The following is a 60,948-nucleotide window of genomic DNA, read 5'->3' on the forward strand; positions in this document are numbered from 1 at the left end:
CACTGTTAAAGGGTCTGAAAGGGGGAGGGAGGGGGGGAGAGAGAGAAGAGAGAGAAAGAGCTGAGGTTATAACGGGGGCGGGGTCATGACTCAAAATAAGAACTTGGCCATTCTGGTGGTTGTATTGGTTTTAGTGCACGCCATATACTGTAGATCTGTATTAAATCGGCCCACACACCTTTGTCACATATGATGGTCCTCTTTCTCCTGCACCATTCTGATCTCTCTCTCTCTCTCTCCCTCTGCTGTCAGCTTGCCACCAGTGCAGAAAAATTAAAAAAAAACGGGTTTATTAGTTATTATTATTAGTTACAGAGCAAAAGAGTAATGTATGTGCAGCTTGTGTGTGTGTGTGTGTGTGTGTGTGTGTGTGTGTGTGTGTGTGTGTGTGTGTGTGTGTTTCAGGACATAAAATATTTTATCGTGTTTAATTACAAATCGTTTCGCCATGTGGGCTTGCTGTGGAAGTTGTGCGCTGTGGATTTGTTGCAAAGCTTGTTGCAAGTACTAGTTTATTGCCAGATTGACAGATTTGCAGTCTGGGTTTACCTTTTTTTTGTCACTAAATGATGGTACAGTTAAGTTTGTGAGATGCTGCAAGGGATGTTTAAACCCTGTATGTCAGCGTCACCTCAAGCATGAAATTGGTTTTACATTGCAGTTTTTAAGTTGCCTATGCAAGCAACATTTAGTCTGCAAGATTAGTCATCCCATTGACTGTTACTAAAATGTGGTTTCTAAATGGTGAGTCAGCTAAGGGGCCAAAGCATAGGGATCCCTATGGGAGCTTTCTGATTTTTCTAATAGCTTACACATCTTTCCTATGAGGGTTTGTATGTGAGGTAGTCAGCTTGAGTGTATGGCACAGTGGTTGGCTACATCAGATTCATCTGTTTTATCTTTTGTAATAGTGATCTGCTAGAAATTGATTAAATACTGATTGACAGAATAACGCTGCCCAATACTTACAACAGATGATTACGCCGAGGGATTAATAAAACAACCAATATATTTGAGAATGTGAGGCCTGCTTGCAGAGGTTCAGGTTTCTAGAAAATTAACTGCACATCTTATTGCTGCCAAATGTTTCCTGAAGTGCTGTAATGACAGGGTTGATCAGCTGTGGAGAGCTCACATGCTGCATCATTGTGGGTGACAAATTAAAAGAATAATTTCTCAAGCATTTAAAGACCAGGATAGATCAGTTTAACAAATTTGCAAAGACGCATAACCAATGGTACAGTATAGATTAATCTATATTAGTGCAATTTCTTTGTGAGTTTTTTCTACTTGTGTACAGCTACACATTGAGAGGGAGTGGATATAAAAGTGGCTTCCATCTGCTGTAAAGAACATAAAATATAAACAAATGCAGTGAGTGATGAAGTGAAGCAAATGTCTTCATATTACACAACATTCATGTTTAGCACTTATCAAAGTCATTGTTGATAATGTCTGCAAACCAATAAATCATCATGTAAACAAAGTGTGCAATGTATTGACATCCATTATACACAGACAATTACAGGCATTCAGTTGTAGCCTTTAAACCCTTGTTTGTTTGGGAAGGTTTGACTAACCAGCCTGAGAGGTGAGTGATGACTACTGTAGATATAATCTTCATAAATCGTATATGGATTGGCCAGATGACAAGCCAATGGTTCACTTAATTTACCTGATGCCTTGAGGTTTGGTAGGCCTGTTCATCTTTGAAAGCCAATTCAGGAAAAAAAGGTTCTGGTGAGTTTGGTAGCCTAACTTTTGAACGTTTACCTTAAAAAGCTAGATGCAGTAGCTTACAATTAGCCTATATGTAATTCTTCCAGATTTATTGGGGAATCAGTTTGCTTGAACAAAAAATAACTGTAACCTAATTTATGAAATTCTTTGTAAAATATTTGGATTTTATAATGATTGAGACATCTGAATAGGCAGTCTCTGGTTTGGGCATTTTATGTAGCTAGTACCAGTACCAGACATAAAAGCTTACAAGGTCAATAGTTTAGCTAACCTTAAACTAGCTAGCTTAATAAGTTAAAAGCCAGGTAATCAAATGTTAGACAGTACAGGAGGAAAAAGGAAAAACATTATGATACTTCTCTACTTGGCCCTGCTTCTCTAGTATTTATTGTTTTTACGTTTCAGGCGTTTGCTTTGATGGCTAACGACCAAGTCACAGAGTTAAGCAAAGATAGCCTAAACAAGACTCGGATAAACTCAAGCACAACATTTACCTCCATTTTAAAGATATTTCCAGATTGTTTGAAGACTCTTCTATACAGCTGGAAACACAACAAAACACAATTGCCCAATGTAATTATTTTCAGCTTTAAACCCGTTTCCCAAGTCATTATACATTTGTCATCACCGCAAATATATCACCTGGACATAATGTCACCTTGTTGCCATCTTTGTTTGAAATCTTTGGTCGCAACCTATGGTCGCAACAAGGAAAGCCCAAAAGCCCAAACCCTTGCTCCGATAGTAACGTTGGCCAAGACACGATGTTGTATACCGTACGTTTAACAATCCCTCCAGGATTTAAACATGGTAGGCTACTTTTATCAGATATGATGGCTGCAGCACATCATAACACATTCTTACTGGGATACATGCTCTAAGTGTAGTACACAGGTATTTGTGGAAGGGAGAGATGATTGTTCTTTGTTTTTATCCGTTTATTATCATAATTTAGTCCCACACAATAACATTGAGGTGTTTTAAAGGAAGTGTTTCAGGTGTCCCACTGAATCCAAGTAACAAACAGTAGGATGTGTGACTTTACAGACACAGCACAGTCAAAGAAATGCCTTTCTGAAAAGTAAATATACTTAGAAATTGATTGTTTATGTGTGTGTGTGTGTGTGTGTGTGTGTGTGTGTGTGTGTGTGTGTGTGCGTGCGTGTTCCATAGAGGGGTTTGTTTTATCTCTTCATGTAGAAAATCCACAACTAGAGACGTTTGAAGATTTTTAAAATACACTGACAACATCAGCTATGCCAAACTACTTGAAGGTAATAATATGACTTCACCACACGATGGCAGCAAACTGTTAAATATAGTGGATTCCCCCAGGTTACAAGGCTGTCAGAGTCACAATATAACAAGGAAATAGAATTCCAAATACAAACCATAATTCACTGAAACAGAAAGGAATCATTGATTTAAAGCATACAGCCAAGCCAGAAAGTGATCACTCTTGTTTATTATTCCATTTATCAAAATTATTATTGTTGACATGCATGCTGACTTTCTCTATGCATATTCAACCTCTATTTTCTTCAAAGGAGCATGTAGATGTCTGGTGGAACATGTTAGATAGGATGGCTCTTCCTAGTTTGCAGGTCCCTGTATTTTCCACTTCCACCCAGTGGATGATGTCGGTTCCTCCCACACTTTTTTCATGATGTATATTGGAAATATCACATACTTCCAACACCCTGAAGAATTCAACTTCAAAGATTCAGTGCTATGGCACAACATGTACGTTTCAGATCGCACTCACACAGGCCTGAAATGCCAAAGTACTTGAGGCTGGAAGGCTTTTAAGAAATAAGTGAGACACAGGAAATGCTATTGTTTTAGACAGGAAATGCTGAGAATGGCGCCTCAGATTATACTCACAAAGACTGAGATTGGGGAGCGAAGTGACCACTGAATGACAATATGGGTGGGTGTGATAAAACCACAGTAGAACATAAGAATATTTTGTGATAGTGATATATATCACAAAAAGGCAAATGCATGCAAAATCAAATCAAACTGATTCATTGCAATTAACTGTGTTACACTTAGACAAAACACGTGTAAAACAAAAGCTTTAAAAATGCTTAAATACACTTTAATTCCAATTTCATTGAATGCATTGATTTAAACAGCAGAATGTGGTAAAATAATATCTATATCTATCTAATAATATATAATTTGATGGAGATAAAACCATAGTCAAAGAGTGTCCTCATAAATACAGCTTTACAACTTTTACCATGTGTGTTTTTTTGTGTGTCCGTGTGTTTGTGCCTAGGTCTCTATAATGTTTCCACATGTAGAAATAACTATAGATTCAGTGTAGTTTGGACTTAACTTAAAATCTAAAATGCCCTGGTCCCTGTCCATCAATGCCTTTGTCACTTACATGCACAGACACGCACACACACATTCATACACACACCGATGACGTGCAGCTAGCTCCATCCCTAAGTAGCAGACTGCGACACAGCGTCCAACTCCCTCCCTCCCTCCCTTCCTCTCTGTTTCTGCAGTCCTCTTCTCTACTGTCCCAGGAAGCACTGCTTCCGCCTCCTACTGCAGCCCTGCCTGACTGCTCATCAATAAGCTGTATTAGCCCATCACTAATCATATTGCGAGAGACAGAGAGTGACAGAGTAGGGTAGCCAGATTTGTGTGCAGAGCATCATCAGTGTGTGTGGGTGTGTGTGTGTGTGTGTGTGTGTGTGTGTGTGTGTGTGTGTTTGTTTGTGTGTGTGCAGTTGGGGAGGGAGGAGTGAAAGGGGGGGGGGGGTATCCTAGCGGGGCGCTTTTCCCTGTTGTAGTAACCAACCGCACGCCGGCTGCCAGCCATTACTTCACTGCAGCAGCAATCTGCCCCTTCGTATTTAGTGAGCCAGACACACTAACCTGTCTGTCCCCTCCTCTTTTCTCTCTCCCTCTCTCTGCATATTCAGCAGAGCTGCCCTCCTCTCCTCCTCATCACTCTGCCACTCCTGCGGCGTTGCTCTCTGCTTGAAGGGGACACTGGCCTGCTCCTCACCCACTGATTCTGCATGACTGTCACAAAGGTAAGACCGCTCTGGATGGGGAGCAACTTTAAGGATGTGACCAGTGATTTAAGATTGGGGTTAGATTGGACTGTGAAGGTTATTTAAGGTTTTGATCTCATGTGTGTGCATGCATGGAGGAGGTGAGTTTTTGAGTTGGGTAGTGCAAGGGTGTCAGGATGCTGCTGCCCTCAGGATGTGTGTTAATGTGTGTTCCCATTAGAAATGCAGTCTGGTTATGATAAGACCAAAATCAACAACATTACATTCTCTAATCTGCAGCGGACAGTATTGCAGGCTGAAGCGAGTTATTCTTTTTATATGTGTAGGAGACATTATTTAGATGAGAATTGTTATTCAGATAAGAAATTCACTATCAGACCCGACATTTGAAGACTAAACTGTTTATTTAAGTATTTTGTGTAAGACTACCTTTAAAACTCAGTTATCATACTGTATGTGCAAGATTGTGAGACGTAGTGTTGGTGATCATTTTGCGACAGGTTTGGTTGTTTAAGGTGTTTTGTTCATTTCTATCAATAACAATATGAGAGCTGGGAAGCAGGTTTGGGGTTTTGTTCACTATCAGCTGCAGAGAGTAAAGCATATCTCCTAAAGCACGACGGTGGCTTTGACAAATAGTGATTTATAATACTAATTAACAAAAAAGATTACAATTATGATATGCAAATTCTGGCTTACAGTGGATTTCTAAGTACTCCACGTGAAAACATAAGTTTAAGGATTTTGACAGTGTCAGTCTGTGTTTCAGTCATATTGTGGACTTTTCTTGATCTACTGTGACTTGGATTGTATTTCCATTTGTACATCACTTTGGACAAAAGCGTCAAGTGAATAAATGTTAATGTAAAAACCTGTTAAAACAGTCACATTATGGGGTCTCAGCCACCATTAACGGATGAAGACCAGCTTCCCACAAGGCAAAGCCACAAAATGATTATGGTGCATCTTCTGGGAGTAGATTAAAGTCCATGCAGTGTCCTCTCAAGTGACAGCAACAAATATGTTTGTGTGTTTCAGCTGTCTCAAACTGATCTTAAAGTAGGTGTGTCATCCCGCTTGCTTGACTGTTTATGTGCATCCAAGTGTGTATTGGAGGTTGCAGTCTGTGCTTAACCCTGCAGAAGCCGTTTAAATCCTCTCAATCAATTAAGAGAGGGAAAGAGAGCGAGAAAGACAGACAAAGAGAGAGAGAGAGATAGAGAAACAGGAAGAGGACACACAGAGAGGAAATTAGCACACCTACTCCAATGTAGAGAATTAACCTGGACTGAAATAGATGACCTACTGTAGACACAGGACAATGGCCTATTTACTTACACTTACGACCACACACCTGCAAGTTCCGCACAAAAGTTGTGTTCATACGGAATGGTGTAGTTTGTGTTTCCTGGCTGCTCATCTCTAACACAAATTCACAGACAGTTGCTCTCAATGTGCAATTTTCCTTCCCGTGTGTGAGAGAGATTGTGTGGGAGGTGTGTGTGCGAGCTGCGTACGTGGACATTCTCCACTATGAGAACTGAAGGAGGGAAAGGTCAGGTGCTTGTGTGTTGGCACTGAGCCAAAGCCTAAACCTGACTGTAGTCAAGGCCAAAGGCATTGAAGAGAATTTTAATGAATACACCCATCATTTTAGTCATTTTGCAGTTTGCATTTAGATTTTTTGATTTCCTTCCTGCAATTATGGAAATGAGATGATGAAGAGGAAGGAGTGGAAAAAAAGGAAAGTCAAAAATGTCCTTTGACATCTCTGTAAAAATAAAAAATAAAAAAATAAAGATTTATGAAAGCACATTGCCCAGTGGTATCTAAAGTGGTATCTGGGTGTGTGGGAGAAGCAGAGAGAGAGAGAGAGAGAGAGAGAGAGAGAGAGAGAGAGAGAGAGAGAGAGAGAGAGAGAGAGAGTCCGAGTCTAGGGAGCTGTTTTCATGGGTATGCCTGCCAACAGCAGAGAAGTCACCTTGGGACGGATACAGAACAAGAGCTTCTATGCTGACGGGGCTAAACAGACTTCTACCCCCTTAGCCCACAGATACAGACTGACAGTATTCTGGAGAGACAGTCCCTGCAATGCCTACTCAGTATCAGATCAAGATTTCCATGGTCTTGCATGACCTATTAGCATTACAGCAGAGATTAACAGTAAACCTATGCTGGGGGCATAGACATTAACACATGTAGCATAATTGCTACATAATAATCTCTTTAAATTAGCAATAATGTAGGCCTAAATGTAGTGTTTATGTTGTGTTTGCTTATGAGTACCAGTAACTAAACAAAACTGCTGTGAAACATTTTTGCATCAACAACACATTAAGTGGGACAAAAGGAGAATTCAGATGTTGATGCATTACCAGATTAAAAATATTCAACATTTACATGTATTTTATGGAAAAATTGCAAATGTCAGGCTCGCAACCTATGCAACCAACCTATACACCCCACTCCATAGATTTTCTTTCAAAAGATGCTACTACAGTGAACTGGGATTTTTTAGTTTTGAGTCTAAGCATGTATATGATGGTATGACACATGATATATGTATTGCACATGTAGTCCATATAAAAATGTCATACCAAAATACTTTTAGTATACAGTCATATTAAGACATTAAGTGAAAAACTATGAAAATCTTCTTTATGTTTATAACTTATTCTAATGACCAAGAAAAGTTCACATCGGTGGTGGTCCTGGAGATGTTTGTTTAGTCTGTTGTGTTTCTGACTTTACAACTACACTTATAACCAGATTCTAACATTTTCGGAATTTTTAATTATTTAATTTAACATGCTTCCAATGTAACTGTCTGTATTTACAATTTTTTAAAGATACTGTAGCGAGCTAGTTGGGTATGGTAAGTACATCCAGAGCTGTTTTTTCAAAGTAATACTGATGTGCAGACATTGTATAGTGTATGTATTTGTTACTCACTGATAGACAGATCAACAAACAGAGAGAGACACACTACCATTCACTCCTCTGACAAAATGCTCACAGTGAAATCAGGTCATTGCATGTTTAAATCTATGGCCTTTGCTTTTAAACATGGCCTTACTGCACTGAGTCCTCTGTGAGACAGGACCATAAGCTCTTTAGCTTTTTAACATAGCCACTTTAGTTTACTGGCAATCATTTCGTTGGGCCTGGAGGGTTATCCCATATATTGCTACCAAATATCATAATGCCTCATATTGAACATCATAATATGATTTGTAAAATGCCAGAGGGTAATGCATTCCTTTTAATTATGTAGTTATAATGTAAGTTTATGAGCAGAAACAACTCTGTGGGTGTAACTATGCCAAATGCTGGACTTCTAACACAGCTGAAGAGTTCCTAAGAAGATGGATGATGCACTGCTCACTATAGTTTTCCAGGATCAAAATACAAAGTACTGCATATATGATGCTTAGTGCTGCATACAACATGCTGCTCTCAGTAGTGTAGCAGAAAACTGCAAACAGCTAGCACATCAGGGCACAGCATGGGATTTTTATTACTATATCTGGAAACTGTTCATATTTGCTTTGTGATTGTGTGTATGTCTGTGTGTGCATGAGTGTGTGGATGTGGGTGGGAAGGCACAAATGTGAGTTGGCAGACACATCATGTGTAGGTGGGTGAATAACTTCCATTACTACTACTAAATCGGCACAGAGTATTAGAGATCTTGTGATATCAGCAAAAGGACAAACCTGTTTATCTGCTGTCTTTTGACATGAAACTGTGTGATAGTGTGCGTCTACATCCTGAAGGCTGTTTGACCTCATCTCAAAGTAGTTCAGTGAAAGCCTGCAGCTCAGAGCTTCTCCCTTACATAAGATAAACACAGTAAGAACAAACCCATACAGTAAAACTACTCTACCCTCCGTTTGTTCAATAAAAGACCACTTGTGTCCTCCAACAACACAGAGGGGGCAACAGAAGCAAGTTTTAGCATTGATCGTTGCCCTACGTTACCTTCCTGTCAGTTTTAGTTTGGTCTCAGTCCACAGGGCTCAAGGGAGAGGCATAATGGCAACAGCGGGATTTCCTTGTGCAAGAAACTGACCTCTCCAAAAGGCTGGGGTCACTCAACCCTCCGTCTGCCAAGTGACCTCCAGCCAGAGACGTTGGGATATAAAAGCACAGAAGGACTGAACTCTGTTTCATATTCAAAGCAATTTCTGAGCATCTAGCAAACTATTAAACTGTGCCATTAAGCACAACAGTAAGCTGCACAGACCATTTGGACTGTTCTTTTGAATACCCCTTTGACTAGAAAGCTGTGATTTGCATGGCAACCCCTAAAATGCTCCAGTTGTATTTGGTTGGAAACCACAGAAAGATCAGTGTGCCAGGGCTGTGGAGGGGGGTGGGGAGTAGGACAGAAGGACGCTGAGGGAGGAGAGGAGTAGCCGAGATGTGGAGGGGGAGGACTGGCCTTTGGAGTCCCCCTTTTTGTTCCTTTTGACACCAGCAAAAATGCTCCCCAGCTAACACTAAAGGGAGTCCATGCGGTGATAAATGATTGTCCGTTCCCAGAGGACAGACCCATAAACACACATACTTATGTGTGTATTACTATACTTTGGAGTACTATACTATGCTTGATTCATTTACTGGCTCATAACTCTAACCTTAACCATCTGCACTACACCCTTAACCTCGCCCGAATCCTATTATAACTTCCACCCTCAAACTAAAAGCCTTGGCCTCAAATAAGATATTGCAAATGCCTTTACACATCCCTGGACACATCCCTGAATGAATGCATAAAAAGTTCTACTAGGTGTTTGAACCCTGATTTAGACCTGCTAATGTCAAAACCGATCGTTTTTTTATTTAGTTGTTTGGTGTCTTTTTATTTAAACTCCACATATTCTCGCTCCTCACACGTGAGTGCCTGAAGTAAGCTCTATTTCAAATTTGAAGACTTGATGAGTGCTAAATTCTACACACTTTGTCAAAATGTCCTTATTTTGTAGGTCTAAAACTTTGCCCTTACAAAGATAAAAGCACACATGTACATGCTTGTTTCTCTTGATCAAAAGCTTTATATTTAACCCTGCTGACTATATAATTCAAATTAGCATTCCAGCTGTGTTAAGCGTGTTTGCAATTACATATCTGCAAACACCCCAATTATGAAGGAGGCCCACTCTGCTCCGATGTCAGGCACACACATGTGGTTGGAAAGACGTCTGTGAGGCTGTTCAGACTCTCGTAGCATAAAATGATTTAAGATATGTTTTCAAGATATAAAAGCTCTGACACAGCTCAGTGACTATATGCTTTTATAGTTATTTTATTCAATCAAAACATAAAAATAAGAAATTTGCTGTAGAGAGGCTGTGCACATGTACACACACACACACACACACACACACACACACACACACACACACACAAATCCAAGCACATCCACGTGCAAACTGTCTTCAATTCTTTACACTTAACTGAGTCTGATTTAGACCACTGGCCATTTGTTAAGCTTAATGTTTACCTGGACACTCTCACAGACACACAGACACATTAAACTGAGAGCTAAATCGCCAACCTAGCAACCTAAAACCTGCTATTCTTGAAGTAGGAAAAATATACAACAGTTTAGCAGATTAAGAATCCTAAATCCAGAATTAAGCTTTTTTGTTTCCTATAGCAAGTTGTATGTGTGTATATGAAGAGAGCTGGGGCAGACACAGTGTGAGAAAAAGGAGGAAAAAAGGGAAATAGTTGTGAGAAAGCTACAGAAAAGCATTCACCACAGGAAGACATTCAGATCTCATGAGCTCATTGTCTGTCAGAAAGCTTCCTTACCCTGCTTAGAGTGTGTGTGTGTGTGTGTGTGTGTGTGTGTGTGTGTGTGTGTGTGTGTGTGTGTGTGTGTGTGTGTGTGTGTGTGTGTGTGTGTGTGTGTGTGTGTGTGTGTGTGTGTGTGTGTGTGTGTGTGTGTGTGTGTGTGTGTGAGAGACTGTCTGTAACAATTGTACTTTTCAAATCTGTGTGAAAAGCCTGTAGTGTATTTGCAAAAGCGTTGGGAAACTTCTTTCCACTGCATAAATCATTCCTCCACTGCAAATGCATTCACACAATCCAGAGCCTAGGTGACCTTCTCACCAAATTATGACTTGAATTGAGAAACAAGTGCACAGGGGAAAGCTTTGTTGTGGATAAAAGTGTTCATTTTTGAATTCCCCTTTGGAAGGACGCTGAAATAAAAGAGGAGGGAATAATGTGAAATTATTAGTGAATATCTTCCAGCGGAAATAAAGATCCAGGAGAGAGTGACCATTACCAGCATCCCCTTTCCCCTCCAGCTGAGATTAAGTGTGTGTGTGTGTGTGTGTGTGTGTGTGTGTGTGTGTGTGTGTGTGTGTGTGTGTGTGCGTGCGTGCGTGTGTGCGTGTGTGCGTGTGTGTGTGTGTGTGCGTGCGTGTGCATGTGCACGTGCAGTCTGAACAATCATAGGATTGTACATACATACATACATAGGATGTGCTTCCTGTTTGTGGGCCTGGGGAAAAGGCAATACGTGCATTAAGACAGATGGGTGTACATACTTACAGTGAACAACACACAACAGTGATACAAAAACGGACACAAACAATCCAGTTTCTGGTATTCTTACAGTTATATTACAGTTTAGGTTTTACTATTGGCTATAACATGAAATTAGCCAAATCCCCACACACATACTGTCCGTCATATGTTGTTCAATCTAGCTAAACCACAAAGAAAATCTATTTGTTTACGGACATCAAGCTAGGCTATATGCTAGCATGTCTGAAAATTAGCCAAATCCCCAGGAACATGTTTAACCAAACGAGGAAAAAATACAAAGTGGGGTCATTAAATACCAGTTGTAAATACACACATACTGTCCGTCATATGTCGTTCAATCTAGCTAGCTAAACTACCGGTATAAAGAAAAGCTATTTGTTTACGTACATCAAGCTAGGCTAGCTATGGCTAGCGCCATATGCTATGTGCTTAATTTATGTTACTCACCCTCATAGTTGTGTACGTAACTTGATATGTCCCACTTCAAAGCTTTCTCCCGTTTCCTGATGGGTGCAGGTGAAAGAGCGTCGACCATTCTGTGCACATTATTGACATATACTAATAATAAAGCAATGGACGGCGGGGGTAAATAAACTTGGGTTACATGGTTACAGAGGAGCCCTCCGCAACGGATGTTCTAACATAAAACGAATGCACCCTCAACGGGGCAGGGATCATTTCATTGGTCAACACTACAGCTGGCATTTTATTGGTTGCTGAATTTTGATAGGGTTGTCACACAAACAATCCGAGAGCGCAGGAAAAATCCGAGAGGAGAAGATTTGCAAGCGTGCAGAATCTGCCTGAGTGCAAGGAGAAATATCTGAGTCCAAGCACAAAGTTTGAGCACAAGCACAGCAAATCCAAGCGCGAGCAGTGACTATTTGAGTGTGAGAGCAAGGTAATGCTTGGGAGGAGAACTTGCTAAGGTAAGGAGAACGTAATATTAGTGAGAAATGCTCTCAAATTGAAATAATGCGCTCTTGAATAAAGATAGGAATATAACTCCAAATATGTGCACACACTGCATAAACGACACTACGGACTTCATTAATAAAATCTCGAGTGTAACTGATTTACCCAATGAAGTCATTCTAGTCACACTAGATATTGCTAGCCTTTATACAAACATACAAACATACAAACCGCACGATTGTGGCCTGGAAGCTTTGGACTTTTACTTAAAAGACCGGGATAACACTGCTAATCCACCTAGTGAGTTTTTAATCGATCTAACTGCTTTTGTGATGAAGAAAAACTATTTCATGTTAATGGGGACTTTTATCTACAGGAGTCTGGTACAAGCATGGGGTCTATTTGTGCTCCTAATTATGCAAATTTGTTTGTGGGTTACTTCGAAAGAAACTTTGTCATGAATGTCGAAAAAAACACACATTTGTCCAGATTTTGGAAATGGTACAGATACATTGATGACGTATTTTGTCTATATCAAGGCACTATCGATGAACTACTTGAATTTATTGTCCTGCTGAACAGTTTTGATGACAATTTGAAGTTCACAGTAGACTATAGCTAGGAGAGGGTCCATTTTCTGGACATGTGGGTTTTTAAAAAGAATGGTTCACTGTCTACCACATTATATTGAAAAGAGACTGATAAAAACACTCTTCTTTTGGTGTGGTTTACTCTGTTTGCCACCCATCTTGGCGTGGAAAAGTACTTTGAATAGCTTCCAAAGACTTCCAAATTAAATGAATTCCAAAGAATTAAGTAATTACCTACAGTTTTTTATTTGCATTCAAGAAAATGTATTTACCTCACCCCATTTGCACCCCACACAAAACCGTTAAATATGTTAGGTCCATATGTGTTTGTGTTATGTCGTGAATGTGAACATGAACTGCTACCTCCTCTGTCAGCTCTAGCCACTGAAAAGAAATAAGCGGAGAAATCAGGCCAATTACAAAAGCTGGTCAGTCTGACGTGGTGTTGCCTGAGCTCATTACTATTCATGAGCTCGCCCAGTTGTGCTGGGTAAAGGATGCTGATAGCCAGGCTCTCATTGGCTAGCTGTTAGCCAATCAGAGTCAAGCAGCTTAGCTTGTTTAATATTAATGAGAACTGGCACAAATCGAGCTGAGTCTTCCTGCAGGTTTTCTATACCACGCTAGAATGGCTTGAAACAAGGTAACCAAGGCATTTTTTCCACAAAAAAATGTTACAGAGTCCATGGTTACAGAGCACCTTTAATACTATTTTAAATGAGTTGCTGAGATGTTATGCAAAGTAATTCATTCTCTTAGATGGATACAAACCCTGTGTCCATCCTCTCCTCCTCCTAACTCTGAGCAATGCTCCTTTTTCTAATGCTTTACATATCAGTGTGAAATCTCCAATTTGTTCCTAAATCTTCTCTCCTCTTGTAAATGTCCTCTTGGCCTTATTTATGTCTAGCTACTGTATATGTCTGTCTTTGTCTTTATCTGTCTATTTTTTCTTTCTCTAAGTCTCTCCCTTGTTTAGAAGATATTACAGTTAAACCCCTGTGACTATTACAACATAATTATAGTAACACAAGAGGCTCTCTAGTCAGATAGTCTCTGTCTGTGGCACATTGAAACAGATTGAATGGCTTGCAGCATCTGTAAGGATGTTATTTATATCAGAAAACACAGTGTTATACAGAAAGTTGTTTCTATTATTTTGTCCACCCCATTTATATCAATGAGGTTAGGCTAAATACCAGAAACACCACTAAATAAAGTGGTACTGTAGCTAATCTGGCAAACATGTCAGTTTCTTTACAACCTGTTTGAGGGTCTGACTGCTCATATTTATTTTCTTAGCAGACTGGTGTGGGGATGTAGCCGTGTTCCCAGGTCTCAGAAATGTCTTGAGTACAAATTAATTATAACTAATAGGAATAATGCCCATAAGCTCCAAGTTGTATTAAAATGGAATCATCCCCAGAAACCAATCCGTCCCTCTAATAGTCCCAACGCAAGGGACATGACTCAATATACAGAGCTCTTCAATGTTCAGTTTAGTAAATAGAGGCACTGAGAAAAGAATGCAGTGCAGTCTTTATTTATTTGCACTACAGTTGCACTAGTGAAGCTGCAGTGGTCAATACATGTCAACTATGCAGTGCCACTGCAGTGAGAATTAGGGTGGTCCATTTTCTCACTGAAACAATAGCTGCCTGGTTGGGAGGCTTGATGATGTGTCATGGAATCTACTTATGTAATTTTATCCAGCATCACATTCCCAGGCATGAGGCTGACAATAGCAGGTGCGTTTTCATTTCTTGCATGCTTGTGCAATGTCAACTCACATTTGAGTTATGTTCTATGATCTGTGCCGACGCCTAATGTTTTGTGATTTGTTTATTTCTCACACCTGGTATGGTGGTCAGAAGGGCTAGGACGATATGCTTCTTTCCCGATTCCCTTTTTTTTTACAATACATGGGTGCTGATTCGATTTGTATTGCGATTTTCATTTATTGCAATCCCAGAAGTATTGCGATTCGCTAGTATTGAGTATTGTGATTTTCTTTTCCTCCTTTTAACAAAAACAAAAGTTGAATAATACACTTCTAGGGACAATATATCTTGAGACATTTCTAAAAAACTAATTGTTTTCTAAAAAGAGTGCACATGACATGTCAGTCCGTCAGTCTGACATTTATTTAATTTGTAAAGAAATACATAACATGTATTTTCTGCATTTTCTGCTTTCGCTCTGTTGTGCTAGCAACGGCTAGCGGTACCAAACAGAAAATATTTAGGTGAATCAGTGGTAAAAATAAATAAATAAAAAATATTGATTCTAGGGAAAAGAATCAATTTTAAAAATTGTAGCAAAAAAAAATCACAATACATAGGATTTTTTTCCCCACCCCTAGTGGTCAGGTATGAAGTACTGTGATGTCTTATGCTGGTAAAGCACAGGTTCAAACATGAGACATTCCACATTTGATCATACAGACAATGACATATCTTTGTGTGCTTTATACACTGTAGCTAGAACTGTATTCTAGTGAACATCGAGTGAACATAAGAGAGAAATGAGTGGGGAGTGGGACAACGATTGAGAGCGCATCCACGATGGATGATATATTAAGAGAACCCACCCACTCTCTCTCTCTCTCTCACACACACACACACACACACACACACAGACATCCGCATTGGAGTTCATCAGGGTCAAATTCAGCTCTGTATTTCGCCTATGGGCATTGAAAGCAGTGTAAATATAGATAGAAGTCTCTCTGCAGCACAAAATAGTACATTTATTTCATTTACTTTTCTCCTACTTTTCTAACTATGTCTCTACTATTCCCTTTGCTTTATATTTAACATTATGTTTGCTCTGTTCTGTAATGCTGCTAAAAATTAGATACACATAAAGCACAACAACGTCATTTAAAGGTAGTTAGTCGGCGTGGTTCACTGTTCTGAACTAACTGATGAGTCCATGAGGAGATCACATGAGCCGCAACCACATAAGCCTCTTATAGAGGCTACAGTATATGGTGAAAGTCTCAGTGTGTGTCTGAGCCACAGATAAAGCCTGGTGTTTCAGCAGTTTGTTTGGCCAAAGCAATCAGGCCTCTTTGGGTTCAATTGACGATTAGAGAGATCAGACAGGGGGATAGCTGTAAAAAACCTGGGTTGAGTTCAGAGGTCTTTCAGACTTGGGTCTCACCATTTCTCTGTTGGCGGTGTTCATCTGTACTATTTTCCTGCAAAAGAGGAAGCTGTAGTTTCAGGAATGCAGTCCTACGACCACATTTCTACGCACTTTTGGGTCCCTAGTTACAGAACGAAACTGGCATACTGTGCCTTGCATCAACATTTAAGCTAGGAGCTAGCTAGCTAATTTATTAAGGGTTAAGGTTAGGATTAGGTTAAAGGAAAGGGTTTGGGGATTTTGACGACCCTAGTTACCGACCAAAACTGGCATAGCCTCTTAAGCAAGCGTCAACATTTAAGCTAGCAGCTAGTGTCTTGCGGACTGAGTGGGATCTGAGGCAGATAGCATAAACAGAAGAGCTCTGGTGAGCTGGCAGGTGAAAAGAAGCACCATAGGAGTCATTCGGCTGGCTTTCTACACCCTCCTCTGATCAACAGTGGAGTTAGTAGCTGTTGGAAAATAGAAGAAAGGGGGAAGGAAATGCAAAGAAAAATACAAAATAATGTTAGTAATCTCAAATCAACCATTCTACATGTTAATGTATTAAGTAGCCTGTATAATTTTAAAAGTACTTTATATTTGTCTTGCAAACCTTTGTGTAGGCAGCGACATGACACTGCATCACTGGGTTTGATTTATGCTAGAATTCATTTCACAGAACTTTTATCTGATTGTTCCTACAGAGTTTTTGCCAGAGAAACGTCAGTATAAATGTCAATCGGTCCTTATTTTAGGAGAATCTGTTCTTAATTCTAGCTGTGTAGATTTCCATTGCTGTCGCTATTGCAACACAGTGGCCTGTCTGTCTAAAAGGTCCAACAACAGAGGCGAGAAACAAAGAGCCTTACAAAAAATGTTTCTCCGGTCATATCAAACATGAACTGTTACTGCTACTTGGGGAATTATTAACATTTTTGATTAGTATTCATAGCACTTTTACTACATTGTTTATATGATAAACATATTGAAAAAATTGCCCATTCATGTAGAATTCTATAAAAGATTAATTAACATGCTTAAGGCAACCTTTCAGGGACATTGTCCTGCACATTCCTTTCTGTAGTTTGATTAGAAAGCTTTTAATGGGCACTTTTATAATCTTGTGTTGGCATTGTGATAGGAAGATCTATACACTTTGGATTAGAGGACAACAAAGCCTGTTGCTTAGGGAAATCCTGACACTATATTATTGTATGTAGACCTACTGTATGCATTTTCTCTGTGTGTTGTTGTTTACTGGACGGATTCACCAGCGGAGAGCCAGCTGTGTCTGCATTCCAGCCCCTTGCTTCTTCACTGTGGGTGCCAACTGCAGCTGAGAAGGTTTGCTGGGTTTATGCTGATGTGCCAGGTTCATTGATTTATGTAGATGGTTTGTGGAAAGAAATAAAGTAGAAAGGAGGAGAGTAACAGGGGTAACAAATGCAGAATAAAAGGAAGTGCGAAACAAAGATGCAAAGACCTGATCATGATTTGGCTTACGTTGAATCATTGCTAATAAAACATGGGTAATTTAAGTTCAAGTGTACTTAAACACTTAAACTGTCTGTAGCATTCCTTCATAACAAAATCAATTTGTATTTAAAGTGCTCATAATATGCTCATTTTCAGGTTCATAATTGTATTTAGAGGTTGTATCAGAATAGGTTTACATGGTTTAATAAAAAAAACACCATATTTCTGTTGTACTGCACATTGCTGCAGCCCCTCTTTTCACCCTGTGTTGAGCTCTCTGTTTTAGCTACAGAGTGAGGCATCTCACTTATGTTACATCTTTGTTGGGAGTTGCACATGCACAGTATCTAGGTAAGGACTACTAGCCAGTCAGAAGCAGAGTATGAGGTCGTGCCATGCTAGCAGCCGTTCGTCACGGAAGTAAAGGCTGGACTACAATAAAGCTGTTTGGAGCAGTTTCTGAACAGTGTTTTCTGTTGGAGATGGTAAGTCCCTTTCGGGTGGACTTTGGGCTTTTTCACTTTGTAAACCTATAATGTGCACAAAAAAGATATTTAACAAAATAAAGGAAAGGGAAAAAGCCAAAAAGCATAATATGAGCACTTTAAGCCATATTTAACCAGGTAAGACAGTTGAGATCAATGATCTCTGTTGTCTGCAACATAAAGTTACAGACAACAGCAATAATCACAAGAAAACATAGAACAAATACATTAACTATAACAATAACAGACAACAGAAATATTTGGATGCTCAATTTTCTTAAATTCACACACTTAAAATAAATAAATAGGAAATGTAAAAACTAAAACTAAAAGTAAAGCACCATTAAACAATATTTTTGTCATTAAAGTTTAATAAAACGGCTCCCTGTCATGTAAAAGGGTTAGTCCTGCCGATCCCACTGTGAGTTGACACCTCGTCCTGATCTCTTTGCAGCTTTCAGCTCGTTGTTTTGATTTGACGTGTGGCTGGTGAAGAAAAGCCAAAGATTTAGGACGCCAAAGAAACAAAAATATTGTTTTCTCATGAGTTGTTTGACCAAATCCGGGAAGAAACATAATTTGACTGATGATGAGAAAGTATCGTTTCTGCTTGCTAGCACGCAGTTGTTTGCTAATGCATCAGCTCTAAGAACTTGGGAAGCTTATATTAAATGCAGGGTACATGTAAAGCTGTGTTGCTGTTAATTTATCTAGCATTTGTAAATGTACATTGGTTATTTTATATATAATACTGTATTGAAAACAATTTCATATGTGGTTTGCATGTATGAGAGAACATCAAATTTTAAAAAGATGAACTTTTTTCCCATGCCATGCCACTGCTATTCAGTTAAGATAAGATAGAACTGTATTATCCTGAGTTGTGCAGCAGTTACAGTACAAAGTAAGAAGGAGTGCAATTATAAAACATTAAATATCAATAAAGGTGCAAGAAGTCAAATAATAAGTGATTTTATTAAAATTAAGTTTACCCCTAACTTGCCCCAGTTCATCGTACCAAGGGCTCTCTGATAGGAAGACATTTCTTTTGAGTTTCGAGTCAGTGTTTGAAAATGTACCTACAGTATAGCATTATTATTTTAAACTGGAAATCACTGGAAAATACTCTTACAAGTTGTCAAAGGGGGACATCAACAATGTATCATACAGGCCAGCTCTAAATAAGTGTAATAAATGTGTACTCTAAATATGTATCATCGCTTATCACTTACTGCCCAATCCAACAAAACCATATACAAAACAAAACTGGGATGCACAGAACAGAAACAATTATTCGGTTATATAAAGTATTTCTCTGGAAGTGAGCAGATCCAGCTGGGAGTAGATGGTGCCAATAAAGAATCCCTTCTGGAATAACAGCCAAAATTAAATATTTGTCTCCATAGAGGAGAGTGAAATGAGGTCTGTGTTTTACAGCTGCTTTTTAAACTGGGACACATAGATCGACTGTACTGTACAAGTCCAATTGACAGGCTGGCAATAAAGAGAGCAATGCAACAGACTGGAAAGCTGCGCATGAGTGACCATATAATAGATATTCAACCTATTGTATCTAGCCAAACATTGTCGTGCCAAGTGAGTGGAATGCTCTTACGTTATTATAAACCAAGGGGGAGGGGGGTGGGTGAATATAATAAGCATCTGGAGGCACGTGGAGGTAGAATGGCAGAAGCATTAATATTGTAGTCCTGTGGTTAGCTTTCTCTGAGTGATCTAATTAACAGAGTGGCTCCTCCGATATAGGTCAAATTCACAACACATTAACCTTCACCCACATATGGGAATATTGTCATTTCCAGTGTGGCTTAACAAGCAAGCATGTGTGCAAAGGCGATTGCTGTTGCCTGTTTTTCTCTCTCTCTTTTTCTGTCTGTTTTCACATTTTTGAAGTGCAGAGTAGGTATGTCTTTTTTTCTCGATTGAAACAGAAAGCTGAGAAAGACAATATTAAAGAGACACTGGAGAAATTATCCCCAGATGTGCAGGAGTGCATATGGTAGTTTTAAACACGGAGGTGACCAGCACTATCTTTTTCTTCATCTCACCTGTCAGATTTTCAACAGAGCACAGTCGCCATCTCCACTCAACCGGCTCGATTTTTATACTATAGTTGTGGTTTAACCTGCTTAAGGCAGTAGAAAAATCCCATTAGTAGTCTTTCCTCACGACCGCTGCTCTGAATAAACAGGAACATCTGGAGTTTCCCTGCCCTCACTTTAAAGCTTGGAAAAGGTGCCAGAATAGCTGTAATCTGCTTGTCTCACACAAATTTGTCCTTTTTTGTATCCTGCCCATGATAATAAACTGTGACATTTGTGTTGAGGATTGAGGAACTAGCTAAAGGATAAAATGAACGTCATGAAAAAGCTCTATCTTGGTTTGCTCTCTTAAATGTTAGATTTTTATTCTTGTCCACCTCTCTGGCTGCTCAATTTCTCCAGAATAAACAAACCACAACTCACCTTCAGTGCAAGTACACATACTACCTTTCTTAGAGCCTGTAGTTATTCCATGTACCCACCTTCAATGTGATTCAACTAGTCCATTAAATTACTGTAAGTAACCATAAAGAGATTACAGAGAACTGACCTGGTGCTTTAATGTGACATCGATGTGTATGAGGTTCCTGTGCAAGGACATTCGTTATCTCATTGTCCTGGGTAACTGTATCAGACAAATGGCTCTATCCTTTCGCTACTGGTATCTGGCATCTGCACCTTCTGTCAGTCAGTTAGTCAGTACTTATGGTCCATAGCAAGATATCTCAACAGCGACTGGACAGACTGGCTAGAAATTCGCTTGAAAAATCAAGGTCACCCAATCATGATTCCTCAAGGTTCTGGTGACCCAAAATGTCCACCTGTACAGAAGAAAACTAAAAATCTAGTAAGCAGTTAGACAATGAGATTTACTTATTCATGCTCCCCAGAGGATGGATTCCTTCAATGCTGCATACTCGCACCATTCTTTAAACTTTACTTTTAGTCCCACTGGTAAGGCCCTAACAATTAAAAAAATGACAGTATGTAATTTGTCTGATGTAAGGGACTACGCAGCCTCTAGGGACCACGGGTGAGGCTTTCTTGTGTATACTTCCTTTATTTTTGTGTTCCTACAGTTATCGTATTTAATACAACCTTAAGATGCAATTCAAATTCAGTGTATGTTCAAACTTGCTTGCCTTAAAAACTTTTCTGTTTTTTGACCTGTGTTGTATGTATATACATAATCAAAGTATTATGTCAACAATGAAAACAAAGTATTGTTTACTTTATGTAAATGTTTCTTTTAGAAACAAGATGATACACATTAGATTTATTTTCAATTAGAAATTGTGTTGATATCCAATCTTTCTGATACTGTTAATTATCATATTCATCTATGTTTTTCAAAGCAGTATCACAGAAATGATAGGAAGATTCAAGCAGCACAAATCCTTGTTGCCAAGATTCAGATGGCCACTGTCTGGAATGGAGATGTCCTTGGCCAGGCAGATGGTGTGGCACGTTCTCTGTCTAGGTTTGCTTTTTCCCACTCTCCATCCATCCAATCTTGCAAAAGAGAGACAGAGTGAGTGAAAGAGATTGTGAGAGGACACAGTGGAAAGAGAAAACAGACAAAAGATTAAAGAGGTGGAGATACCAAAAGGATGTTCAGTCCATCTGGTCGCGGACACAGTCGAGCAGGATCGCCTGGCATACTGGGTCTCTGCGGTCCAGAACTTCCAAGCTTTGTGTCTTGTTCAGTTTGGGAACAAGTAGCTTTTAAATATAGCTTATGAATACATTGAAAAGTGTTCATTATTTAGCCTATTTGTTTATTTAGTTAGTTGAGCTCTTCTTAAATTGACAGCCAATTAGTACATGGACCCATAATGATGACACAAAAATACAAAACTCAACCGTCAATTAAAAGAACTGAGAGTTGCAGCGGACCTGCAGTTTTCTCGGAGTTTGTTCCAGATATGTGGTGCATAAAAACTAAATGCTGCTTCTCCATGTTTAGTTCTGACTCTAGGGACAGAAAGCAGACCTGCCCCAGATGAGTAAAGTTTTATTGTTTTCACCTGTGCTTTTCATACTGTACATGTACATTAGCGAAAGAATGGTCACCTGATAACTGATGAGAGAACAGACACCAAGATCCCCTCTTTGTGTCTTCAGAAGATGCTGTAGATCTGTGAGCATGCTAGGAATCGACCGATACTGTTTTTTCAAGGGTGAAACCGATACCGATTATTAGCAGTTTATAAAAAAACGTTTTTTGGAACCAATATGCATTTACAGTGAAAATTAAAATCTTTAAATCAAAACACAAAACTTTGTTTGAATGCTTTAAGCAATTATGTAATAAATTAGAAACTTTCAACATAATACACAGTAAAAGATAGATGGTGTTGTGGGACATTAAAGCATGATTTATACTTCTGCATAAAATCTACGCGGAGACACAGACCCTACGCCGGACCCTACGCCGTAGCCTGACGTGCACCTCTCGAAAAAAACGTAACAACACGTAGGGCCCTGTTTTAACGATCTAAGCGCACGACATGAAGCGCATGGCGCAGGTGCGTTTAGGGCGTGTCCAAATCCACTTTTGCTCACGGCGGAAAAAAGGGTCCGTGCGCCGGGCTCATGGTTCAAAAAGCTTGTACTTAGTGTCTCCATTAATTCATAGGCTTTCTGCCGGTAGGGGTCTCTCAACCAAAACAATGGATTGTAAACACGGACTTTTGATGACGTTGGGAAGTTGTAGTTTTTATTGTTAAACACCATCGCTTGTTAGAATGCATCTGTTCACGGATAACTTCATGCTGTCATTAATAAATAACCGACAAAGTCCATTTTTTGATGAACAAGATATCTCCTTTTAATTTTGCACAAGCTGTAATACTACAGTTGTTAAAAACACATCACCAATTCACTAATTGATATATATGATAACACATACAAACACACATAATATGATAACGATTCATATTTGTTGTCAAATTAATTCCCAACTGACTTAAATTTGAAAGATTAGCTCAATGTATTGTATTGGTGGATAGTATTGGTTAAAAAATCATTACGAGGCCAAAAATAGGCAAAGTGATGCTACATTTTTAAACTGAGCATTGTCTAAAAAGGCAAGATACCTTTTGTGTAAATTGCTTGTGTACTATATGCCATTATCTGAGTAGTAAGCTGTAGGTACACATTAATTTACATAGCACTTTATAAAACCCATTCTAAAAAGTTCTTCATATTTTAAAGCACCCTTATTATGCTCATTTTCAGGTTCATAATTGTATTTTAAGGTTGTACCAGAATAGGTTTACATGGTTTAATTATCAAAAAACACCATATTTTTGTTGCACTGCACCGCTCTCTCTCACTGCTGCAGATCCTCTTTTCACCTGGTCTCTGTTTTAGCTACAGAGTGAGACCTCTTTTCTTCTTCTTCTTCTGTACTATCTTTGATTGCACTCGCATGTGCGCAGTAGCTCAGATGTAGATCATGTCAGCTAGCTAGCTCCATAGACAGTAAAAGAAAGGCTGTTTCTACAACTTCGGTCAGTTACAAGGCAGGATTAGCTGGGCCCTTCTAAATGAGGGCGCACATGTAAGTAGTTCTTTTGTAGATTATGGTGAACTTTTGTGTGTTGTAGCAGTGCTTTGCTATTGAGAACGAGGTAGCATGCTAGCGTTAGCGTTAGCATGCTAACGCTACGAGCTAATGGTTGCGGTTAGCCAGCTCGTTTCGGCTTGTGATGTCACAAGCCGTTCCAATTTTGAACAGCTCACCCAGAGACTGAAGGCAGGACACATTCAGAAACCGTATCTCACTCAAAACAGCATGGATGGATTTTTTTTCAAAGTTTGTATGTGTGTGGAAGCACCAGAGACACAAAAGAACACCCCAAATCCCAGAAAAAGTGTTTTTTTCATAATATGGGCACTTTAATATTTAAACAAAATCACAAGCAAAATTGTTAAAGAATAACGACATTGGGATACAATTGGGGTGAGGAATTATCAATACATGCAGCTGAGAGCCAGGTCATTACTTGTTTATAGTGTTCATAGACAGATAAAAGCCAGAATAAATAAATACTACCAAATACTTGAGCAGAGGACCAATGGTCATTAAATAAAAAAAATATTTAAGATGATAAACCACAACTGTTACAACAGTATCTGTTCTCACCTGTAATTGCTATATGAGCTTCAAAGATAAGATTAGTGAGTGCATTCAATGAAATAAAAATGTTTATGAACTCCTTAGGAAACTCTGGTGCTTCAGAAAGACTTTGAGGACCTCAGTTATAGTAGGAGAAAAGTTCTCAGCAGAGCTCCAGGTTGAAAAAAATAAATATGGGGGAAAGAAAAGGGTGACAGCCGTCAGAAACCACTGGAGAAAGAGATTCACTCCCAAGCTGAAAATGTGTCAGAGTACCTAGAGGACATAAAGCAGCTGATGGTTGAAAAGGATGCTCTGGTTCATCAGATGGAGGAGGAGAAATTACTGAGCACCCACTGCCAGTAGGCTACATTCATTTAAACTACAATATGTAACTTTCTGCCGCTAGGGGTCTCAGCCAAAACAATGGATTGTAAACACATACTTTTGATGACGTTGGGAAGTTACGTGGAATGATCTCCCCCTTCACTTTTCTGTAATCTTAACTATTCGTTTTGGTGCTTAACCCATCTTTTGTCAGGTTAATTTAGCTAACCGTAAAGACAGCTAAACGCGAAGGGGGGAGAAATTTGGCAGGGAGGAGATTTTCGGCACAAACACCGGTAGACGTAGCTAACGTTATGGATGGCCGCTGTTGTGACTCGGATGCCTGGGTATGGTCTGTTTCCCGACGCTTCATTAAATTGCCGTTAGCGTCGTAAGCACCCGACACTGGAATTAAGTGCTGGCCGGGTACGGATTGCTGTAATGATAGTGGCTGGCTGTTGGCTAGCTAGGGGCTAATGGTAACTAGCTATTGCTACATGTCCCGGGGCTGGTGTCAATTCTCATCCCGAATTAAGTCTCTTTGCGCCGGGGGAGTGAGGCAGACAGACAGAGTGTGCTAGCTGGCTAAATTAGCATTGGATTAGTCGTCTATATATAGGCTAACGTTAACGTAACTGGTGAACTCATTCATGGGTTAGCCCAGTGCAGCTTTTATCTGTGGTCAAAACAATCATACTAATAATAACTTAATGAGCGTGTTGAACAATGTTGTAACCTTATAATGTTATCCACCAAGCATTAGCATTAACGTTGGGAAATTGAAAACTGCGTTGGTCTTAAACTAGCAAAGCGTCTGGTTTTGCGCAAGATAGGGCCCGTAGTGTCTTGGTAGCGTTGCATTTCCCCCATCTCATTTCCTGGTTCTCCTTCTCCATAAACAACATGAAATCAAGGAGAGGGTTAACTTTTCCTGCTATAGATTTCCCACCGTGGTCAGAACGCACACTTTGTTTCTTTCACTATGACTCAAGAGTCGCTCGCTCTGAAGCTAATCACCGTCACGCTCTCACTTCTTCCTCGCTCTACCACACGCTCCCCACACACACATATGCCGGCTCGACGCACACACCAACGCACAGGTATAAACTTCAGGCCACTTACGTAGGCTACAGCGAAAGCTCTGCATGGTGCCTCCGCAGAACCATAAATCACTCTTAAGTCAGACTCAGTGGTGAGTGAAACCAAAGCAGAAGGACAGACAGAGCTGTAGTGGAGTCAAAGTAGCACACTTTTTAATTGAATTAACTTTATCGGTTATCAGTTAAATAAAATGCAGATACAGATAATCTGCAAACTGCCAAAAATATGGCCCCATAATCGGCCAGGGACGATAATCAGTCTATCCCTAGTGCATGCAGTGGTACTGGAACTGTACCACATACAGCACAGAAACACCTCAGCACAATTGAAATATCTTGTGAAAAACAGCTCAACCTTTTACAGTTTCTCACTTTAGGCTAAAGTGGTAGCATGCTCATCAGACCAAGCTTCTGTTTGACTCACAATAAGTCATAATGATGCCAGTCTCCAGGTTCTGGGTTAAATGACCAATAATCCAAACCTACTTCAAGTCAATCACCTTGAAGTTTTCAACGCAATATCTTAACAGATCTGAAATCATAACTAACTGAATTATTAACCATTCCACAGAGCTGTTTCTGTGGTCTTACTTCAGTGATTGATTTCAATAATCTGATGAAAGTGCTCCTTCATCTCCTGCTCCTGCGTCTTGGGCTCAGTGCTATTTGGCTTTCTCAATTTGAACCATCGCCAGACGGATTTCATTTCTGAGCTGATGAGATTCGTGTACTACGGCATAAATCAACTTTCTTTAGTGTCACTTCTGTAAAGAAGTCTGTCAGCTTTCTCCTAAAGCACAATTTCAATTAACTTTAGGATTATTTTTGCTAAAACAGATGTCCACCACGTACAGTACAGAATGGAAACTGTGTTTTGAAGTTGTCTCGTCAAACTGCAGCAACATAAGATGATTACAGCTTTTGTGGCTGCATTACAGTAAAAGTAAACATTTATATAAAAAATATATTCTACAGGTATGAAGATGCAGTCAATACCATATCACTGGCATTACAAGAAATGTGTCATCTGAGGGAATTGCTGTCCGAATAAAGTTAACAACAAAGCTTAAATGCTTCTTGGGCGTTTGAATTTAAATCATCCTGATTATTCAGTTTTGAGTTTTTTAGATAATGAAAACATCAATATTTATCTCCACTTTAATGTGTGTGTGTGTGTGTGTGTGTGTGTGTGTGTGTGTGTGTGTGTGTGTGTGTGTGTGTGTGTGTGTGTGTGTGTGTGCGTGCGTGCTGCAGAGCAGCCAGGTGGTCTGACAGTGAAGGGGAGTTAATCTCTGTCTGCTAAAAGCCTCCTCTGCTCCTCCTCTCTGTCTCCTTTTTTTCTTTAAATATTTCATCATTCTTTGTTGGTCTTCCCCTGCCTTTTTCTCATCTCGTCTTCTAGTTTCACCTTTAGTCCCTTATTCTCTCTTTAAGGCAGTGTACACTTGCCTTTATCTCTGTTTCTTTTCTGTCACAGTGCCATTCTCTTTTGTTTCCCTGTCTCATCTTTGGACTTTTCCTTCACGGGGTGTGAGGCCCAGCTCGCATCATTATGCTCCAAAAAGCACATGGCAGGGGGGGGGGGAAGACAAGCACAGGGGAGATTATTAATTTAGACCTTTCTTCTGGTTTTTGATGACTGATCTTCTAAGTGGAATTCAAAATAATATGTTTGTGTTTGAATGTAAAATATTGTATGTGTTAGAGAGAAGGATGAAGAAAAGTCTAGTATTTGTGAACATATCAAAAGGTCTATACATATATATCAAAATGACGGTATATATCCATAGTAGTGATATTACCTCACTGTTGTCATGAACCCTTTTTTTACACTCTAAATGGCAGTGGATGGATTCCGGGACAACCACTACTCCATGTACTTGTGCTTTGATAAGTGCCCTTCAGCGGAGTTTCTGGGTTTCCTGTCCTTAGGTAGTGTGTTCTTTGCACCATTACTGCTGCTTAATGGGCCTGGCTTAAGGCCTAAGAGCTGCCATTAGCTGAGCTTCTGCATCTCCTGTCATTATCACAGGGTAATACCCTATCATCATGAACGTACACTCAAACAACACTGGCTGCTGTTTCACCATGCTCATGTCCATGGCACAAAGACTGTATTAAGAGTAATCCTTAATATAACTGTCTACTTTGCTCATTGTTGTAAGATATTAACAAAGAGTTTCAAGGTTGTGTTACTGTATATTAAGGTAAAATGTAATACTAGTGGTTTTTGATATTGTTTTGACGCAAAACAATATTACAGCTACAACATTTCTTGCTCCCTTCAGCTCTTCTTTTTCACACTAGCTTTGGCACGCCGAGGCAGTGGCTGGCACAGTCTGTATGACAAGACTACAGCCATGCTAGCTGCTCTGTGAGGCTGTTCTTAGGCCATAGATTGTATAAAATATGGACGTAGTCGGCAGTATTTTAACATGGGGGTCTATGGGGATTAGTCTATATCCTTGACGTTCCACTTCCGGGATTGCTCCGGTGCCGCTGGAAATTCTGCCGGATGCATGCATTTTCTGTTTCCTACTGCTTTCTTTGTGTTGGAATTTTAAATTCGGTGGATTTATGAGGACTATTGTTGACTCCTCAGATCTCTGCAGGGTAAATTGAGACAGCTAGCTAGACTATCTCTCCAATCTGAGTTTTCCCTCGCACAACTATTTTACAGCGGCTCCGTGCGGAGCTTAGCGCCGCCCATGACGATTGTGATTGGTTTAAAGAAATGCCAATAAACCAGAGCACGGTTTTCTTCCATCCCGGAATGCTATGTTGAGTAGCCAGACCCTCCTCGGCTCGACAGCATGTGAATGGTCTGGCAAAGCGAGACTAATGGGGATTGACTCGCTTTTGGAGCCAGCCTCAAGTGGCCATTTGAAGAAACTGCAGTTTTCAGGAGTTCCGTGTTGGCTTGTCCTGGGGAAACAATTAGCATGTTAAGCATCTTAGTTTAGCTTGTTAGCATGCTAACATTTGTTAATTAGCACTAAACTCAAAGTACAGCTGAGGCTGATGGGAATGTCATCCGTTTTGCAGGTATTTGGTCATGAATCAAAGTCATTTGACAGATTGAATAAGGACCTGATCATGGCGCTGGCTATCTGCAAGATAGCCTCGGGAAGGAACTTTGGGTGGAACATGTGTACATTCAAAGTTTGTTTTAGTCGTGTAACCGAAAACTCAGATTGGACAGATAGTCTAGCTAGCTGTCTAGATTTACCCTGCAGAGATCTGAGGAGCAGTTAACCATAGTCCTCATGAATCGACTGGAGTTTAAAATGCTAACACAAAGGAAGCGCAATGAAAGACATGCGGTGGAATTTCCGGCAGCACCTGAACAATCCCGGAAGTGGAACGTCATGGATATAGACTAATGTTTGACTAACTAACAGATTGACATAACATACGGAGTGCCGAGGTCACAAATGGGGCTAAACGCACCTTTGAGTATTACAACAAATACGTCACCTTTCAGCGGCAGGTGGAATTTACAGCTGATTGTTTTTTTTATTATTTTAATCTCTAAATGAAGCATCTTTACATGTCCGCCCCATTCAACTGTCAAACATTAAGCAAATAACTGACCTCTGACATTACTGTGTGCCATAGTAGTTTCAATGGAACAAATAATATGTCCTTTAAGGCATGCAGTAAAACAATTGCACCAGCGAGCTCTACTGTGACTTATTAAAGAGACATCATGTGGGTATTTGTCCAGTTAATAGGCATTGTAATACAGCAGTATACTGTAGTTTTGCAGATGTGACATGTGGAGTTCACGTAGCACCACCACCCTCCACCTGCCAATGAGCCCATGAGCTATCGTTGGTGGAAGGGCTGACATGAATAGTAGGAAGATTTTGCCATTTCACCTGACCTTTTACCAGTTGAGCCTTTTTGGTGTGTTTGTGTGGCTTTCTTATTTGTGTGAGAAACTCCGGAAATGATATAATAGACATAGATGGGCCAGATAATAGAGAATGAGTGAGTTCCAAGAGCTCCTGTGGCCTCTCTTTCCAACTGATTGAAATGAATGCAGGCTCAAATAAAAGGTTACCTTTCCAACATTCCTGAACTGGCCATCTGGAAAATCCGACAAAAACCCAGATGGACTGATTTACTTTGGGCTGCTGGAGCAGGTGTGTTAAATCTATCCTGTTCTGTTACATTTTGTTCCATTAGCCACTTGCTCACAGCTGCCATCGCCTGCAGTGTTGGCTGTGCCTTTTGTTCACTTTTGTGTGTATGTGATGCTGTCAGCAAACATTGCATGCAAGGCTGTCTGCATCAGGCATTAGGCATCAGTTTCAACTGATCTTTAAGTAAGATTTGGTCTATAAGTGGGCTAATAGTCTATCGTCTCAATGAAACTTTTAGAACCACTTGTCCTGTTAGGCATTACCATAGCAGTGTAGAAAACTATTCTTGCACTTTTAGCCAAGCTGTGACACTTCCTGTGTAAGATCCCACTTCACGCTGTGAGGAAATGTGGCCAAAAGAACCAATAGGATATCTCGCTTTTTGTGATATTTGCTCCTCACAGAGACGGGAAGTCATCATAAATGACTGTACAGAGTGACTGTCAAGGGAGAGAAGGAAAACACAGAACATACCATGTCGGCTTGACAGGACTTCACTATGCCTGAGTGACAAGACATGCAGTCTCCCTGTGGATTTCCCTTTTATATCTATTGAATGTGATTTCAAATGGGCCTACTTCCTTATTTGGCACCAACATTAAGAAAATCTTGATTGGTATAGTTTGACCCATTGATTTGATTTGGTGGTGTTTGAATGGCCTTTTATGGTTCATAATGAGTCAGTATGCTGCCACTGACTGTGTATAGTATGAGAAGAGAGAGAATTTTGGACTACAGCTTGGCTGATGGGAGAGCAAAGCCAAGTGATGTTGCTATTCTCATGAAAATAAATATTTTATTTAGTGGTTTGTTGCCGTTCAACAGCTAGTTTTATATTTTGGTGATTGTTTTTACCGAGACACAAATATTTGCTGCTTTTAGGATATCGGAAAGGAGGGTTAAAACCTCAAAAAGAGAGGAGGAAAGAGAAAGATTGAGTGTGCACAGAGCAGCAGCAGTGTCTTGAGGCAAGACGTAAAAAAAAATCAGTAAACACTCTACTCTCTGGAGTGGTCTGCCTTGCAGCCATGAACACTACATAAAATGTTTACTACTGCAAACAAGCAACACATGGTCAGACATGGACGCAGGCACATAAACGGACACACATGTACAACAAATAATAAAGACAAGTAAACTACACACAAAGAGACACACATATACTGTACACAACGAGCCAAGAGGCCAAAGGCAAACCTCCTTCACAGTGAACCTCAAGGGCTCCACCCACATTTCAAACACACGGACAAACATCAGGGGAGGCAATTTTCACTATTACACCTGCCTCTGTGTATCGATCTGTCGGTCATTTCAGAACCTGTTTGTAGTGAAAGAGACTTTAGGGTTTGTCAGTGAGGAACAGGCAGTGATTTAGCAGCTGGAGTCACACAATTATCTCCAGCTCCATTCATTCTTTAAATATGCATTTGAGTAGGATGCAAAAGACATTTTTAGGATTTACAGGTTCTGTAATATTAATTTGTCAGTGGAAATAAATTCACATATTCCTGGCAAAGGGGTTTCGTCAGTGTTGTTTTTATATTGTTCCTAATGGAGTCATCTATTTAAATAGGAACAAACACTGGTGTTCAAATTAACGTCAGTTAAGTGTTGCTTGCACCTTGTTGATACATTTCAGATCATGGTAACATAATGATGATAATACGCGGGTCAAAGATCTTATTAATTTCTTAGTTGAGTCACACACAGCTCCTACGTCTTATAACTATAATATAAAAAACTAAAATCTACTTTGACACAGAAGGCAATTATTTATTTATTTTTAATACTTTGACATATTTGTAAAGATCCATTTAAGATGTTCGAGAGGTTTAAGTCATTTGTAACAGAACATGAAGTCACATGTTTTATTAGATTAGGTGTAAGAAGATATTTTTTGAGCAAGATGTGGAAACTAAATACACAACTGCACTACCTCCCCTATAAATACATATAATAAACTTGTTTTATGATGGTTTCAATTGATTACAAACTAAATTTATGTCATTAAAAGGGTGTAGAGAAAATGTTTTAATCTGCTTACTTTTATACTATTAAGTTTAATCGAAGGATGGGAGAATTATTTTTTCCCCACAAAGTATTTTTATGTTCCCACGGCACTAAAGGATAAAAACGGACTCAAAGACAAAATCTAGAATGTCTGACTATAGCTAGAGTAAATAAGCTGTATGTGTAAAATATACAGACATGGAGTTAAAGGACAACATTCTTAGCTTTAAGACTGTGAAATGTACAACACCTTACCGTAAAGATGTCTTCTATATTACTTCTATACATGCTTCCAAGTTTTTTTGTTTTTAAAGCAACAGTCTGACCGCGTGTATTGCATTGTACTATTTTTGAAAGTGATATCACAAGGCCTTTGGCCCTGCTGCAGTTGCTAACAAGGTCCATAGTTGCAGACGTTCCTTCTAGCTTCCACCTGTCTTTACAGATATTAGGAAGGTTTCATTCCTGTGGAGGGAAGGATTAGAGTAGAGATAAGAGATGAAACGAGGGGAGGGTGGAGGGAGTGAAAAACTGCTGGGAATCAGCCCAGAAGGGCCTTGTGATTCCAAACAAACAGTTTGTGAGAGAGGAAAGAGGATGAATGGCCACTACTGGCTGGGCTGGAGCATGAACTGTGGTCGAGACGGACAGAGACAGAGGGCTGACTGAGTGGCAGGATGGGAGAGACGGGTAAGAGGAGGAAAGGGGGGAGTGCTAGCCCTCCAGCTATCAGTACCAGTAGGAGGAGAGATTTTAAAGGGGAGGGGGGAGGAAAAACATGAGAGTGAAGGAGGTAGAGCAGAGACAGCCTGCCTGCTTGGATTTGAAGGGGAAGGAAGGAAGGAAGGAAGATAGGAGATCCTGGCAGCTCGCATAGAAAGGACGGTGGATGTTTGCACTCTGAGAAGGCCGCAGCAACACTGTGACTATAGTGTCACTGTAAGGACACTGGTAAGGTAAGTTGGCATTTTCAGGGTGATTACAAGAACATTAGTTTGGTATTCAGATACAAAATGGGAGATTTATTTATCCAGGTTGGCATTAAACATTTTTATGGTGAAAATATGCAACAAAAACAACTGTCTGCAAAGTTGAGAAGGCCTGTTGAACCCCAGAGGGAGTCTTATGATCGGTGTTGATGGATACTAAGTCACTTTCTTCTCTTAGTTTTGTGCTTTTGTGTATGTGCATGCTGCTGCGTTTTGGTGTGTGTGTGTGTGTGTGTGTGTGTGTGTGTGTGTGCGCGCACGTGCTTGCGTGCGTGCATGCATGTGTTCTCATGCTGCAAACCCTCGTGAGATAAGAAAGACACAAACACACACAGATATCCTCTCTGTGCCATACCCCAGTGACCAATGAATGAGCATCCTTGTAAAGAGAGCTCAAAGCAGGCGAGTCTCCTCATTCCCTCTTCTCTAACCGTCCCTCAGGCCACTTTCTGCTGCTCTTCTGTTCTACATTAATTCTTCAACAAGCTGCTATTATGCTGCTCATACAGACATGGGTTCAGAGCACTCAATCTGGGTTTGAATGGGATAAGGGTTTAGATATTTATATGCTGCATATGAACTGCTCACAGTAGAATGATACATAGGGCTGCAACCTGCTAACATTATTTTCATTATCAGCGTTTTCATATTGCTTGTTTTGTCTGACCAACAGTGTAAAACCCAAAGATATTCAATATACAATTATACAAAATGGAGAGAGGCAGCAAATTGTCACATTTGAGCAATGGTGGAAGAAGTACTCAGATCCTTGACTTACAGTACTGTAAGTAAAAGTAGCAATACTTCAGTGTAAAAATAGTAAATGTAAGTAAAAGTCTTACCTTCAAAATGTTACAAAGTAAAAGTAAAGAAGTGTTACCAGTAAAATGTACTTAAAGTATTAAAATGAAAAGTAATTGGTATGCAGAATGGCTAATTGTCCTATTATGTATATTACATAATAATTGTTTTATAACTGATTACTGTATGCATTATTTAAATGTTGTAGCTGGTCAAGTAGTTTTATGTTCTGTTGGGTAGTGTCCGAGATATTTAAAAAAAAGTTTGGACCGTCTAGATATTTTCTTCATTTAGACATTATTTTATTTGTTGGTTCTTGGTTGTGCAAGAATTTGACAGCACTGCAGGCACCTTAGGTCTATGTAGGTAGGCAGGTATCGGAGCAGGGAGGGCATGGGTGGGTATGTGTTTTTTCTTTTTTACCGGAGCAAGAGAGGCAGGAGGAGCAATGTTTCTTTGGTCTTTGTTTGCTTGCTTAGGATAAATATACCACAAGAAAACACAGAAACATCCCTATTACCAATGGACTTATTTTGTCTGCGTGCATTTCATTCATATGGTGCTTCATTCACCTTTTGGTTTTAAGTTTGTTTGATTTTGATTGTGGAGAAATAGCCAATACAGGTAGTTAAATCTATTATAATACATCATGTTTTATAAATGTATGTAAAATCAAAATTGAATGAGTAACTACTAACTAGATGTCAGGGAAATGCAGTGTAGTTAAGTGGCAGAAAATTATTGTTAATGAACTATCTTGCCTCCTTACATAATCAATTAATATTTTCAGCACCATATGCAAAATTCTAAAACACGCTGTGACACTGTAACTGCAGTGGTACTGTAATACTGCTGCAGACTCTCTACAGCTGCCACATTTGAGTGCTGAAGTGAGGGCAAAGTGATGATCACCCACACTATTGTAGCCTACTGGATGCCATTTTTCCAGTCTGGTTTGAGATGGAAAGGGATGGGGAAAGACAATGGCAGCCGCATGGTCTGAGGATGTTTCCATTTGCATGTGTACACCACTCCCACCAGTTCCCCTCCACATCTCAAGAACAATGCTGAATAGAGGATTGCCTGATGTCACCCAGCATTGCTGCTACTGATCTGACAAGAGTCGTAAATCCTCTAATTGCCAGTTCCTGTTGTGAACTGATATAGTCCATCAGTAGAGTCACTGGAATTTATTCTCATAAACAGATCCGGTTGCAGAAGATTTCTCAGAAAAAATGACACCGTCTTTCCTTATGAAACAAAGGGCATTTGACATCCACTTCCTGTGACTGAGTCAACCTTAAAGTCCTTATGCAGAGCGTATCTCACGCCAAATACAATCAAGAGCTCAATCGATGCATTCTTGTGGTGGATTGATAAACAAAAGAAAGCGTCTTGAGTCAAACGTAACCACTTCTCTTTTGTTGTGTAGTGGCTGTAAACAAAGGCTGCTTTTCAGTTGTACAAGATCCATGTGAGCCAAAATAGAGTGAGGAACAACAGGACATACTGTAATATGTCATTTTGATTTATACAGCTGTCCTATTCTGTGAGTGAAGTTATTTGGAAGAAAATGTCTCTATCATTGCTTTTCCTTCTTGACACATTAATCAGCGCCTCTAAGGCAACATGAAATGGTGTCAAAACCGTTGTCACCCAGTTTTCACCCTTCGAAGGTCTCACACCCGTGACCAATTTGGACGATTTCCCACAACTGTATGTGTGACAGTTATCATGTCTGCACAGATGGGACAGCCCACCTTGCAACTGTGGGTTTGGTAGATGGGAAATTGACATTAGGCTTCATTGATGCTGTGTGCAATATCATCATGTCAAGTTACAAACAATACTCAAAGGATATAGTAACTTTCCCTTACAGTGCAATAAAAAACATTTTTGTGATGTTACAGTATCAGCTTGGCTAAATGTTCCTCTCTCCTGCCTACAGACAATGTCAAAAACCCGACTCTATTTGCTACACTGGACACAATGAATAACACAAAAGCTGTGTCATCTGAAGCATACCTAAAGTTGAACCACAATAAACTGAATCTACAAAATACTTTTTCTGGATGGCAAATCCAGGTCAAAGCTGTTATCCTTTATTACGTTTGAAAACTATATTCTGTACAATTTGCAATGATTTGACTGTCTTTGGGTTTTGGGCTTTTGGTCCGACAAAAAAAGCAATGCATCCCAGTGGGCTGTGGAAAATTATGATGGGCATCTTTTACCATTTTGTGACATCTTCTGACAGATGCTTAATAGGACAGATTCATTAATAATAATAAAAAATGATTGTTACTTGCAGCCCTAATAAAGAAGCTCAAGTAATCTATCAGGATGTTCTGTAAAATAACAAAACTTAAACTAATTTGTATATTTATTTATTCTCCTCAGATGTCATGGCGTCCGACCTACCGAAGCTCCAAGTTTCGAAATGTCTACGGAAAAGTGGGCAACCGGGAACACTGCTTCGACGGTGTCCCCATCACCAAGAACGTCCATGACAACCACTTCTGTGCCGTCAACTCCACATTCCTGGCAGTTGTCACCGAGAGTGCCGGCGGAGGTTCTTTCATTGTTATACCTGTTTCCCAGGTAACTGGCACTGCCACATGCTTGATTTGCTGTTTGTTGTTATGCCGACCAAGGTCAAAGATTTAATGGGGTCTTCCCATCTTTGGAGACCCCTGAGGTTATTTTTCTACTTTACTGTACACTTCAGTGTCAGGGGAGATATGTGATGTTTCATTTTGTGTGTTAAAGCTTTAGTGCGTAACTTTTTGACATTAATGAACATCTGTTACATTCTAGCCATTGCCAAATGAGTTACATAGCTAAGACTATCAGCTCCACACAACTCTCTCTGTATTTCTCAGTATGGCTATGTTCAGAAGATTGTGTCGTCCGGGTGACTTTCCCACGCAGAAACTCAAGTGAAGATAATTACCTCTTCTGAAGGGTCCATCATGTTTTTTTAATCCTCTGTGTCCTCCTTGGCTACTAGCAACTGCGTGGAGGTGGTGGGGGGGGGGGTTCGGAAGGCTGTATCATGTGGACGCGCCGAACAGTTTTGTTGTCATTACTTAGAATTCCTCATGGGGGCGGCAGAAACTACGCACTATAGCTTTAAAAATGCTCAGCTGTTGCTAGTTCAGAGTCACAGTCTTTGGGCATTTGTACATTATTCAAAATGAACATTATGTTTCGTTAACAATCATAGCTTGAGTGACTCACTGTGAGTCAAAGCATTTAGGATGTTAAGGTGCATTACAGTTTATATTTGTTTAGGGTTTAGACAATACATATTGTCCACAGATTTGTTAGGACGCTGAGGTTTCAGCTACATCACAGCACTGTAAGATCTTAAGTTTTTTCAACTGTTTTCGCACAAATTCACCACAGACGCTCCCTGCTATTGCAGAGCATGCCAGCCTTAGATCCTCAAGCCAGCATTTAAAGTTAAAGTTGTAACAGGGTAGAATTTGCCAATGCGATCACATAAAGGCACACTGGTATTTCCCATAAACAAGACAAAAGGCCTCTGTTGTAGTGGAAAGTTGTTTTACTCATTATAGGAAAAGGGAATGCGTTTCTTTTTACTGAAAATTTCCCTCACATTCAGCAAATACAATTCTGCTTTACTGCTTGTGCTGGGTTATTTATTATACAACAGTATTGCAGATTTTAATATGGAAGATAGCCTCACAGTCACACATTTTAGAGGTATTATGCAGATAGTAAAGGGATAAATTGTCTTACACTTTAGTGTAGAATTTTTCCAAGAACTGCATTTAAGATATAAAGTATAGAATAGTTTCTAAATGTTGCTGTTGTGCCTATTGTGAATTGAGGTATTATTGGTATATTTTTTTTATGTTTCACTGTATTATGGACTGTGCCGTACAAATATGAGTGTTATTTTCCCACAAGGCTATAACATAATTTGCCTCACTCCACTTTGTAGTTCAGTGTAGGTCTGAGAAACCTTAAAGTGCTTTGCCTCTTTAAGAGCGACTGTGCCAAGGTACTTGAAAAGCTCTTGGCTGCCAAGCAGAGTCAAGTCAAGCTGTTATCAGGCAGAAGAAGTATTCGGTAAGCTGAGCAGTTCTGCTGCAATGTGAAGCAGGGAGATCTCAGCTACATTTTACTTTGCATCATCAGCTATGGAGTTCAGGCATGGAAAAAAAGACTACTGGCATTTAGGTGATTAGATAGTTGAAGTGCTTAGATAGTGAAAGCCTTTTTTTATTTCATATATTTATATATATATTATCTGAAGTCACAAACAAAGTGTGTCACATTTGCAAACTCTGTCCACTGTTGCCATGCTTTATCATTTAATATACAGAGCAACAGAGTACATAATAAGGGCTCACGTCATCACTTAATATAACCTTTTCGAAATTTATTTAAGAAATGGATTTTTTTTCATTTGGTCCTACACTGCTTACCTCAGCTATGGCTTTTAAAATTGGTGAGGCTGCAGGTTATACTCAGAGGTCTCTAAGCAGTTGAGATGCAGTGCTCTTTGTTTATGGAACTCACTTTGTTTCAAGCTCTTGAATATGAAGAAGAGCTGCACAGCATCATCATAATGAAAGTAATGCTTGCATTGCATCATGATGTTATATACAGTTAAAAGGTTGCTTGCAAAGATAGAAAGATTGGGTCATATTGGCTGGTTTCACGTGTGAATACAAGGTAAGTTTTTTATAGTTTAGTATAATTTAAACATAGAGGATTGAGTGAGAAAGAGATTCATAGATAACGTGTCAATGGGAGGTGTACTGAGCAAACAAGTGTTTTCAGTCAGTCCAGTAATAAAGAGAAAAGTCTTATTAGTCAGAAAATTCACATAAAGCAAATATCAAGAAAAGCGCTGATATAAGTAGTAGTTTTATTTCTGACTATTCCATTTGAAACGGCAATTAAAGGGGCGCTATGACATTTCTTCTTTCTTCGTTTTCTGGCTTTTTGCTCGCAGGTTTCTCTATAGAGCTCCCCCTACAGCTTCGGAATAGATATTTGGCAGCTCCTATGTTTACTCGTGTCTGACTCCTGGCTCTGTCAGTCTGCCATTTTCTCTTTCTCTGTTCCTCCGACAATGCTTTCCTAGCTTTCTGCTTCTTTTTTGCCGGCTCAGCCATGACGATAGTGTGAAAAACTCCATCACTACTTTGTTAGCCGGTCCCTGAATGAGCGTATGTGTGCAGCACCGTGAAGCAATTCATTGCATCACGAGTCCTCATATCAGGCGATACGGCTCGCCGGCCGAAGGTTGCAAGGGTGGTTTTTCAGCTCACAGGCGCTATGGGGAAGCGAGACGACCACCATTCAACTCGAAAAAAAAGTCATATAACCATTCCAATGACTCCGAAGCTGTTCGAAGATTAAGATTAAAAAAAAGTAGACAACTAGAGAATCTTCTGATTACAGGGTAAAAGAATACCTATTGCACATTATCATCTACAGTAACAGTTTGCTATGGTATTTTTCATGCTGTGCAATGACTCTCTCCATGACCTGTCTAAAGACCATAACTTGATCGATTTCCTCCTCGTCAAAGTATTGCACTGAAGCATTTCCTCTGGTTTCTGCTGAGTTGACGAGTTTAGAAAGGCATTTCTCTTATTCAGCAGCAGCACAGATGACAGCTTCTGTGGTATGGTGGCTGCTGTTTCATGCAGTACCTTCCAGTCAAAACAACAAATCAGCAAACATAATTGACCCCTTGTATAAGACAGTAGATGTTAGTAGATGTCATCATTAGAGGCTGTCCGTGGAGTGCCGTGTATATGAGATCACTCAGAACAGGTAGAAAAATGACAAAAAATACTAACAAGGATGAAAATATAAGCACTAAAGGAAATCCATAATCTTATTGCAAGGCACTTTTACACTTAAACTTATGAAACCTGGGCTCGAATTCAACATTCGATGGCCCTTTGCTGCGTGTCATCCCTTCTCGCTAACGCCTTTCCTGTCTATCTGCACTTTATAATATCAATGCATAAAAAATAAGTTTAAAAAAAAAGAAAGTACATTCTAATCTGTGGTGGGTTTGGCTAATAGCGAGGTGTAAGCATGGCAGACATATTGCAATGACAGCCGGCGAGACAGCCATATGGTTGCCACTAGCAAGTGGATAGACTGCTGCTGGCACCACCTGGCACACACACGCACTGGCCCAGAAATTGACACACAAGGTCACAAACACCTCCTCATCACCTCAGACAAAGAAAGAGAGTGCAGTGGGTGTGGTGCATTTTTCAATCACTGCTACCATTGCTACTACTATGAACAATGAGGCAAAACAGCATCACCGATCTGTCACAAAATATTTACCAGGTTCCCGTGGCCTGTACATAGGGGAAACGCTGGTATTCTAAAGTCATCTGTATAGAGTAATTTACATTGCACATGTTTTAATGTCATTTAAAGGAAGGGGATTACAAACATATTATGCACAATGCGCATATTCATGAAAAAGGATGTTATTTTGCTACAGTTTATTATCAATGTTAGATTAAATTGTCACTGTGAAGTCATTATAAACTACTCTACTGTAGAGGCAAGCAGTAATCCAGCGACCACACTGCAGAACATGCTGCGGGTGCATACAATATGAAAGCACCAATAGCATGCCATTAAAGGTGTCGTAGGTAGGATTGCGAAGATCCAGGACTTAGCCAAAAATTTTTTAACATCGACAACTTCTCAGTCCCTGCCCTCTTTCCGCTAAAGCCCAAAACGGTCTCCTAAGCCCCTCCCCCCACAAGGGAGAATGAATGCGTGTGCATGAGCAGTGATTGACTCACAGTTAGACCCCCCCCGGCCGTGATTTTTGCAAATCGCACTACAGGCAGTAGGTGGTGCCAGAGGAGCCAGATTTTTTTAATTTTTATTACCTGCTTCATGTAGTTCTACTGGAACATAGGGTCAGTTTCAGCAAATATGACAGAAAGTTACTTTTATAAGGCTTACCTACTGCACCTTTTACATGTGATAAACCACAGCAGCAGGATATCAATTCAACTTAATAAGCATGACTCAGCTTGTTCTTTTTCTACACTGATGTGTAGCTGCAACAACACGTGAATTATTTAGAGAAGAAACTAACAATGACAGCAGGATAGAAAAGACCCAGTTTCTAATCTTAAACTTGTAATATTAAATCCACATTAGTTGTTAATTCCCTCCAGTTATGTGATTCATTCATTCACATCATTGCATATTATAGCCAGAGGAGTCATATTTTAAAAACATGAATCTCCTTAAATGCAGCTTGTTAGGATAGTATGTACTGTAGTAATACTGTAACCTCAGAACAGCAGTGGTAATGAGGATGTATTGGGAGTTACAGATCAATAAGAGTTGGTAATCACAGTGTGGTGCCTCTGGTGTTCTGGAGCCGTTGGTACCTGGCCTGCACATATGTGCGTCACCAGGAGAGCTCATCGGAGGAAATCATAGTCCATAGAGGAAATGAGCTGCAGAAAGACAATAAGACCTAATATAGATCTGTGTCTCTTTCCTGCCAGTCAGCCAGATAAACATTAGCAACATTATTTTCATTTTGATTTTTAATTAAACATTTGTATTCTTGATTGTGGTAGAGATAGCTATCTTTTATTTATACTATTAATGTTCCATTGTAATTTCTGATTTCCTAATAGGACCTCATGGACCCTCTGAACCCTGTGGTTCCCAACAGACATTATGTCTTTGCAAGTAATTAGTTCCACCTTAATAAGGAGTCCCTTAGATCCCATGTTATTAATGTTCTGAGGCCATGTTCAAACCTCTCAGTCACTTGTATAGAAAAAGCTAAAGCGTCATCAAATCTTGGCATTAGCCTGGCTTGTCATTTTTTACATTTCCATCATATCTTACTTTCCTGAAATTTACATCTTTACAGCCTACGTGTAGGAGCAAATGTGAGTTTTCCTGTGAGTGTAGTGAGAATCTATTGTGGTCCAAGGTTACCAGAGAATTACAGGAGAGTGATTCAAAGAGCTTTCAATGCTAACTTGAGTTAGTTATGTATTTGAATCATTCTGTCTTCTTAGTCACACTCTCTCCTCTTTTCCTAATTTTCTTTTCATTTCATTTTCCTTTTATTGATGTTCCATATCACTGTTGTCAAGGTCTACTGCTTTTGGCATGTGTTCCGTATCTTGCTAGCAAAGCCTTCAGTATCTTTGGCAAACTTGAAAAAACATTCTTACAACCTCAGGGGTCTTTAACATTTACTTCCTGCTTGCTGCTTTTTGTGGGTTAACTAAACTAATACTTGTGATATTCAAAAGACATTTATTGATCTGCTTTCTTTTTGTGTATAGCTTATATAAACTGTATATATCATTGTATGAGATTATATTGATATGAATATGCTTGCTATCTAACTTGTAAGCTAGGTGTCAGTAGCAAGCTAATATTGTTCACTATGGGTAAACACTAGCTGACAACTAAATGTAACCTCTTCATTACAATTATGTGGGAATGAGATATGATGATGCCTACTAGAGGAGGTGATGTGATGAAGAAAATGTTTTGGATAAACTCACCCAACACCATGAAAACTAACTGACTTAATGAGTTTGAAATGCTTTCTGGGTTAAGTCTTTTTGGAATATAAGTCTCTTTAATGCCAACCAACGTAAGGTTACTAAGGCCAGAGTTGTGCTGTAGAACGTTATGTTAAATTGTATGTAATGGTGTTTAAATCACTTGTGATTTCCCTGTGTCTCCAGAGCAATAGGATGGAATGATTTGATTGGTTGTTAATTAATTAGTTAATTCTCTCTTTGAGGGTTAAGCTGCAGAAATGCTGCTAATAACATTATATTTTAGTTCTATATTATATTTTATTCTATTATAGTGGAGTTTGTTTAGACTTGATAATGCATCTGGAGTGAATCTTCAGGGTTCAGTGAGGACAGTTTATGTAAACACGCACGCACGCGCACGCACACACACACACACACACACACACACACACACACACATACCCACACACACACACACACACACACACACACACACACACACACACACACACACACACACAAACACACACAGGATTTCACAGAGGCATGAACTGATGCTCTTACACAAATCTCTGAGGAAATAAAAAAAAGAGGTCAGTGGATTGAAGTCACATCAAATATTTATGCCAACATGACTGACATTAAGAGGTTTCTCTCATCTGTTGTTATGAGCTACTGCCCTACTGTGGACTCTGAGGGTTATTGCAATAACAATGATGTGCCTCAGATGTCCCTGTACAATAACCGGGTGTGTTTTGTTTTGTTCAGGATTGTTCCTAGTTATCTCACTGATGTGATTTCACTGTTATTACATTATATTAGTGTTTCATGTTAACATCAATGAAATAAAAGAATAGTTTTGTTCAGCTATGTTCTTAAGAGATGAATACAGATAGTGAATTATTTGCATCCAGTAGTACTTCTTCTTATCATTTTGTCATTGCTTATTAGGGAATGTAAAACAAAATGTTTTATTTTTCTCTTCTACTATTGTTTTGTGTGATTTATGCTCTTTTGTGAGATATTTTGTTTTACCAAAATGACAGTATACTGGGTGTTTTTTATGCATTTTTACGTGCAAGATAACATGCATACATCTATTCTATTTTACTCAATTTAATTCCCATAACATTATTTTATAATCTCTTATTTATGGCATGTTGTTACAGTACAATATATTACTGTATACTGTAAATGCTAATTTTTCCATTCCTTTCACCTACATGCTCAAACTAGAAAACGTAAAAAGTAGATGTAATATAACATCCTTCTGTCGCTCTGTTTCAGTGTGGCCGCCTGGACTCTCATTACCCAAAAGTGTGTGGACACCAAGGCAATGTACTGGATATCAAGTGGAATCCCTTCTTTGAAAACATCATAGCATCCTGCTCTGAGGACACCTCAGTAAGTGACCCACTTTCTTTTTAATATCTGATTTTTACCACACAGGTAGGCTGATTTTAGAGGGTAATGGTACTATATGACTGTAAGACTTTGAAGATGTGAAAAACATACTGTATCTGTGACATCATGAGATTGTGAGATGCTGAGGACAGTTGACAGCCACTGGCCCAGAAAGCAAAGTCATCAAGCCATTATGGCCAGCTCTGATGGTGGTTGTTGTTGTGGCCTGAAAATGGCACATGCCAGACGTGAAATGCCTTTGAGCAAGGCATAAATCCACTAGCTGTTAAGTAACTGACTACATACATGACATTAGATACAATATCAAATCTAAATAAGTATTACTATTAATCTCAGATGTTACATGACATATACTAAGAACCTGTAGGCCTTTTTTCCCAGAACATGCACCTGTTACATTAATCTACCGAGCATAGTAAAGCCATGGTACATAGCACTGAGTCCTATATAGTACTTTCACTTGTTGGAGGATAATCTCTTCTGGTCCAACACAGAGCCTCCAGACATAGCTGTAATCCCATCTAATCCTAATGCAATGGGCTACATTGATACCATGTGCTATTTTTGATCAGAGGGATCTGGTTGTGTCAAACTGATCGTAGATTGGAGGCCCTGAAGTGGCCTCTGACAATACTTATTTGACCTGTTGTATAATGTATATGTGTTAAGATGGCGCACTGTGTATTTCTTTATATTTACTGTCTGTGTGTATATGAACGTGGCAGGTGCGAGTATGGGAGATCCCAGAGGGCGGTTTGAGGCGCAACATGACGGAGGCGGTGCTGGAGCTGTACGGCCACAGCAGACGGGTGGGTGTGATCGAGTGGCACCCCACCAGCAGCGCCATCCTCTTCAGCGCTGGCTACGACTACAAGGTACCACATGAGTGACTCCAAACACAACAAGCTCAAATCAACACAACACAATATCCACTGACAGCACTGTGAAGATCACCAGCACAATGATTTAACTAACATTAAATACAGGTTAAAGGAAATATACCATCTCAGATACTCAAATACTGTTAGATAGACAATTTGTGTTTTTTTAGCTCGTCAATTTGTAATGTTGAAACTATTTTTTATCACATACCATTGTGTTGGCCTAATCAATTAGTTGAACCACAGAAAATTAATCAAATGATTTTTAGTTGATACATTTTTGTAAGGCATTTATCAAGCAAAAATGCAAACTATTAGTTGGTTCTAGCTTCTTAAATGTAGGAACTTCATACCTTTCTTCATTCTATATCAATGTAAATTAAATATTTCTGGGTGTTGGTCAGATAAGACATGAACTATAAAGATGACAGCTTAGGCTCTGACAAATTTTGGTCGTCATTTTTGTCATTTTATAGACTTAACGATAATATATTTACCAAAACACACACACAACAGAACGGACAGATTTATTGATGATGGAAAATAATCATTTCTTACAGCTCTGTGTTTCGACTTTTCCTCAACAGGCCTCTATAACTAAATTAGTGATTTCCAAAGAACAGAGTTGGGACATTGAGGCTCTGTTGCAACCAGGAGATATTCTCCTTAGTTCACTTATATCAGCAGAGAATACTCTCTGATGTGTTAGTAGTAGCACACAAAAGCAAAGTCAAATTCCATTCAAGCACCACAGCCATCTAACAGCTCTGCCCGACTGTGTCAGGTCCTGATCTGGAACCTGGAGATCGGAGAGCCGGTGAAAATGATCGACTGCCACACTGACGTCATTCTCAGCATGTCCTTCAACACAGACGGCAGCCTGCTGGCCACCAGCTGCAAAGACAAGAAGCTGCGTGTCATTGAGCCGCGCTCCGGGGCAGTCCTTCAGGTCAGCGGGAGGGGGCTGAGATTTTTATGGGAGACTGCATATTGAGGGAACAACTGTTCATGTTAAAAATATCCTTAACTACGACTGATGTTACTGAGGAAATTATTAATTGTTTGTCCCTATATATGCTATATCAAATGTACCTCTAATGAACCTCTTATTTACCACGTGATTTTAAAAGTATAGTGTCTATATATTAGTTGACAAGTTCATTATAAACGTATGTGTACTTTTGTTCTGGAGCCGTTTTTTATGGTTTGGGCCCCTTACTACAATTAAGGAAAATCTTAATTCTACAGATATTTTAAGCAATAGTGTACTTCCAGCTTTGTTGCAAAAGCTTCATCCATAAAGACATTTTTTTTTTTCAATTTAGTGTGGACGAACTTTTCTGGCCTGCACAAAGCCCTTACCTCAATCCTATCACTCTTTTGAACTGGATCTCTGACAGTAAGCCAGGCCTTATCGCCCAACATCAGTACCCACCCTCATTAATGCGCTATAACTGAATGGTAGAAAATCCTGCAACCAGGCTGCAAAATCTTGTGGAAAGCCTTCCCAGAAGAGCGGCTGTTATAGCAGCAGGTTAATTCTAATAGTTTTAGAATAAGATACAATCACATATTTATTTCATATTCACCCACACACGCCATGTTGGCCATGGCGTCTCTTTGGTTCTTCAGCAGGTCTTGAGCCCCTAAAAGTCATTGGAGAAATTGCAGCTCCATGACATTTTTTTTTTCACAATTTTTTTAAGAGGCAACATTTTGATCAAATTATTATAGCTAGTCCAAACCACTTTTCAACCATTTCATGCTTGACCTTGCCTGATTACCATGAAATGGTTTCTGATTAGACCCATGTGTTGCACTCCTGCTGCACCAAGTGGAGGTGATCAAGAGCCGGCAGCAGGGGGAGTAGAACAGACAGGAAAGGAAAAAGGGACAAATCATGAAAATGTTCTGTACTTAAAATACAGATTTACCTTGAGAGATTCCAACAGAGACGTGTTGTTGTCTGTTGTATTTCATTCAAAAAGTAAATGAGATATAACAATAGTCATGCTGGTAATGCAAAGCTTGTAGAATAACTGTAAAAGCTGTCCCCTGCTGTAAATCATCATACAAATGTATTTGTATCCTTTCTCTGTACTGTCACAACAATACAACGGTCAAGAGGATAAATACTGGTTATATGTAAGACAATGAACTTTCCTAGCAGATGCATGTACCATTAAAGCTCTATCTTTGTGTGCTGCTCCATCAGCAAGCCAGCTGTAAGAACCACCGTGTAAACCGAGTGGTGTTCCTGGGCAACATGAAGCGGCTGCTCACCACGGGGTTTTCACGCTGGAACACCCGGCAGATCGCTCTCTGGGATCAGGTCAGACAACATCTCCATATGGCTAATGCCAGAGTGTGATGGTAGAGTGGGTGGAGCGAGTGGGTATGTTTAACTCTGTGTGTGTGTGTGTGTGTGTGTGTGTGTGTGTGTGTGTGTGTGTGTGTGTGTGTGTGTGCGTGCGTGCGTGCGTGCGTGCGTGTGTGTCTTGCTCTTCCCAGGAGGATTTGTCCATGCCAATTATGGAGGAGGACATAGACGGCCTATCAGGACTGTTGTTTCCCTTCTATGATGCTGACACACACATGTTGTACCTGGCAGGCAAGGTGAGCGGTGACACTCACAACAAGGACATTATTTTTCACGACTGTAATATTTATCAGATTTACCTCATTCAGATCTACATTGAACTCTGACGTTTTGGAATATTCTTCTACTATGAAGTCTATCAAATAAACAAAACTGTAAAGCACATTGAGGTTTTTACCTGACCAGGTAACAGGGTAGAGTCAATCAGTACAAATTTGATATGGCAAATACCAAACAAAGTAATAAGCTACAAAATGCCCTTTTTCAAGTTACAAGAGCATATATATATATATATATATATATATATATAATTTGTTGTAATTCATTATTGAAAGTGTCACCATTAAGCATACCATTAACAAAACAATGCAGAGCAGCAGGAAGTAGCTTATTTATAAACTGAACAAACATGAAAGTCAAAACAATATGAGATAAATTTGATGTGTAAGTGTCAAATATACATCTAATAATGATATTTGACACCAGCTACAGTTCACCGGCCTTACTTGACGTAATACAGGTCCTTTTTCAATCTGTGTCAGATATCTAATCATGTTTGGCAACTGAAACGTTAACGTTCTCTATAAATGAGAACAGTTTGCACAATGTTATTCACATAATGAAAGTTGTTAAAATATTTCAGATTTAACCTATGAAACCTCTTTCAAATATCTGCCATTGCATTTAAGATGCAAAGTCACACAGTTCCCACATGTTACTGCACTGACATGTTTAAACAACAAACTACTCTGAGAAGTATGTAAGGTTTTTGTTCAATTATTTGTGTTTTAAACTGGTAATATTGTTGCTCTACAATAGATTATTTTATTCTTTTCTTATCTTCAATACCCTCCCTTAATTTAAAACTGACTTCAGTGATTTCAAATTGTAGTTGAAACATTTAAAGAAGCATTTAAATCTAAAGACAGCACAGTTTATACTAGGAATCGGATCCTATCAAAAAATAAGATGAGGCTATACTTAAAGGGGTGATAGAATGCAAAACCGATTTTACCTTGTCATAGTTGATTAACGACAGTTTGGAGGGTAAATAGGACATACATAGAACCTCAAAATCCCATTGACATCTCTTTCCTCTGCAAATCTCACAATTTGAAACTGCCTCTGAAAACGGGCAAATCTCAACGAGCCGCCTAGTTGACGTCAACTCGGCGGCTCCTCCTCATTTGTCTCTAGTCTTTGTCATGCCCCAACATTTACATAGGCTACACCACTGATCTGAGGTCAGCTTAGTCTTCTGAATAGGTCGCGCAGATCTCAGAAATTGTATACATTGTTCATCTGCTATTTTACCACTAAATTCACTTCTGAGACTTTTTTATGCGAGAAATCAACTGTGTAGAGGTCAAATATGGGCCGTTTTACGAAAATTGATGTCTAATTGCAAATTTTGTCCGACTGTGTGTCGGAGTTCAACGGCCGGTGCTGCCTGTGTTGCTGCCTCGCCGCCGGCCTGCCTTCCTTCACAGACCCCGGCCTGCTGTGAGGTAGATGGAGCTCCGTCACGGCTGGCAGCCCACGGCACTCCATACCCGCACAAAGTCACAGTTTTTTGGGTTAATGGACTACCAAACGCCGCTGCCCTGACAGAGCTCCAGTGTGTGAGTGAGAGCGCGGTCAGCGAGCTTGTTACGGCAGCAATCTCTTACCACAGGTTCCAGTTAAACTTATAATGTGTGTAATTATAATGTGTTGAGTTATTTAAACAAACGATCGGGGAAATAAACGCCTCTTGTCCGCGAGTCTCATTGATAGAGCCTGCGGCTGGATGGAGCTCTATCAATAAGAGCTAGCTAGCCTCCTCTTAGAATTCCTCTGGAATTCACAAAAATGCATTAAATTGAAATCGGACACCATTGTTAGGTTTATAAGACCTTGGGGTAGATGTTTATATAAGTGTCGTAACGAAATTCAAACTGTAAATATACTCTAATTACGCCGAAAATGAAGCTAACTAGCTGCGATCTGTACACATAGGATTGAAGGGACAGTCACAGCTAACGAAACCCCTAATGTTCACAAAAATTCATTAAATTGAAATCGGACACCATTGTTAGCTTTATAAGACCTTGGGGTATATGTTATATAAGTGGCGTGACGAAATTCAAACTGTAAATATACTCTAATTACGCCTTTATGCTTTATAAAACCTTGGGTTAGATGTAAACTGTAAATATAGCTACTCTAGTTATGCCGGCAGCTGGCAGCCAGCCAGCTCCATGGAGCTCCACGTAGCCCCGAGTATTCCAGTAGTCCAGTACCCAGGGAAACTTTCACTGGGTATGGAAGTTGCCGCTTTCTCGTCAGACTGTGTGGTGCTCCTAGCTAAAGTTCGACACGTCTTACCAAATTTGCAATTAGCCATCAATCTTCGTAAAACGGCCCATATTTGAGCTTTATATAGTTGATTTCTCGCTTAAAAAAGTCTCAGAAGTGAATTTAATAACGAAATAGCCCGACAAACAATGTATAACTTTGTAGTGTCTGAAAGATGAGACCTGCTGTCTCGTCTCCAATGTGTTTCTATGGGGTTCGCTCAAACCAATCAGCGCGCAGCTCATCTAAATATTCATGAGCATACCATATTTGGAAGAAAAGCTCTTGTTCCAAATAGAGCCATATTCACAGGGTAGTTAAGGGCCTAATAAAATAGCATTCGGGCAATTTTCAGCCCAACCAATGTTACATACCCTATTAGGATACCTTAAGGAACAGTGTAAAATACCCTATATAATCATTCTATCACCAATTTAAAGCATTAAGAAGCCGAATGTTAAAACAAAGTAATGTGGTTGAAACTTTTTAGAGCTACTTCTTGAACTGTAGAGTAATAGCTACATTTTGCTGCCCTGACAGGGGGACGGCAACATCCGTTACTTTGAGATTACCACTGAGAAGCCGTTCTTACAATACCTAATGGAGTTCAGGTCCCCGGCCCCACAGAAAGGACTCGGTAAGTCATTTGTTGACCAGCAAAATATGAAAGACAGATCCTAACCACTTCATTAGCAGTATTTAGGAATGGGATGGGGGGGGGTTTACTCTTCTAAAAGTGGTATTGCATGGCTGAAAGGATGAAATTCATTGAAGGGGGGAAAAAAGTCAGAAGAATTTAGATCTACTAACTTGTGTCATTTTGCAGCAGGTTTGATATTTTTCTCATGTTGATGTGACTCCAATTCCCATGAATTCTGGGAAGGGATTTCATGTTGTCAAAACGGTTTTGTCACCCCACGCGTTTTGTTCTTGTCTGCAGGTGTGATGCCAAAACACGGGCTGGATGTGGGAGCTTGTGAGGTGTACCGCTTCTACAAGCTTGTCACCCTGAAGGGTTTGATCGAGCCCATTTCGATGATTGTGCCAAGAAGGGTGAGTGGGAATGAAATAATGGAATGAACTGATTCTTCTCTGTTCTCTCATTATGAATCATTTCTGCAATATCACATGTCACATTTATGCAGCACATAACGGGTTAAAGAGCCATTAAGTAGTTTGTGTCTTGGACATGGACATACAGTATTCCTGCATGTTATGAGCTGAAATACACAGTGAGTAAGCTAGCTATTCAGAGCTGACAGAGGTTATTAATCAGAACACAAAAGCATAATTTATCATTTATCCGTTTCACTTGAGAACAAATCAAGTCTTTCTGGTTTGTAGCAGACAGCTTACATTTTAAGCTTTGAAACAAAGACAACCATGTTTAAGACATAGTAATATCACGTTTTTTTTCAGATACCAAATCTAATCAGTAAAATAAGAATGTATGTGGTGTTTCCTGGTTTACAGTCAGACACATACCAGGAGGACCTCTACCCCATGACAGCAGGAACTGAACCTGCGCTGTCCGCCAGTGAATGGCTGAGCGGCATTAATAGAGGTAAACACTTTAGACACACATGGATTGATGGTTGATGCTCCTTTGGTGGTTTATAAAACCTTTTAACAGAAGCCAATGTAAACCAATGTTAGCAAAGATCTAAATCAAATACCAACATATCATCCTGCATTTGATGATGTGATGTGCTGGAAAACATTTCGTAGGCATGACAGATATTTCAAAACGAAGCTACAGTACGGCATGGTGATGAAATACAGTCGCCTTCAATCGCTGTGTATTTATTTTGTCTTGTTTTTCCTCACTCTTCACACACTGTCACTGAACATACGGCGTGTACTGTCACCAACATGTTGCAAACACCCACAGATATTTCCTTTTACTCAAACTCTGATTTGCAGCTCATGTGGTCTTTAAATTACAACATCAGCCAATTGAACATTAAATCCAGGAGGTGACAGTGTTTTTAGGGAGTGGATTTTTTTCTTTTTATCACCTCATCTCACCTATTCTTCATGGTCGGTCACCGTAGGCGATTTGTGGGGGGAAGATGGGGGATGCCAGCCCCCTTGTTAGCAAAGTAACCAAAATGCATGTGCCTTGTTAACCTGCCATCCCCCTTCTCCAACCGCCTAATAGCAGAGAGAGTGCAGGGGCAGAGAGGTTTTTTAGTTAGTTGTTAGTCTAGTCTGCCTGACTCGACTCGACTGACTTGTTCCTTTATCTGACTGAGGTTTGTGCAAGTTAGAATCTATGGCCCCGGCCATGGCTTTGAAATACAGTATCAGTAGCCTAAACTGTGCTGTGTGTTGACAAATCCATGGCGCTGTCCATGGTGCTGAAGTAGCAGACGGATGTGTAAATGCGACATTTTCTCGGCGTCCCGCCCTTCTGTCAGTTTCGTCTTGGATCTATAATATTCTCTAAACTATATAGCTGAGGGGAGATATAAAATCAATTTTAAGCTGTGCTGTCAATAAATGGGAAAAAAAGCCCAAAAAATGATCTTTAAAAAAATACATAACAAAGAGTCGTACAGCAGTACTAACTAGCAGTTCGCTAGTTGTGGGTGAACAGAGTCTAGTATGCAGACCAGTTAGTAGATGATTGCACATATGGATGGACACACCAAGTTTAAGACCAACGCGGAGCAAGATAAATTGATCTGGTGATCTGTGAAGGGCTTCATTCTTTTGTGTTTGGTTTTCACGTTTTTGCTCACTTTTTGCAAACAGACCCAGTCTTGATGTCCCTGAAGGAGGGTTACCAACGGCCAAACCAATTAGTGTTCAAAGCCCCAGTGAAGGAAAAGAAGAGTGTAGTAGTGAATGGGATCGATCTGCTGGAGAACGTACCACCCAGGACAGAGAACGAGGTGTGTTGAGAAGTAATGCTCTGAATCACTCAGCTGTCATTTCTCTACTCTGCTATTGCTCTATTGTAAAAGTAGTCTTTTGAAATGTTTCCATCACTCTACTTTCTCTAAATTGTCTCTCTATTAACATCAGATTTTCATACTTTTAAGTTAAAGTGTATTTGTCACATGCATGGCTTTTTGTTTTTCTGTACGTAGCTCCTGCGGATGTTCTTCCGGCAGCAGGATGAATTGCGGCGGCTGAAGGAGGAGCTGACCACCAAGGACGTGCGAATACGCCAGTTGGAGCTGGAGCTCAACAACCTGAAGAATGTTAGCCCCAACAACGTCTGACCTCTCAGCCTCCTGGACTGGCAAAGCTGCTTCCTTTGCCCCCAATTCTGACCTCCAACAAGCTTCTGAGCCCTCCTACGCCTCTTTTTTGATATATCATAACTTCACCCCTGCTGCCCTGCATAGTGCACACAACAATATGATAGGTGTTGGATAATCTCTTTACTGGCGCAATTACAGGAATATTGTAATAATTACAAATATGATAAGTAATGGTGACAAGGCAGTGTTCATGGATTTCCACCTTAACATGAAATCAATCACAGGGAAGGCTTGAGATCCAATCCATTTAGGTATTATCTGTTTTTACAACGTATATCTAGCACACCTTAAGTGTTACGATGAGTTAATGCATATTTTCTGCCAGACCTCCTGAGTGTTTGTCTCACTGTGCCTACCCTATCATTCACCTTGCAATACCTTGATCACCACGCAAAAAAAAAGCCCCTACACTCATCCCCCTATAATGACCAAACCACCATCTAATTCTCATGTTCTGCTAAGGCAAAACTGGAGGATAAAAAGACTGTCACTGGCTCCTATGTTCCTTCCCCAAGGCCTTACACCCTGCTGCAGACACAGTTTGCAGTGAGCTGCAACATCATCTCAAAATGGCTGACATGTGAAGTACTTCTGCACTTGACAGATGAGACGAGCAGACAGGGATCATGTTTTTCACACAGCTGCTAATCCCGTAGCTTCTTTACTCACCTTCAGATGTTGCTGGCTGTAGATTGACTTCACAATACTGACATATACAGTAGCTACCCAAAATGCAGTCTTTCTTCCCAAGGATAGTGGGTAGTCCACTCACTTTAAGTGTTTTATTCTTTATTTAAATAGTTGGAAAGCAGCAGGGGAGACATGGATCCAGAGGTGGTGGACTTGCGTTACTCAAATATGGTTTCAAGGGAAGCTTTGCTGGCTGTTATTGTTTTTTAGGGCTAATTTTAAGGATGTGGGGGGTGTAACGTATATTTGCTTCTATTTATTTGTCACTACCTTTTTAGCTAATGACATGTATATGTGTTAATCCCATTGTTTTTGTATGATGTGGCTGCGCAATTAATGATTGTGATGCGTGATAGATTATGCTGAATGTTTCCGGTTGAAAAGGTGCAAGATTTGTGTGAAACTGTACCTTATATGGTATGAAGTTGACTTTGACTCCCTCAACATAACTTCAGATAAGGTATAACAATATAATCTTGACTTTTCATAACAGTACAGAAAACTGGAATAATAACCATCCTTTTACATTTAAACTAAGTATGTCAACATTAGCGAGATGTGTTTACTTGTAGATGTGTAATTTTGCTATGGAGACTCCAGGTAATCTTCCTCTCCTTCGCCACGTGTACCATCAACAGACTTAGGCTAAAGTGCAGTTTAAATGCCATGCCAACATTTTACAGTTTTTTCCTTTCAGTCTGAAATTTAAAAGAAATAGGCAGTGGATTAACACGTTATTGGCTCTATTTTACCAGGAAGGTTCAAGCAGTTACAAAAAAAAGAAAAGATTCTGCTAAACTGTCCATCCAGGACCAACCACATTCAGCCTTGTTTGAATACTGATTCTGCTCTTGATGAAAAAGGAAAAAGATGAACCGGCCGCATGCATAGCAAGAATGGAATTTGTACCCAGAGTAAGTAAAAACTAAGTGAAGGTCACAAGTCTTCCCTGATCCCATCATAGTGGGGACATAAGGGTCCAAAACTTTACAGCTTATGTTAACAATCAGAAAAAAACAACATATAAACCCTTTAAATGTAGACTTGAACCACCGACACATTAATGGTAAATGCGTACGTTTCTTGCAGGAAAAAATAAAAGGTTATAGTGAAAGTAGACAGTGGGAAAAGGATCTACCAGAGAGGGCTCAGCTACAGTGGAGAGACAGGTGAAGTTGGGCTGGAGTTGTGTTATGTCAGGCCTTCTAGTGAAGGTGTACTGAGGACTAAAACCAACCACTTAACTGGTCAATTGTAAAAGGTAGGATAACAGTACAGAAAGGCTTTTATGTTCAATATGACAAACTCTTTATACAGTTGTTGAATGGCATATTGGTTTAGAGAAGTGTTACCATGGCAGTTCCTCCATATTTGTTTGGTCTGCTGAAAAATGCATCGTAGATCAGTTTTCCATCATCCTCAATACCCTGATGACCTAAAACTTGAATCCTGTATACAGTTTACCATTTGACTTGACTGTGATGAACAAGGACAACAAACTTCAAAACGTATATAAAAAGGGATTTATTGAAGTGAATGGGAGGGAAAAAACAATTTGGCTGATGACAGTGGATTTAACATATGGTGAAAAATCACTGAGGTAGGCCAATTTGAACAGTACGTATAATAGTGAAAACAAAGTCCAAATACCTGACTGTTTTCCAGAGTTTAGACTTTGAAACAATACATTTTCAATGCACATAAGTTGCGGTTTTAACCTCCATTTCTATCAAGTATTTCTCTACACTACCACCACGAATTCAAACATTGCCACCTGTGTGTCACAGAAACGAAAATGGAAAAAGCGATAATGAGTTCTGATGTTGAAAATTTCTCTTTATGGAAATATTATGCATACAAAGTTATGTTCAAATTCAAGAAATGTCACACTGCGTATTTTAGATAAAGCAGCATACATATTTAATATCTTATTACAATTCATAGTTTCACCTCAGTTGTCTGTTCAATGTCTGCCGTCATCAAAGAGAATACAAAAAAATAGATTTGGTCATTATTTACAAGAACACGTAATTTCCGAACTATCAAAGCTGAGGGTTTAAGGAGGAGGAGCAGCTTTGACGAGGGCAGACATTTTCTTCTAGGATTTAAAAATATGCCCTGTGAGTGTCACACTGTGCATGTTCAGACACAAGTTTCACACCAGGACAGCAGAGAGTATTGGCATACTGGTGACACTACAAATACATAACTTACATTTAAAAAAAAAAAAATGCAAAAATAAGTTTAAGACGAGGAGAGGACTGCCATACATGAAATCCAGTAGTTGACTTTAAAATGTATTAGACATGCACTCTTTTTTTTTTTTGTCGTTTCATTTTTTTTCTTTTGAAGGGGGTGGGGGGGTCTTAAAATACATAAGTCATCAGAAACTGGTCATACACAAACGGTGAGAAAAAAGGTTTATCTTTGCTAATATTTGATATTACAAAATTGGTGTCCACAAAGCAGTTAAAAGTGGACTGTAAAGACTGGAACACGGGAGCATCAAAGGTACATAAATTTAACTTATTTCTCCAGACAACCCCGTCTACCTGACTGGCCAATAACAAAAAACCACTCCTACTGCAATATGAAATCGGGGGGGGGGGGGAGATACATGGGGTTGTTGGGAAGTGACTGGGAGATACAAGTTTAAAACATTTCACAACTTAGCTTCAAGAGGACTCTCAATCGTCTTCATCCTCCTCCCCTTCTTCATCCAGTTCCCTTTTTCTCTTCTGACCTCGTTCTTCTTCTAGAAAATAAGAAGAATCACATTTAAAAAAGACAAACCCCAGAAGCATATCAATGTTCCTGTTAAACTCTTTACGTTTTTTGCATCATGATGACAGCAATGCTGACTTAAACTGTATGCAATTTTCACATTACAAAAATCGCTTTGTTATGGACAATAAAGATTTTCTAAATCAGCTGAGTCCCAAATCTATACTATGTACTAATTCTAAGTATGGTGTGTGTTTACGCTGGAAGTGACAAAATTAAGTAATCTAAAAAAAAAAACACTGCGTTTTTGAGTGTTGAAGGACACTAATCGAACACAATGCAATGCACAAAGGAACTGTGGCTGCTCCAGGAAACACTTCAGAAGACAAAAAGTAACTTGAATTTTTGGAGAAAAAAACAAAACAAACACTTTCTTTGTTAAGTTTAATTGGTGGTGTCATTCTAAAAGTAAAGGTTTGATTGCCTTTGCATGGCACATTTATTGTATCATTTCCTGTTAGTGTAAAAACAGTTAAATGTGTCCTGTTGAGTTTTTGACCACTAGAAGCGCTATGGAGCAATGTTTTCAAAAGTGGGTCCCTATTTTGTTTGCCTTTTTTTCTCAGTTAGAAGAGAAAATCCTTTCTGACGAGAGTTTAATGTACCCCGATACAAATTCCTGTCGCTAGTTATTCTGCTGTTGCTGCTCAACAGTCAGTGGCCGAGGCACTAAAGGACTACACTCAGTGTTGTAAATAAGATATTCAGATTATTATTCTTTTTCTTAGAACGGCAAACAGTCAGTTTCACCAGACTAATTGTTAGGTGTCTTATATCACTTTTTAATGGACTCCCTGCAGCCAATCAGAATTGAGTATTTATTGACCATGGTATAAAGATTAGTATATATTATATACACTTAGGATGTAGTATGGAATTGGGAGACAGCTTCTAAATTTAAAGTCAGTCACCATTTTGCTCACCTTCATCATCCTCATCGTCAACCTCCTTGTCATTCAGATCTTCCTCCTCTTCCTCCTTTAAAAAAACAAAAACAAAAAAAAAAACAAGGTACAGTTAGTATAATTATTTCAGACTGAACATTTTTTAATGCAGATCTCATTTGTTCCCACCTCTCCACTTAGGTCGTCCTCTTCCTCCTCTTCATTCTCCTCTTCCTCCTCCTCTCCCTCCTCCTCATCCTCGTCTCCTGGTGCTGCATCTTCGTCATACTCCTCCTCATCTACATCTGGGCGAAACAAGTTGGCGGTTAATAATTATGAGCCAAATGTCCAAGACGCCAACATAAGAGATGCTAGAAAAGAACACATGAGGGTATGTGAAGCCTCAAACTCACCGTCTTCATCTTCCTCGTCGTCATCCAAACCCTCTGCGTAAACCTCAGCGTCGGAATCTGGTGCCTCTTTGTCGTCTTTGTCGTACCCGTCCAGGTACGTGAGCTGGGGTAGTAGCTTGAATACGTTGTCTCTGTATTCGTTCAGGTTTGTCACTTCACAGTTAAACAGATCTAGGCTTTTCAGGGTCCCCAATTCTTTCTGTCAAAAGAAAAATCAAGTTTGGTGAATATTAACAGCCTGCTGCTTTGTATATTGTGTGTCCCCCCCCCAAGTATTTTAGGGTCTTACTTACCAATGGTTCTATTGTGCTGAGGTCTTTAATCTTGTTGCCACTGAGGTTGAGATGTGTGAGGTTGGGGCATTTCGCTGCCAGAACGTCCAACCCTCCTGAGATCCTGTTATCGCTGAGTTCAAGCTGTTGATCGATTAAACAATCAAAATATGCAAAACCCTCAAAGCCTCAAGTCACATACTTGTTTTGTGCAAAAAGAAAACGCCTACCTTTTTGAGTTTATTTAGCTTCGGCAAGTGGGCAACTGTCGTCAGTCCAACATTGATTGTGCTTAGAAATTCCAGCTCCTCAAATTCATCTGTTAGACCCTCGATCTTTCCTTCGTTTGAGCGACAGTTGTCTAAAACAAGTTCTTTTACCTGTAGAACAAACAAATACATCTGGTCAGCATTTGTAAAATTTCAAAATACATCAAGGTCAAATACTAGGGGGGGTGCAAAAAAAACAAAATCGATTCCTATTCCAATCACGATTCAAGCTCTACCGATTCAAAATCGATTCATTATTAATTTTTTTTTAATTGTATGTCTACTGCAATCACATGGGAAAAGTAACTACATTTACATATGGTGAATCTTTCGAATCGACTCGTGACATTTTCTGAATCGTGCGCCCCTATCAAATACAGAGTGCATAAAATATTTTAAGTATGTGTTCACTTTCTGTCTGGATAGAAATTGAATATTAAGTTTATGCTATTTCAAGGTTTAAAATCTTTTGATAATAGTTGTTTTATTTGGGAGGGATGCACTTTTTTTTATGAGAATCTCTTATTTGTAATAATTCGCTTTGGACAAACGTGTCTGCATATGTTAGGCTACGTAGTATTCAGCACACTAAAACAATTTTGTTTGAGCTTTTGGGAAGCTACTGCTCCATATTAACAAAATACATAAAATGCAAGTTAACACATAAGTAATAACAATCCAAAAATGTATATAATATAGCATTCTGTTACAGTATTTTTGATTACATTTTGCTGATAATAGGTACATTTACTCAGTTACTGTAACTAAGGACAATTTTTAGGTACTCGAGTATTTTATTAATACAAATATAAATAACTAATTAATTATTTTTATTTTCCTGATTAAGCCACTCCGTAGTATATAAAGTCATTCAAATTAGCACCACCTTTATCAGCTACAACATTAAAGTGATGTACACATTAATGAATCAATAAATATAACCCAATAACATATATATATATTTTTTTTTAAATACTTTTACTTTTAGGACTTTTTTAAATTAAAAATAACTGAACACAAATGCTACTGTTAAACAAATAATACCCTGTTCTTCCATAAACATAGTCCTTGATAAATACATTATGTAGTCTACTCAAGTAGCCTACATTTTGATATTTAAACAGTCTGATATGTGGTCACAGGTGTGCTGTTATCAGATATTATACCGCGGCCATGAACGTGACTCAGCCAATCAGCGATTAGGACCGGAACTCTTAAAATAAAAATACAGTCCATCAATATTCCGTAGACACATTTCAACGCCGTAGTTATCGCGATGCATTGGCTCTACGTCCATTACGTAAATATCACATTTTAGCTACTTTTCTAGTAGAAACAGACATCGCGCGGCGGTTTGTATGTGTTCGTTCTTTGCTGGTAACCGAGTCAAAACGTAAAACGAGATGTGATTGAATGGTTCAAAGCAAGTCGGAGGCAAACAGACCTACGAGTCGTGCACAGGGTCATTTGTGAGTAGGAGGGGCAGCTGAAGCTGATTAGATAGCTGCCAGGCAAACGTTTTCATTGTTGCTTGTGCTAAACAGTTGCCGATTGGATTGAAGCCGTGTATAGACTTCTGTTAATAAGAAGGTATGATGAATCGTTCGTCGTTTGTGTCGAATGAACGGGATATTGGGTGTATTTCGGATTGCCTTTGTTTCTCAGTAAAATGGCGGCTTGTCCTAGTTCTGGAAAACTAGAGCAACAACGCGGCTCGACGATTTGTTTTCATTATGGCTGGATTTGTCGTCGAAAACCACAAGAGTCTCGGTGAAACAGCAGAATCAACACCCAGCAGTAAAGATGCGGGAGTTATTGTGTTTCATATATCAGTGTGGTGGCTGGTTAACGGTCACCGCTAACACCGCTTTCTTTCGGCCATCTGTGCGCACTGTGGCTCCAGTTGCATGCTGCACGGGGCTGCAGGCTCACCAGTGTAAGCTGCTTCAATGTTTGAATGCACTTCCTGCAGAAATAAACGACTTCAACTGGACACTTTGTGTAGCTATAGCTATAGGATGCAGTTGCAAGGCGATAATTCGATGCTATGATCTTTACGCATCATTGATAATGTCATGACTTTGAGTATCCGCATCCTAAACGCGCCAAGTGCACGGCTTAAACTGTGTAGGTAAATACATGTCCCAGTCGAAGCATGCAGGTAGCACATCAAACGACGACTACATAACAATAACACGGGGCTTTAAACGAAAAAAAGGGGCGCGTTCGTGGATCAAAAGTTACAAATATGGCTTCTCATACTGCTTGCCTTGTTTATACCGCTGGCATAAAAAGCTGTGCTGCATTCTCAAACTGCATATCAAAGACGTGCACAAAAAGTTTAACCAGCGTACCTGCAGCACCTGCCGACTGTAAACGTGTTCGCAAAGCAACAATGTGACCCGACGTCTCCATCATCTTTTTTAACTTGTAGGAAACTTTGTATCCCCACGCCAAGACATCACACGAAAGATTCTCCATTTGCTGAGAGTGAAACATTACCACCGAGATGTGAGGCCAACTTACATCTGATGGAGTGCGGTTTCGCAACTCTAGATGAATTCTTTTCTTCATGTCCATCCTTGATCAGCGCACCCCGCGATACGATACACACTTTTAATAATTACTGCAAATGCAACTATACCACCTCTAGAACAGACTGCTGTTGTTCATTCAAACTTGATCCGCTCGGTGGGCGGGAGCACGTCTCAGGATTGTCGTCACCGCCGACCAATAGCACGAGCCAAATAAAGAGGGAACGGATTTACAGACACAGAGGCCAATGAAGGCACCCTTATAAAACTGGGTGGGGTTTTGTTGTCGACGTTTGGTTGTTTGTTAACTTAAGTTTACATGGCTAGTGTGATGCTCTAATGTTTTTACACTGAATACATGCCACGGGACAGGGAACACGCCACATGTTTGTCGATGCATAAGTACTCATCCACCTCACTTCAAGCCTTGTTTTAAAGCTGGTAGTTATGGAGCGCTCTTAGATTCTGTTTGATTTCAATCTGTCATAAAACAACATACACATAATAATACATTTGTCACAATACTCACAAA

General features: G+C 39.6%; 2 protein-coding genes across 4 annotated transcripts; one reads left to right on the forward strand and one right to left on the reverse strand.

The window, feature by feature from the left end:
- The first annotated feature begins 32,503 nt into the window (after window positions 1-32,503).
- On the forward strand, window positions 32,504-55,725 carry coro2ba (coronin, actin binding protein, 2Ba). The gene is made up of 12 exons (XM_078272702.1): window positions 32,504-32,667; window positions 35,902-36,102; window positions 43,344-43,460; window positions 44,207-44,356; window positions 45,147-45,311; window positions 46,578-46,694; window positions 46,874-46,978; window positions 49,839-49,935; window positions 50,239-50,351; window positions 50,772-50,862; window positions 52,056-52,195; window positions 52,394-55,725. Exons 2-12 carry the CDS (start codon window positions 35,902-35,904, stop codon window positions 52,526-52,528), a joined length of 1,431 nt encoding a protein of 476 aa, XP_078128828.1. The 5' UTR covers window positions 32,504-32,667; the 3' UTR covers window positions 52,529-55,725.
- anp32a (acidic (leucine-rich) nuclear phosphoprotein 32 family, member A) lies at window positions 54,775-60,595 on the reverse strand. 3 transcript variants are annotated; one of them, XM_078272991.1, is made up of 7 exons: window positions 60,409-60,595; window positions 57,844-57,993; window positions 57,635-57,757; window positions 57,342-57,540; window positions 57,118-57,227; window positions 56,956-57,022; window positions 54,775-55,210 (listed from the first exon to the last, which is right to left on the reverse strand). In XM_078272991.1, the coding sequence occupies exons 1-7, from the start codon at window positions 60,460-60,462 to the stop codon at window positions 55,098-55,100; spliced, it is 816 nt and encodes a 271-aa protein (XP_078129117.1). In that variant the 5' UTR covers window positions 60,463-60,595; the 3' UTR covers window positions 54,775-55,097. The 3 variants fall into 3 exon arrangements, with proteins under 3 accessions (XP_078129117.1, XP_078129036.1, XP_078128954.1); XM_078272910.1 differs by lacking the exon at window positions 54,775-55,210 and adding an exon at window positions 55,453-56,015 and having other exon boundaries at window positions 56,968-57,022; window positions 60,409-60,594; XM_078272828.1 differs by lacking the exon at window positions 54,775-55,210 and adding an exon at window positions 55,453-56,015 and having other exon boundaries at window positions 56,968-57,022; window positions 57,118-57,233; window positions 60,409-60,593.
- Between the last annotated feature and the right edge of the window lie 353 nt (window positions 60,596-60,948).

This window comes from Sander vitreus, chromosome 1, assembly GCF_031162955.1.
Source record: "Sander vitreus isolate 19-12246 chromosome 1, sanVit1, whole genome shotgun sequence".
Classification (NCBI taxonomy): Eukaryota; Metazoa; Chordata; class Actinopteri; order Perciformes; family Percidae; genus Sander; species Sander vitreus.

Excerpts from the sequence above, each read along its gene's own strand:
- coro2ba (XM_078272702.1), top strand. The coding sequence starts at position 35,902 with ATGTCATGGCGTCCGACCTACCGAAGCTCCAAGTTTCGAAATGTCTAC. Across the intron at positions 36,103-43,343 it reads TTGTTATACCTGTTTCCCAG|TGTGGCCGCCTGGACTCTCA; the intron begins GTAACTGGCACT and ends GCTCTGTTTCAG. Across the intron at positions 45,312-46,577 it reads GCTCCGGGGCAGTCCTTCAG|CAAGCCAGCTGTAAGAACCA; the intron begins GTCAGCGGGAGG and ends CTGCTCCATCAG.
- anp32a (XM_078272991.1), bottom strand. The coding sequence starts at position 60,462 with ATGGACATGAAGAAAAGAATTCATCTAGAGTTGCGAAACCGCACTCCA. Across the intron at positions 57,023-57,117 it reads AGGACGACCTAAGTGGAGAG|GAGGAAGAGGAGGAAGATCT; the intron begins GTGGGAACAAAT and ends GTTTTTTTAAAG. Across the intron at positions 55,211-56,955 it reads TGATGAAGGTGAGCAAAATG|GTGAAACTATGAATTGTAAT; the intron begins GTGACTGACTTT and ends CAGACAACTGAG.